Source organism: Alligator mississippiensis, chromosome 4, assembly GCF_030867095.1.
Source record: "Alligator mississippiensis isolate rAllMis1 chromosome 4, rAllMis1, whole genome shotgun sequence".
Classification (NCBI taxonomy): Eukaryota; Metazoa; Chordata; order Crocodylia; family Alligatoridae; genus Alligator; species Alligator mississippiensis.
The window spans coordinates 98,942,723-99,008,178 of NC_081827.1; the positions used below are offsets into that span (position 1 = coordinate 98,942,723).

General features: G+C 47.9%; 3 protein-coding genes across 5 annotated transcripts; all 3 read right to left on the reverse strand.

Moving 5' to 3' along the window:
• Window positions 1–4,401: 4,401 nt before the first annotated feature.
• MIEF1 (mitochondrial elongation factor 1) lies at window positions 4,402–12,384 on the reverse strand. The gene is made up of 5 exons (XM_006262367.4): window positions 12,206–12,384; window positions 10,396–10,544; window positions 10,042–10,222; window positions 7,358–7,620; window positions 4,402–6,377 (listed from the first exon to the last, which is right to left on the reverse strand). Exons 2-5 carry the CDS (start codon window positions 10,537–10,539, stop codon window positions 5,571–5,573), a joined length of 1,395 nt encoding a protein of 464 aa, XP_006262429.1. The 5' UTR covers window positions 10,540–10,544; window positions 12,206–12,384; the 3' UTR covers window positions 4,402–5,570.
• Window positions 12,385–12,388: 4 nt separating this feature from the next.
• On the reverse strand, window positions 12,389–56,084 carry LOC132250133 (mitochondrial ribosome and complex I assembly factor AltMIEF1). 2 transcript variants are annotated; one of them, XM_059726388.1, is made up of 2 exons: window positions 56,025–56,084; window positions 12,389–12,627 (listed from the first exon to the last, which is right to left on the reverse strand). In XM_059726388.1, exons 1-2 carry the CDS (start codon window positions 56,026–56,028, stop codon window positions 12,389–12,391), a joined length of 243 nt encoding a protein of 80 aa, XP_059582371.1. In that variant the 5' UTR covers window positions 56,029–56,084. The 2 variants fall into 2 exon arrangements, with proteins under 2 accessions (XP_059582371.1, XP_059582372.1); XM_059726389.1 differs by lacking the exon at window positions 56,025–56,084 and adding an exon at window positions 13,228–13,375.
• Window positions 28,872–56,113, reverse strand: MGAT3 (beta-1,4-mannosyl-glycoprotein 4-beta-N-acetylglucosaminyltransferase). 2 transcript variants are annotated; one of them, XM_006262366.4, is made up of 2 exons: window positions 56,025–56,113; window positions 28,872–34,205 (listed from the first exon to the last, which is right to left on the reverse strand). In XM_006262366.4, exon 2 carries the CDS (start codon window positions 34,202–34,204, stop codon window positions 32,699–32,701), a length of 1,506 nt encoding a protein of 501 aa, XP_006262428.1. In that variant the 5' UTR covers window position 34,205; window positions 56,025–56,113; the 3' UTR covers window positions 28,872–32,698. The 2 variants fall into 2 exon arrangements, with proteins under 2 accessions (XP_006262428.1, XP_019344817.1); XM_019489272.2 differs by lacking the exon at window positions 56,025–56,113 and adding an exon at window positions 53,784–54,820.
• Window positions 56,114–65,456: the final 9,343 nt, after the last annotated feature.

A 65,456-nucleotide genomic window follows, 5' to 3' on the forward strand; every position in this document is an offset into this window, starting at 1 on the left:
TGTACAACAATATTATAGATTCATGTCTTGATTTACTACTATATTTATATTAATAATGTTTTTCTGTTAGTGGGCTCTATTTTTTGTTCAAAGTAACCGAGCTACAACTATTATACTAAAAACCAACATTAAATCTATTTTAATCTTAACATTTTAACATTAGATTTGATTTTATTATGGTTGTATGTGTGTTATGTCATTTTCGGGAGCATGGCATTTAGCCTGAATCCTTAATAATTTGAACTGAATTGAACTGGTTTTATCATTTACCCTTGCAACAGTTGAGGACATGCAGATCATCTTACAGCTGGTGAATTAATGTATCCTGGGATTTCAGAAGCATATATCTTCTAATGTGCAGGCACCTAGAAGGAAGCATAAAGGGTAATTGTCCAGCATTAAGCACTAAGTTTACAGTATGATGAGCTAGGAAGACCAGTTAAATCAGTGTAATTGTAATGGCTATCTATCTGTTCATGCCAGGGAAAAAGCCACTGAAGACTTCATCAGCTCGGCCAGACCTGAGCTAAAGACCTATTCTTGTAGACTGCAAACAACCATCACAAGTGCTGAAAAAGCTGTTGGGTTTGTTGGTTGTAGCCATGTTGGTTTAAGGACATAGGCAGACAAGATTCTTTAAGTAAATGTGAGATATTTTATTAGACCAACTAAATAGTTGGAAAAATTGTTCTTTACAAGCTTTCAGGGGCTTCCCTTCTATCTAGGAGAGAACACAAAGAAACAACAAACTCTCCCTGTGCCTGAAGAAGGGTGTTTGTACCCTAAAAACTCACAAAGGACAATTTTTGCAACTATTTAGTTGGTCTAATAAAAGATGTCACATTTACCTAAGGAACCTCATCTGAAAAAAGCTGTTGTGCATGGATGCAAAGTGTTGTGCTGCACAGTTGCTACAAGTTGCCAGGTTTTTAAGAAATGGTCACTTGCAACATTTTTTTTCAATTAAGGTAGGCAGACCTAGTATCTGAGAGTATCACTGGAAAGAGACTTCTCTTTCGGCAGCTTGTATCAACTATTTTCCTGGGAGGCTTGGTCTTGCCTGTGCTTGCCCTTGCACTGAAACAAGGCTACTAAAAAGGGAAGTTAGAACCAGGAAAGATTTTGAATCCTTCTTTGAACATTGTTAACAAAAACCTACTGATTTCCCCCAAAACAAGTTAAGAACTCAATCACAGATACCTCTAATGAAACATGCACGAAGCTCAAAAGGCAGAGGGTGCACTGCCTCAATCTGGTAGATTGGTATACTATCTTTGTCATAAAAGACGGTGTTTCTTCATATAAGATGCTCCCCAGTCACAGACATGAGTCCAGGTTTTGTTGCCTGCCACCTGAATCTATTACCACATGGACCAGTGACAAGGTGGCTTCCTCAGCTGTGCCAATGTTGACACTTTGCTAAAAATGCAGCTGGACTTGACAGGGGAGAGAGAACTGCCAGACACAAATAAATGAGCCAATGAAGAAGGCTGGGAGTTTGAACTGGAAAGTTTAGATTGAAAGGTGGGAAAGTCTTTGAAGTTTACTAAACATTAGGTGCCTGCCAACAGGCGTGGTTTCTTTCCACTTCAGAGAAACCAAGGGAGACCCACTCCTGAATGAGGCGCCTTCATCTCTTGACAGATGCAGGCAGCCAGGGATGATAATTACTCACAGAAATCCTGGCCAATTCAGCTGGTGAATCGTTCCAAGGTAGAAGGGTCCAGGAACTGCAAATCAGTAAGGTGCACATGAGTCTTACATAGAGCAGTTAAGAACCTTCAAGATGGCAGGTGCTAAAGAAATGCAAGATTATATAACTACAATGGGTGCCAAGGCAAATCCTCCCACACCTTGGCATACAAAGTAAAGAGAAATGAGACATGACAAATGTAAGACACATCATACCACAGATACCAAAGGCAATCAGAATACTGTGGAAAGTTATTTATTTCAGAATTTCCACACGCTCTTGTCATCAACCATGCAGTAGACCTTTGCCCTTCCAACCCACATCCTTGAAGCCTGGGATTGATGGGGGCCATCTCATCTCCTATCTTCGTACCAAGGGCATCCAAACTTTGTGACAGAGATCTACAGCAGCCAGGAGGAAGAGAAGGGCAGCCTCATTTAAATAATTGCTTTTATTTTAAAATGAACTCATTTGACTTGAAAGAGTAATGGTTGACCTCAACAGCAGTGAAAGCCTGCAGCTGAGGCAGTTGGTCCTCACTTTGCAATACCCAGGAACAAAATGACAATCACATATGAGGTTTGTGTGACCTAAGCAATAGTAATGCATACTAAGCCATGTCCAGAGCCAGGACAGCAGAACAACTGACTCAGGCTCTGAGCCTATTACAATCAGTTGTCTTCATGGGCTGCCCTCCTCCTGGCAACCATGGGCTGCATTTTTCACTTTCTATTTTGGGCATCTTTGCTCTACATGAGTTTCATATAGGACGGAGACTGTAGAGGGAAGCCATTAAGACCGTCTTGGCTGTCACTCCCTTCTCTACCACCAAGATTTGTAGCGAGTTTTAATACTGATAAGTACTAGCTTGACTACCCTTACTAACAGTTTTCTCTTTGGCCATAGTAGGGACATTTGCATAAGCTTCCTGCATGTTTGACATGACCTCCATCGCTTTGTTCCTTACTCCTGCTTCAGAGGAGCCACCATGCATCCTTTGTGACCAATTATATCTTTGGCCTCTGCTGCGACTGCTTCAATGGAGCAATTATTTCCAACAGTGGTGACTGCCTCTAATATGAGTGCCTGGCTCTGTAGAACCAGGTTGGTAGTTAGCTCAGAGTGAAAAAACCCCCACCATTAATAGCTTACAGAATTAAACAGATGAAATGATGAAAAAGAAATGGAACAAAATCTTAATTAAAAGGCTGGGGAAAGGGGGAGAGACAGCCTTCATCTCCATTTCATACAGAAATTCAGCTTTGCGGCATAAGAAATGGCTATAGAGCATTAATTGGTTAAGTTGCCAAAAGTAGAAAAGCATTTGTATAAAAAAAATCCATATGAAGATATGCATCTGGCAAGCACTCTGAAGCCAAATACAGACACTAGCTCTATATTATTTCTGTCTCTTTTTTTGTTTTGATGGCTCCAGTGCATGCTGGTGACTGACTTACAGCAGGAAGATTAATATTGGTAGTGGAGGGCAGGGAAAGAAAGGAAAAGTTCAGGAATAAGAGTGAGGGGCACTCAACCATAGGCCCCAGCAAAACTTACAAGAACAAAGTCAAACAAAGTAATTTTTTGTTAGTCTTCTGAAGATGACAGTTTACACATACTCACAAACTTCCAAGTGTGCACCTGACAGGGTGATACATTTTAAATTGTAATGGTGTTCATTATGCAGCAATAATGCACTATCTGACAAACTGGCTAGAAAGAACTAACTGCCTGAAAAACTTGGCCTAGGATACATGTGCACCCCTAGGATTTCTCTCACTGGCACTGCGTCTGAGAAAAGATGTAGCCTAAGGCAGTGCTTCTCAAAGTGGTGGTCTACAAACTGGTGCCGGTCCGCAAGCCGCTAGTCGTCAGTCTGCAGCAAGTTGCCAGGAAAGAAAAATATATGTTTTCAGAAGCATAACATTGATGTGTCATAGCACCACAGTTCGTACGTTCCAACACTCCAGGTGATGTCACATCGTGCGAGGTGAGGAAAGAGAAAGAAACAGTTGGTCACGCATTTGTGTAGCGCTGTTACACGCAGTTGCTGCCACCGGCTGAACCGGGCACCGGTCCCTGGCCCACTGGAAAAAAAATTGCCAATCCACCACATCAGATAGTTTGAGAAGCACTGGCCTAAGGGACCCCAAGATTCACTTCACAACCCCCTACCAGCACCTGTAATATGGAAACAAGGACTTGGGGGTGGGGGATGGTATCCATTCCCTCAAGACTCCGTAACTGCAATTCATTTCCACCACTTTTATGATACTTTTAAAGAAAAAGGTTGGGTGTCAAAAGAGGGAAGGTAGTAAAGGAGAGTTTCTCCTCCACGGTCACACATGCACAGTTCACGCTTGTACGTATTATTTGAGACATATAGCTACACCTCTAGGAGGACACCCCCCCTAGTCTGAGAGTATAGCTGCACAGATAGAGCCATGTCATTCTGGCAGGGCACAATGTCCATATAGAAGGTGCAGGTGTGCAACTGATCAGTGATCACTTCTTCGAAGCTGTACAATCATTTGGAGACAGGCAATGAGGTCCAGCCTCGAGTACAATGGCAGCGGGAAGTGGAAGTCAGCAGAATTTCACTAATGATGGGATCAAAGGGATAACATGTAAATTGTGTCCCCCCACAAACCTCAAATAACAATTTTAGACTGCACACAGTGCAAATGCAGCACGTGAGAGACAGTAAGGAAGGGAAGGTCAACTTTAATTTACCCTGAAACAAAGACACACAATGGGAGCAGGAAGGGAAGGCAACTCATTTCTAGATGGCTACTATAGACAAATATACCTTATTCATCATACATAGGCAAGCCCTCAGCTGCCATTAGCCAATGTGGCTCCACTGATTTAGACCATAGGAGGAACTGGCCTATTCATGTCTGTGACAAAATCTTCTAAGAGATACAATCTTGCTTCCCTCTATTACACATTTCCAGTTACTGGCTCAGTGAGGAAAAAGAAAACAGCCCCTCCCCACTCTAATTCAGCCTTTCCTATTCTAGTCCATAAAGAGACATCTGAGGTCCCAGCTGTTCTTGATGCCCCCCTCCTTGACTTCATCAGGGCATGTCACAGCTCCAACGAGAACTGCCCATATCTGTGGTGGTGGTACACCAGATAGGAGACCTATTACACACCCCTGTTCCCAGATCATGACACTGCTATTGGTCTAGAGGCAGGAACCTGTCATGCACATTTTTCTCTTGTAATTATCACACCTCCCTCCCCCCCCAATACTGTCTTTAGAATAGTCAGACAATGTACATTCTGAAATGCCGTCACGGCCATAAGTAGTCATATTAAAAACATCCCATTCAGGCTGCTCCATGCACTTCTAGGTCAGAGAGAGGAAAGAGAGGCAGGTGATATCATGTGCAAGGGAGAAAATAATTAAACAAACAATGCAGAGCAAATCAGCAGGAAAAATGGAGAAATACAGAACATCAAAAGTGAGTTTGCTAGAACTGCCACTGGATTCACTGCTCCAATTCTGCTGATTCTAAAGCAGGAGCAAAGGGGTTCACTGCAGCATGGCAGACAGTACAGGGAGAAGAGAGCATAGGATTCCAATACACAATTTCAATACCTGCAGGTTTTTAAGCAACAGTCTCTGAGCTGCAGTTCCACCCCCTTCTCCCCAGTCAGAAAGTAACAGCTGGGACAGAATGGTGGAACTAAACCAGTAGCACCAAGAAATCCAGTGGGAGCACCAAACTCAACAGCAGGAAATGATGATGACCTTAAAAAGAGAGATGGAGGGATAGGGAGAAAGAAGGAGAGTGGTGGAGGGGACATATTTAGCAGGATTCAAAGTCCATCTTAGATAAACACCACCATTCTCCTCTGTAAGGCTCCATTACGTCTGCAGTAAGACTTCTGGTTCTGAAAGGGAGCTATAGAGGGTGTAGCCCAATTCATCCACTTCTTCGGGGGTGAGCTCTGAAAACAAGTTCACCTTGGAATTCAGAGCACTGGGTAAGACACCTGCTTCCAAATAGCCAATCAGACCTTTCAGTGCCTGCAGGAAGCGGTCAGCTAGCACATTTTGGGACCAATCACGCTCCTCTTGGGCCAGATGCAGGATGACGTTGGTGAGCTGGCTGGCAGTAAGGTGACCCAGAGCTGGGTTTGACTTGCACACAGCTTTGAGGATCTTGAGGCACACGCAACGGCAGCCAGAATCGCATTGGTCCAGAGCCCGCAGGCGTGCAGTCTCTGCTGGCCGCATGCTCAGTCGCCATAGATTGTCATACTGGGCCAATCGATGGGGTTTGGCCACCAGGACAGTGTCACCCAATGTCACAGATGGTAGGAAATCAATAAGAAGTTGCTGTTCTGGCTCATATTGGACCTCCAGGGTCAGAGCCTCTGGAGGTGCTGCTGGACGGATCACGTAATCCAGAAGTGCCCCAATAGCCGGCCAGTTGATGGAGCCTGCTACTACTTTCTCAAAGGTGTCTGCCACAGCCTTGGGGGAGAGGTAGCCCCCTATCACACATCGGTCCCAGTAGCTGCTCCCCCGGGGGAAATACTCTGGGTTTTCCCGACGGACAAGGCAGAAGCCAGGTATGTTCATGATGGTGTCCTCACCTGGAATGCATGACCACAGGTTCTGCTCCAACACCAGGGGCACAATGAGCTGGATGTGATCGGCAGTCACTACCTGTCAGGAGGGAGAAAAGAGGCAGAAGTTGGCTCTCTCCCAGCAGGTTCCAAGTATCAGTCCACTTCCAATCCCTTCTATCCAAAGGGATTGGAAACAGTGATTCAGGAAGCAACTTCCACTTCCTTGTGAAACCTACTGCATTCCTTTAATCAGGCAAGGTGTTTACAGCTCATTCCCCTTCATCAATGAAAGAACTGCAGAGCATAACATTTGCTCCTAAGATCTTAAAATTCCTAACAAACTTAAACCAATTACATCCAGAGATCATATCATCAACTACTGAACTGGGTATACCTCAGCAACACTTCACAGTAGTTCAGGATTTGAAGCAAAGAATAACAGAACTGCAGGCAGAGCTCAAGTTGCCACATCTCAAGTATCCCACATTAAAATCAGGCACTGTCCCCAACAGCTGTTACAGAGAGGCAGCAGGGGATCTTTAATGTCTTACATAATCAGTTCCTCAAATCTAAGTTTCAGTCAATGCACAGCAAGCTATCCCAGAGTACTGATTCAGTGCTAACACACAAGATAGGACTACATTTTAATCGCTCACCTTAGCCCGTGGCCATCTCTACATCAAGGACATAAATTGCAGGGATTGGTCTCCAATCCAGATCTGTTATATGATCAAAAAAAAGTAGGGAAGAGCTACTGGAATATACAAGGGTCCCAAGGGAAGTAACTCATTTAAAGGGATATGTGGAAGGTGAGTATTGCGAGTAAGGGAAAAAAAATGAGGTGTAGTGGAGGCAGAGCAAGAACAAGCAACTATGGAAGGAGCAGGGACTGGGATAACATCTGTTTTGCAAATATACCGCACAAATATATTCTCAGCTTGCTGGAAGTACCTGTGATACTTGAAGGCTCTTGAACTAAGAAAGCTGTGCTGACACAGCACAGTCAATGGTGAAGCCTAAAATACCTCTGCTCAATCAACCTACCAAATAATACCAACACATGCCCTCATGAATTACCTGCAGATCATCGTACAGGCTGCCACTAAGGTACATGTCACGCAGGGGCATGTCAGGCATCTTGACACGGAGGAAGCTACGCAGCTCAGCACAGATATCTACAGCAGCCTGTTTGGCCTGGGCCTGCTCTTCTACTGGGATTGCCACCCTCCTCCGGTAGTAGGCAAAGAGTTTTTCTTGCAGTGACAGACGAAGGCGCGACTTCTTCAGCTCTACCTGGCTCCTCTTAACAGATGGCTTGTGCTTTGGGGGTCGGAATGAGTCTGCCAGACAGGAGGGAGAAAGACAATAATCCCCAATATTTCACTGCAAAGTGAAAATTAATAACTCGGCGGCTGTGAAGTGCAGTCACCTTCAGGGAGGCAAGGTTCTTTGGGTAAATGTGATCTCTTTCATTAGACCAACTACATAGTTGGAAAAATTGTTCTTTGCAAGCTTTCAGGTACAAACACCCTTCTTCAGGCCTTCAGAAGGGTGTTTGTACCCCAAAGCTTGCAAAGAACAAATTTTTCCAACTATGTAGTTGGTCTAATGAAAGAGATCACATTTACCCAAAGAACCTTGTCTACCTATGTCAGCAGTTCCCAACCTGGGTCACAACCCAAATGAGGGTTGCAGGGGCAATGCTGGCGATGCTGCACACAAAAAAAGTGAGCCGCACACCATGCCAAGAGCTCCCCTCTGCTGCGCTCTGCTCCCAGCTGTGGGTCATGGAGAAAAGGGTTGGGAACCACTGGCCTATGTCCTTAGACTTACACAGCTACAATCAACATCCTCCTCACTTTCAGCAAGCCTTTTAGCAGTTATTTTGTGTGCTTTACCTGGCATTGTAGGACAGAGAAGTGAGTAACTTCAACTGAAAGTACTCTGAGACGATTTAGGAAATTAGTAGGGAAAGAAAATAGATACCCGAGTTGGAATTTAACCAGAACCGAGACTAACAGTTTTATTTTGCAAACGGATACAAATTTTAATAACTGTAGGTGAGCAGTACCTCACGTTAGGTTTCAACTAAAAGACAGCAAATTACAAAGCATTGCTGCTTCTAAGGGCCCTGGCACACGTTCACGTAAGGGCACTATGGGATCTGGTCCCCAGTCCCAACAATTGTGCCTCCTGCCATGTGCTGCATTTACCCTTTCTACTTGCCAGGGCAGAGGGAGCCCGGGATCATGACCGCAGGATCCCCTTGTACCGATAAGTTGAAAGCCAGGTGTCTGCAGCCCAGTATAACCTGTGGCTGGGTTTAGACTCTGGACTGTCCCAGAGCTGAGGCTGACAATCAGCTGATGGCTGACCCTGACCCCGACCCCGAGCAGCCCCCGACACACCAAATGTTCAATTTAAGGTGCCAAATAAACCAGACGTAAATGTTCTACATTTTACGTGGAACATTTTTATGGCTGGTTTACCATTTTAGGACGCTTCAACATGTTAATCATGGCATAAAGGTAATGCATAGAGGGGCCCTTCCATAATGCAAGAACAGAGAGTACCATACCTCTTCTTTATTCCTCACAGCACCTGAGTTTTTACTGAAGGCCTCCTACCAAATAACAGAAGATGCTCAACCCAGCTTAGCTTGTAACATCCAATGAGATTACAGTATCTCAAAGTGGAAAGGCTGCAGGGGATATACCACTACCCTGGGTCTGGACATAGACCAAAACAACAGAGTAGACAGGAAGAGCTAAGAGCCACTGCAATGCAAATTAGAGGGCACGCATTTTCTTTCCCCAGGGGAAAGGGAAAAGTGTTTTCCTAAGGACCACTCTTCTCACATCTTCCATCAGCCAGTAAGTGATAAGAAAAATGCTTTGGATCTCATTGACATTACTTGTATAACAGCACAGATCTCTGACTGGATTACAAAGCTATTCCCCCAAAAGGGCAATTAGATGCTTCTGCCTTAAGCAAGCTTTGAGGGGGAAAAAAATTATAAGCTCCACTAAAAATGGCTCTATGCAGCTATTAGAGGACTCTCTGAAAGTAACAGCCGGTGCCTCTCCCATCTACTTCTTTCCTGTTAGTTGTTTTAAGCTAAACAACCATGTAAGATTGTTGGTTTTCCTAAAGCAGTCATTCTCAACAAGGATATCACAACATGCTGGGGTGCCTTGAGATCCTTTCAAGGGTGCCACGGAGTGTTACACAATGGTAGTTAGCACTGTTAGGTTTACAAACATGATTCACAAGATAAACCTAGAGATTTCAAACAGAAATCCATTATTGTGGTCTGAGTTCTTTGCAAAAGAAAAAAAATAAAACCTGCTTCATTATTTTTCTGTAGGCAAAAAAGAGTGAAAAACTAAGAGCTGGCATTTTCCAAAGGGTGTTCCAAGTCTGCTCAAGGATGCCTCAAGTCTGAAGAGGTTGAGAACCTCTGGTCTAAACCCTCAATCTCTAGGGGCTGACACAGAGCCCATTTTGTGGCAGCTGATGACCTCCTTCATTCCTGGCATAAACCTCCTTAAGTCTCTTGCTGTACCCTCAGCAGTAGTACCAAAACCATCCCCCACAAGATGGCCAGCTTGTAGAAACAGAGATTAAGACACCAGGTAAAGGTCTATGCCTGATTGCTATTTTGCAGATTCAATATTATCCAACCTAAAGGTCACTATTACTGGAGAGAGGGCTTAGGGGCAACTGGTATAATGCAAAAGGTATCTCACTGCTCCTCTTACCTGCATCTGAAGCTGAAATATCGGTGGGAAGTGTCTGTAGGGACCGGCTCAGATTAGTCTTCATGTCCTGGCTCAACAACCGTGAGGAGGACCCCAGCCAATTTGGCTCTTCCCAGCTTCTTTTTCCTGATTGGCTCAAGCGAGTGGGACTGCTAGGAGCACTGACTGCACGGTCATACATCTGAAATGGCATTACAGGGCACATTTTGGTTGCATGAAGTGCCCAATCTCTGTTTCAATCCATTTGAAAGTTACTACTATGCCAGGGTCCATTATATGCCCTCATTCCCCTGTCCATGCCCCCCCCCCCCCCCCCCCCCACTCTGCCTTCCCCTCACACCTCCCCACACTTACCCGTTTGACAGCCAGTGTAGCAATGCCCAGCATGGCAGCTCCACCCACACCCAGCACAAGCCGGGCATTGGATAGCACAAAATCGATGGCTGTGCCTATACCGTTGTCATCCTTCTTTCCCTTGCGCTCCCCAGCGCCTGCCATCTCACCTTGAGGGTGTAGGGGAGAAAATGGAACAAAAAGTCAGAAGAGTGGAATCCCAATCCAAACCTCCATTGCTCTAGACCACTGCTCACTGCTCTTAAGAATCTAGGATTTCCCACACTGAAGGAAATTATGGTCCATTTAGCTCTTCATTCTGCCTTGTCACATGAGCTCAAGCCACGTGTCTACCTAGACAGCCATCTCATTTCTCAGCGGCCAGATGCCCCAGAGAAAGGCAATGAAACCCCTTTTACCATCCATAAGTATAAGACACTTGAACCACAGGGAAGTTTCTTAGACTCCAGATCTGTTAGCAAACCTGAAACATGAGAACTAACAACACGTGTAAATTATGACACCAAGATCATTTTTAGCTATATTTGTTCATGCACCATCTAATGCTGCTAAGAAAATCTTACTGATATACTTCTTTCAATACCATCTTGCAACAGCAAGTTCCACAATAAGGTACAATATAAGAGGGCCACCCGTATGATTAGAAACTTGCATGGCAAGCCATATGAGAAAAGGCTGAGGGATCTGGGACTCTTCAGTCTGAAAGAGAGAAGGCTGAGAGGGGACTTGGTAACAGCTTACTGCTACATCAGGGGAGTACATCAAGGGCTCAGTGAACAACTGTTCACCAGGGCACCCTTGGGGAAAATTAAGAGTAATGGCCATAAACTCCTGGAAGACTGTTTCAGGTTCATCATTAGGAAAAAACTTCTTCACAGTTAGTGTCCAGACTGTGGAATAAGCTCCCTCCAGCGATGGTACAATAGCCTACCCTGGAAATCTTCAAGAGAAGACTGGACAGTCATCTTGCTGGGGTCACCTGACCCCATCCATCTTTCCTGCCTGGTGCAGGGGGCTGGACCTGATGATCTTCCGAGGTTCCTTCCAGCCCCCGGACAATCTATGAATCTATAAAAGTATTTGCTCACCCAGGAAAAATTAAAATTATTCAAGTGGTTGTCAGGAGCATAGAAAGAGCTGTACTACCTCTGACTAGTTGTTGATCTAGTTCAGCATTCCTGCTCTGACATCATTCAATACCAGATACTTCAGAGGAGGACATAAGCACCTGCACTAGGGACTGGTTGGCTCAGAGGGGAAGCATTTTGCTTCTTAGTGTCAGTTGCTGGCCAAGGCCCTCAGACATGTTGGGTTTCACTCCACATGCAGAAACCAAGTCATGTACCAGAATGTTCATGTTCCTCCACAAATACTTTGCTCAGTTCCAGCTACACCATGGGCCTTGATGATATTTTAATGGCCACAAATTCCACACATTAACTATATGGGTAAAAAAAGGATTTTCTTTCATCACCTTTCTGGTTTTAGGTAGGTCCTCAAGTAAAGACAATATAAGGGAGTTTTCTAACCGATTATAAAGTCAGTCCTGCAAAGCTGATTGAACAACAAGCAGAAGGCATGGCATTCAACTGCATTTAAGCAACATAAAACAGCCTCACTTGTGTCTCTCAACCAGTGGACAGTTTCCAAGTCCACCTTAAATTCCAAATATTCAAGAAGGATGGTCCTTGCTCCAATGAGTTTGAAAACCAATTAATTTTGGTCCATGGAACAAAAATATATGTCATTGGTAGGAATAAAACCAAAGCAAGCATCAAAAAACATTGTGATGTCATAATAAATTACTTACTTGAGACTTAATACATCTGTGAAGGGAAAAGGAGAGTGCTCCTGTGTTACTTGTCAGACCCTTTTCTTTTCCCAAGTCTGTTGCAAGTAGAGGATCATAATCATCTGGCCAGGGTGTAGAGGTTTAAAAAAGACAAAAAACCAAGGCTGCAGGGTCCGAGCAAGAGAGGAAGAAGGGAAATTTCTAAACTAACCCCCCCAGTTTGCTGTGCAGGAAGGCCTGCCCTTTCTCCAGCTGTCTCTCCTTGTCTTCCAGCTGCTCCAGCTGCTTGTTCTTGCGGAACTCGCGCCGGATGGTGGCAAGGTAGAAATCACGGTCGGTGAAGCGCAGCCTGCGGCCCTGGCGCAGCAGAGTGCGATAGAGGCTCAGGACGGCCTGGCGGGACCACGCTGCCATGGGGGACACATGCAGGGCACAGCACACTAGAAAGGAATGAGACACCCAAAGTCAACAACTTCTCTTTCAGGTACATTATTCAGGCATCCACCTGCAACCCCAGCCCTGCACCCTGAGGGACCTGGAAGCAAAAACCAAGGCGCTGGGGGGGAGATTTCCCAGTAGGAATCCAAGGGTTGGATTCCTACTGGGGTTGGGGGAATTTCCTACTGGAAAACACCCAGGAAAGAGAAAGAAACACCTCCAGCTGCAGGTGACAAGACTCCCCATTGTAGGCAGGAAACAGCCTGTCAGCATATGCAGGGTCCTCCCGGCTGCTCAGCCGGGCCAGGGGCAGTGAGGCAGAGACTCCCTATGAAACCTGGGGAAAAACGACCCCAGCAAGGGGCTGAAGAGACAAGCAAGCACCCCTGGGGGAAGCCGGGCTGGCCCCTGGGAGCGACAGGAGCCCGCGGGGCCAGAAGGAAGGCTGGGCAGCGGGGACCCCGGGGCAGAGGGACCCCTTGGGGGGTGAGAAAAGCACACAGAGAACGGGCCCGGGCGTGCAAGACCCCTGGGGCGGGAGGCCCTGGGGGGGAAGGTCAGGGACCCCCCGCCGAGGAGCCCGGCCCGCGCCCCGCGCTCACCCGGAAAGGGGCTGAGGGGCCCTCACTGTCAGCCCGTCGCGGGGGTTCAACACCACCTCCTCCCCTCAGCACCACTCCCGGGGTCACCCGGCAATATGGCCGCTTCACTTCCGGGTTGTGACCCCTCCCGGAAACCATAGAGGAGCGAACTGGAGACTAGAACGTCCCCACCAGGAGGACTTCCGGCATCCCCTGCGGCTCGCTGGGCCTCCCCGCCCAGAGCAGGCTCGTGGCTCTCGCCGAGGGGCGCTATAGGCGGGGCCGCGAGGGGACAGGCGGTATGTCCTTCTCCCTCGTTTCCTCCTAGAAGAAGTTTCACAATCTTTGCATCCTCCCATGCCTGAACAGGGGTGCCTGGGCCGGAAAATAAAGATTTTTTTTTTAAATATCTAGTTGGTGTACATAACAGATGTCACCTCCACTCAGTGTCGTGATTCTTGTTGTACCACAAGCACCCACACGCGTTCCCAGCCCAGACCTGCAGACCCCTCACAGCTGCCTGCAGGGCAGAGGTGCCCCACGGGGCTCTGGATAGCGGGAGGCTTGCTCTCAACCGGGAGGAACGGGGAGCTTCTGCGGGGGTGTGGCCCTGGCAGTGCTGCTGGGCGCACAGGCTCCCGGCATTGACCCAGAGGTTTCAAGCAGGAGTTGGTGGGGTTAGGAGGCTTGTGTGCCCCCCTCTCCTGGGGCTCAAAGTGCTGTGTGGCAGGAGAGCAGCTCTGGTCGTTTTCTGTCCTTGAAAAGCCAAGCAGAAGCTTAGAGCTGGCATCTCCCAGGCCCTGCAGCGCTGCCTGAGGTCTAAACGAGGTTGAATCCTAGAACACGAGGGTGGAAGGGACCTCGGGGCATCTAGACCAACCCCCTGCTCCCAGCAGGACCAACTATCTCAACTATCTGTCTACCTGGGTCTTAAAAACCTCCAAGAATGGAGATCCCACAGCCTGTCTCGCAAGGGCTTTACTACCTGCCTCTTGAGAAAGTTCTTCCTAATATCTGACCTTCACTTCCCTGTTGCTCCTTGTTCTGTCATCTGCCACCACTGCGAACAGTCCGGCTCCTTCCCCTTTCAAACCCCTGTTCAGGTAGTTGAAGGCTGCTATTAAATCTCCCCTCAGTTTTCTCTTCTTCAGACTAAACAAGCCCAGTTCCCTCAGCCTCTCCTCACAAATCATGTGCCCCAGCCCCCAGACCATTTTTTGTTGCTCTCTGCTGGACTCTCTTTCTGTAGTGGGGGTCCAAAACTGAACATAGTGCTCCAAATGTGGCCTCACCAGTGCTGAATAGAGGGGAATAATCATTCCCCGTGATCTGCTGGCAACAGTCCTACCAATGCAGCCCAGGACACCATTAACCTGCTTGGCAACAAGGGTACAATGTTGGCCCATATTCAGCTTATTGTCCGCTGTACCAGTGGAAGTTCGGTATTGGCATTTTCCAAGGGGTCCAGTCTAAGGAGGTGGAGAACCCTGCCTTAACTGACTGAGTTGGCTAGGCCAGATGGTGTTTCTCTCTCCATCTCCACTTGTACCACACTTGCCTCTGAACCTGGCACCCCATGCCCTATAACACTCCAGGGACCAAGCTAGGTATTGGGTCGGCATGCAGAAGGGGGAACTGGCAGGAGAAATGCAGGGCACCAGCCGCAAGTGAGCTCAAGCTGCCAGATATTTTGGGGGAGAGGGGAATGCAAATGGGTAAAAAAGAGGATGCCAGGAGACTCTGCCCTTCTGCCTGGCACTGCCACAGCCTAAACAGCCTAACAGGTTCCTACAGCAGGGGGATGAGCAGAGGGGAGGCAGGGGCATTGTTAGGGGAGGCCTTAGCTGAAGCCACCATTCAGCCTTTTGACCTGTAGGAACCTGTTAGGCTGTTTAGGCCGTGGTAGTGCCAGGCATAAAGGGCAGTCTCCTGGCATCCTCCTTTTTAAGCTTTTTCATCCCCCCTCTCCCTCAAAATATTTGGCAGCTTCAGTTCACTTGGGGCTGGTGCCCTGCATTTCTCCTGCCCATCCTCCTACTAGTTGATAGCAAGTTGATACCCTCACACCCCAAATCACTCATCTTCCAGCCAAAATAATGGTGAGGCAGGGATGGAGGCAGGGTGATACTAAGGCACAGTCCCAGGCACAGAGAACAGAATGGGAGACCCTGGTATGAGGGACTAGGAAGGCACATACCATAGTACCCTTGGCTGGGAGTAAATTGGGGATGGAGGCAGAGCTACTACTGTGAGACAACAGTGGCTGCCACAGTCCCAGACATGGCGGAGACCAGGGGCAGGCAAAGCCCTGGGCAGACTGTGGAGAACAAGGGGACCCTAGCATGAGGGAAAGAAAAGCTGGGGTAATATAAAACCTCTAGGAACACTGGGGGGCATTATTATAGGGGGAAGAGGGAGCCCATAGAGCCCCTGGCAGGGGAGGAAGGTAGGGAAGGGAACACAGAGTTGCAATCATGGGAGAGATGGTGAGCATGGAAGGAAGTGGAAATAGGGATGCAGCACAGAACTGTTGTCACAGGGGAGAATGGAGAAGCCTGGTACAGATGGGGCAATTAGATCCCAGTCCTGGCAAGACAAGATTAAAGGATCTTTAGGAAGGCATATGCACCCACAAAGAGCCCCTAGCATGGGAGGGCACACACAACTCTAGACACAGATAACAGGGATGTGCAGGGAATTTCTGAAATAAAAGAGACTGGGTGGGTAGCACACAGGGAGGTTGTTGGGGGGGGGGGGGGGATGGAAAGAGTGCAAAGAACCCCTGGTGGTTGAATGACAAAAGCTACAAAGCAGGCAGCCCCCAAGGCCTTGTATCTATATGTTTAATGTTCTTTGGTAGACAAATTTCTGGTACTTTGTAGGGTTGTTGATTGTAGCCGCGCTGGTCTAAGAACACAGGCAGATGAGGTTCTTTGGGTAGATGTGATATCTTTTATTAAAGCAACCAGACAGTTGGAGAACTTGTTCTTTGCAAGCTTTCAGGCGTACACACCCTTCTTCAGGCAGACTCTATATGCCTGGAGAAGGGTGCCCAAAAGCTTGCAAAGAACAAGTTCTCCAACTATTTAGTTGCTCTAATAAAAGATATTTTTTTAGAATTTGATGCTTGGTTTTTTAGAATTTGGTGCTTGTTGATATCTGCGAGGAATGGGAAAGGTTGGTCATGTTTTCAGGTTGATTTAATTTTTAATCCTCTAGTGCCCTGTGACAGTTTGTTTTTTTGGTAAAGGGGACTACAGAAATTGGGCGTTCTATTTTTGTGTGTTGAATAGAAGAGGAAAAGGTATCAGTTCTGCTTTGCAGCTACTGTGGAGTGCGTTGCTATGTGCACGTAATGTTTGCTTGCAGAATTGCAGGTGTGGAATTTCAACTGAAGTTCTGTTCTAGCTTGTGAAGTTTTGGCCAGGGAAGTGATTTCCTGCAACTGGTGGGAAAGAAGTTTATTCTCTCTCCTCCACCTTCGTATAACATTTGCTCTTTTAACAAGAAAAAAAATAAGTTATTTTAATTACTGTGGCTGTGAGCACTCTAAAAATGGATCTTGTTTAGGAGCACACATGATTTACCACAATAAATTAGGCCTGATGTCAATCTATTCCTGTATCCAGTCTTGAGCCAGCACCAAATTCTTCAGAGGCAGCTGTAACAGCCCTACAGCAGGCCGCGGTGGGATAATCTTCCTCTCCTTTAGATTTCATTCTAAATTCCTGAAAGTTAGAGATGAAATTAAACCCTGAAGCATGACCCTTAGCATCGCATCAAAAACTTCTGGTGCAAAACATTTCCCCTTTTGGAGTTTTGCTGAGTTCTTAGCCTCAGTGATTTCACATAGCAACAAATTTGACAGTCATATTGTGCCTTGTGTGAAAATCTGTTTTTCAGCTCTGAATTTGCTAGCAAAGCCTTGAGCACAGAAACACTCAGAACTCCTGTAAAGCTGCATAAGCCCCCTTTGGTCAGCAGAGTTGTACCATCTCTCAGAAGTGAAAGACTCTTGCGCTTTCTGTTGGCTGAATCAGTCCTTTCAGTAGCTGGTCCCTTCCCAGTATATACTTTGTGCTCTCATGACATGACAGCTGCAGAGAAACCACAAGAAGCCACCAGCAGCTTGGGGACATGCTTGTACTATGGTGGTGATGGCTGTTATCTACTGCTAGAACTTGTGCTGCTAGAACCAAATGAGTATAAACTAAGCCTCAGACCAGGGGTCAGCAACCCCTGGCACGCATGCCAAGCATGGCACGCAAGGCCATTTTGCTCGGTACACCACTGCCAGCCTGGGCTCTAAGCAGCTGCTACCAGCCACAAAGCCCAGTCTGCTCCCAGCAGGCAACTGGGAGTCTGCAAGCCCTGCTGCAAACAGACTGGGCTCCGTAGGCAGGCTGCAGATGGGAGGCTGCAAACAGCTGCTCCAGGCTCCAGCACGTTGGCACTCTGGCACTTTCCAAGGTAGACATTGTGGTTTTTTCAGCACTCTGGCCAAAAAACGTTGCCAACCCCTGCCTCAGGCTATGAAACGAACTCCCTTAGGAAGCAAGCCCCTTTCCACTTCATGCTCCAAGTGCAAAACACACTTCCTCACATTTCCTTTTTCCAACATCAACGTACTCAATTCTCCTCTAGGAAGAGAAAGCACAAACTACATGTGACAGAGGTTAGCTAGGTCACTTCACTACATGAAGGCAGTCAGATATTATGATAATAGAACAGAATAGGAAAACAGGAGCTCCTTCTCCTTTCTCAGTGCCATTATTATTTAATCTGTTTAATCATGTTCCCTCATTCAATTTTGCTTGCGGTAAACAACCCCAGGCTTTTCAATATCTCCTCATGGGAATGAACACTTTCCAGGCCCCTAATCATTCTTGTTTTTCAAACTCTACTTTAATTTTGCAGTGTTCTTTGCTGAGAGGAGGCTGACCAGAACTGCACCCTGCATTCTAGATGAGGCCACTGAATTGATTTATATAGTCAAACCTTGGCGGTGTCACATGCGTAGGACTAATAAAAGCCTGAGATATTAAATGGAAGTGACAGTAACAGGAATTGAACTGTATGGCAGCACACAATGAAAAAATGGTACACATAGTGCACGTTATGATAATAGGCAGTGTGTCACATCATGGGGAGTGATATTATCCATGTTGGAGTATAATGACATTATACTTTCCATATCTGTGGTTGATTTTGAGATGGTTTGTTTCCACTGCTTTATGAGGATAGAAAAAGTTTTGAAGACTGCTTCCAATATTTGTAGAGCCAATCTTCATTTCCACGGGTTCTGAGGCACGGTAGCATACCAGTAGCTCAGTGCACATTTTATGTCCATTTCCAGAACAAACCTAATTTATTTTGGTTTGGGTTTTTGTTTTCTCGGAAGGTCATTCATCTCCAGACCTACGAGTTGCAGTAGATCTCTAGGTTCATTTGGACACCGTCTTGGGTAACCAACAGCATTATTAGTATTTATATTGTAGAGCCAGGGGCCTGTTGTATCAAGCAACCCACGTATACCAAGACATGGGTCTTGCTGCCCAAAGCCCAAACAGTAGTGCCATCTACTGTTCTGCACAGGGTAATCCCTGAACCTGGAGAGGTCTGCTTGCAGAATCAGGACTACAGAAACCATGTTGTCTACAAAGGAAGACTTTGTGTCTGAATTAATAGGGATCCTGGTTTTGGGTGCTGTTCCAGTGAGGTGGTGCATTGTGGATATGTGTACTGGAAACGAAAAACTGCCATTCCAGTATTCTTACTCTTTCTTAGTATGAGCCGGTATTAGTGCATGCTGGCTGACTTGGTTCTTTGATGTAAACATGTTAGATGCATCCCATTTTGCGGTAGTCTGGTAGACCTTCCAATTTGAGACAAATGCTGCTCATAACAAGACTGTAATCCCCTTCCACTATCTTTTTAAGTTGCATCTGAAGCATAAAGTTATTACTGATGGGTTGTTTTCTGATCTCTGGAAAGTGTCCTGATTGTAGAATGGACATAAAATACTGTCAGTATTTTCTGGCTCCATACTAGCTTTTAACATTTAATTTAATACAGTCTTTTCCCAACTTTTTGGACAAGCAGACTCCCATCAACCCTCAACATGTCTCGCTGACAGATACATTCCCTCTCTAGAGGACAGGGCTTCCTCTAAACACCATGAGAAGGGGCTTCATTCCTCCCACACCCTCCCACCCAGGAGAACGGATTCTTTCAAATCACACATTAAATGTTAATATGGTATCTGGACTATACAGGTTCTTCAGTTTGACTTCTGAAAAATGTCCTTTAATTTCCTCAGTTCACAAAGGGATACAGAAATCACAACAGCAAAAAATAGGCAACAGTAAAACAAAGATTTTTTTGAGGGAAAAAAATATATTTTACAAAGGTAACTTGAAAGAATTAAAAAATAGAACCATGTCTTTGCTATTCTTTGCTTCTTCATCGTGTAGATAAGTAGTGTGAAAGCTTAGTTCCTATTTCTTTTAAAGTTTTTTTCCTGCCTTTTATTTTAACTTTCACATTTCTCTAATGTCAAGTCAGCTTTTCTTTAGTATCACTAGTAGAGATTCTCAGAAATGCTTGTTATGAGCTCTTAAACCTTCACTGAAAGGGTAAGGAGTGTTGAAACTTTAACAAAGTAACCCTTCCAATCAAGAACTCCTTAGGCATTTTTGTTATATAGGCCAAATTTTAAAGCATCTAGCTTCAAAACAACTTCCATCTCAACTTTCAGTTTGTTATCTCTTGTAAGGTCGGAATTTTACTAGTACTCTAGCAGCCCAAAACTATCTAGGCTAGGGAACCTTTAGCTCCACGTATGCTAGCAGCATTGAACAATAGAACCATAGATCATAGAACAACAGAAAATTAGGGTTGGAAGAGACCTCAGGAGGTCATCTAGTCCAACACCCTGTTCAAAGTAGGACCAGCACCAGCTAGATCATCCCAGCCAAAGCTTTTTCTAGCCAGGTCCTAAGAACCTGAAAGGATGGAGATTCCACCACCTCTCTGGGTGATCTGTTCCAGTGTTTTACTACCCTCCTAGCGAGAAAATTGTTCCTAATATTTAATCTAAACTTCCCTTGCTGCAACTTGAGACCGTTGCTCCTTGCTCTGTCATCTGCCAACATAAGCGGCACTAGAAAATATTGGGAAGGGGCTGGGCGGTGTGGAGTGCGCCCACCTGACCCCGCCCCTCTCTCCCACAAGGCCGTTCTGAGGCTGGCATGCACTGGTGTTGTGTGCACAGTAGCGGAGTAGCGCGTGGCAGGGGCTGGGCACGGCACTGCACTGGTGGTGGCACTGGAGCCGCTGTCACCAGCCCAGTTTTGGGGGCGCTAAGTCTTGTTAGCCTTTATTTTAGAAATGCTTTTGAGGAATAAGAAATCCTCTACTCTACACAGATGAATACAGATGCCAAAATATGATTTAATTCTGCCATGACCCTCCTCTGATTCTGTTCTGTGGTAGATGAAGATTTAGAGGTCATATCTCAAAGGTCTTATTGATCTTTTTATTCCTATCGCCCCAGAGCCCCACTCCTGTAAAATGGGGGTAGGAAGATTAAGTACAGAATTTAGCAACAAGTCTATCACTCTAAATTAGGAAAATAGTATTACTGGCGATATCCTCTTAGCTTGGTGGTATTCCTATCTCTCTCTGGTCAATCTGATGTCTTCTATATCAACAGTGAAGAGCAGCCATGACCCTCATACCTCCCTCCCCCTGTCCCCTGCCTAGTTAAATCTTTTCATTATAAACAAAAATTGAGAAGTTTCAATAATTATTTAAAAGAGCAAAACACCTTGGCCTCACGTCTTAACAAATCGTGTATGAATCTGCCTCCTTGAGGACATTTGAAGACACCCAAGCTACTGACATAACCCTTATAGCTCGCTCTATTGTGGCACAAATAATGTGTTCCTCCAGGTGATGGTCCTGCTGTTATAACCAGTACAGAGTCCCTAAACCAGCAACTGTTTACACACACATCCTTCACAAATCACTAGCTTGGAGCCAGACAGACTGACGTTGACACCTGCTTCCTGCAGCCTCTCAGTTCATAACAGGAACTTCTGGGATGCCAAAACTTCTTAAAAGTACAGCTCCCCACAACATTTATTTAAGCACATGAGCAATCCCACTGTATAACACTTACAGCTGCCTTTTTTGAGACTAAAAACAGATGACCAGCTTGATTCCATCAGCTTGATTTGGATTTGAGTGTTTTATCTCACAGCAAACCCTGGATTTTAGATGGACACATTGTCCTACATTAAGTAGCTGGGAATGATCCGAATTAACACTTTGCCTCTGACTTGTCTGTATTTATCCTGAAAGAGGCAAGGATTTCTTAGGGTGACATCTTTTATTGGACCAACTTTGTAGCTGGAATAATGTTAGACAGGCTTTCAAATGCAAGGCATTCTTCTTCGAGTCTCTGATCACAGGAAGCCAGGCACGGCATAGACTTAATCCTGAAATAAGATTTAAATGCTTTACTGAGATGGGACCTTTGGGCATCACTGCCTTCGACTGAGTACCAGTTCTGTTCAAACCTTTGTATTTGGTACATGTTACAAGTTGTTCTTCCAGGCTTGTTCAGAAAGGAGATGAACAATAACAGAGAGCATCCTTTTACCTAGATGGTTGAGGTTGGTGTTTCCTGAAGTGAAATGTCATTAGCTCTTTTTTAAAGATTTTTTTTTAAACTCTGTTTTGTAAACATATGAAAACAGTATATTTAAATATAAATGCCATATACACATCCTCATGCATTTCTTAATGTAAACTGGTATAGGCTTACCATAAAACTCATGCACTCCAAGTCATAAAATATACCAGAAAACTTTTGACCCAATCAAATCTAGTTCCTTTCCATTACCCTAAATTTATACTTTATAGTTGTGTCCGTTTCTCCCCCCCTTCTTAAAAAAAAAAAAAAAAGAAAAGAAGATTAGCAGAGCTAATTGTGGTATTCTATTTTTAGTTGAATCCATATTGGGACACAAATAATGGGATGGAAAATAATGCTGAACATATACTCAGTCTGGAATACGCTGCTTACCCTGGTCACCCTGCCTTAGGAAAGGAGTAGCTAGAATGGAAGAGGTTCAGAGAGGTGAGAAAAATGCATAGATATATGGAAAGCCTTGCATAGCAAAGGAAATTGAAAAGATTGAGGGTGTTTGCTTTAAGGCAGAAAAATAAGTAAAGTTTTATGAGAGAAGTATGAGGACCAAAGTTTGGCACACAGGTAAACACAGCAGGCTCACTGAAGTCCCCTTTGAGAAAGGGTAACTAACTATGAAACTGGAAATTTAACATAGAGCAGTGAGTTTCATAAGTTATTGCTTGATGCCAAGAGGTTAGAAAGATTCATGCTAAGAATAGACATTGATACTGAAATGTAAGAACACCCAAAATTACATTAAGTAGGTTAAAACAATTGTAAGCAATCATAAACTCTCAGGCAACGTGGAGCAAGCCAAAAAGCAAGGCTGTCTATGTAATAGTGCCTCTCTTCTGAGCCCACACCACTCACTCCAATTGCATTAACGCTCAGGTCCAGCAATTAGATGGCATAGATTTCTTAGATACATCTTGACTGATTTCCAGACCCTTCCAAGGAGGAGTGAGTGGGCAGATATTGTTCCTCAGCAGTCCTGGACTCAACAAGAAGATAGTATAGACCTGGCCTCATGACAGGTTAAGAGAAAGTCTCCAGTATGCAAAGATTATTCATAATTGTTGCTTGTAGGAGTTGTTGCATCTTCATTTGAAGTACGGTATACAGGTCATGATCAGGTGGACTGTTGTTCTTGTCTGGTGTGGCAATTCCTATATATGCCCTATCTTCATCATCAATCTGTTCAGCGAGTAATAGAGCCCTAACTCATTGCATCACCTGAGTGTGTATGGGTGCTTGTACATATGATGGTTGTCACGATGTACATATGACAAAAATGTCATTTGTATGGCTTAATGGCATCACACATTACATGTGCACCAGTTTGGGGGGTTTTAGATGAGCAGTTTGCAATGATGCATTGCAGCTGTCAGCTTGCCCCCTGGCCACCAGAGAGGTGGGCAGCCCCAACAGAAAAAAAAGGATGGGGCCCCTCGCCACTTCTGCTTTCAGCAGGTGCCTGCTGAAGGGAGAAAAGGTGAGAGGCCCACTCCTTTTTTTTTCCTGGCAGAGCTTGCCCGCCTCTCCCGCAGCTGGGGGGGTGCCTGACAGAGGCCTGAGTGGCCCCTGAGTTGTGGGGGGCCTCTGCCCTTCCCTCCATGGTGGCAGCAACCCCCAGGGCTGCCCAGGTAGGTTGCTGGTGGGCCAGGTGCTGCCCCAGCTTGGAAGCAGCACCTAGCCTGATCCAACTGTTCCCTGAACCTGCCCATTGGAAGCCCACAGCACTGCTCCTCAGGCCAGCTTGGGGAACAGTTGGATCGGGCCAGGTGTTGCCTCCACGCTGGGGCAGCCCCTGGCCTGCTAGCAGCCCTCCCGGGCAGCCCTGAAGGGGCACTGCTGCCACAGAGGAAAGGACCAGGGCTCCCCACAGCTTAGGGGCTGCTTGGCCTGCTGGCAGCTTGCCCCCTGGCCTGGGCAGGCTCCGGATCTGACAAAAAAAAAAAAAGATGGGGCCCCTCATAATAATGTGACAGGAAATTGAAATGGTGAGTTTCAATTAAAAACCCACCGTTTCAATTTAGGGGACATAGAATAAAACCCTAAGGACTAAACCCCCATCATGTGTACAAGTGCCCTATATGTGCATATGTGGAAGGTTAGACTATAAGCAGAAAGGAGCAATATGCTTCAGTACAGAAATCTTTTATTTGTTGGTTTGTAATGAGACTAGAGACCCCAATAACTGAATCAATTGAATTAAAGTGGATCACCTCCAAAAATATTCTGGCTGTAATGGCTCTTTTCATAATACAACTTTTCTACTAAAACTGCAGCATTCATGACAACTATAAACTTAAAGTCCAGCTATCTTAATGCCAGCTCAGACTGCTTACCTAAACTGTTATTTTTCACCTTAAAGCTCCTTCAAGCTGTCAGTATATTTCAAAATAAGGATGCGAGAGTCCTGAAAGCAGTTATATAAAGGACCTATTTGACAGCTACACAAAGTCTCCCTTCTAAGGTCTGTAAATTGTTCTCTTTGTGGTATTGGCCACGTAGACACTGCACAAAGCTCCGTGGTGGTGTAATGGGCATCATGCGCATTTACACCAGCTGAGATTTTGGCCCTTGTGTTCACAGTAGGAAGTGTATATAGTGATAAGCATCCTGTCCATCTCTCGCTCTCTCTATGGAAATAATCACATACAGAAAGACCTTTTTGACTCTTTAGTAAGCTATTTCAATCTTTTCTTGAACATAATAATTGCTATTTACTGGGTCCATTTTGCCCAGCATCCTGTGTCACACAGGGGTAGACAGTGGATGCTGAAAAACAGACTGAACAGGGTATGACCAGGGCTTTTATGCCTCTTCTACTTGCAGCCTCCAGCCCTTTAGGTCTGAGAAGTTCTGATTCTGGGGCTCAATAGCTAACAATGCCCCTTTCCTCCAAGAATTTATCCAACCTCTTTTTGAATCTGGTTAGACTCAGCTTCCACAACATCTGGTGACAAGGACTTTAATTACATATTGCATGCAAAAGAACTTCCTTTTGTTAGTTTTAAATTTACTGCATGCTAGTTTCATTTGTGACCCCTATTACTTGTACTGTGAGAGAGCTGAAATAATACATCCCTATTTACTTTCTCTTCACCATTTAATATTTCATAAACCAATCTCTCTTCTAAGCTGAATAGGCCTAGCCTCTTTAGTCTCTTCTCATATGGAAGCCCCTCCATACTACTAATCATCCTTGTTGCCCTTCTCTGGACCTTCTCTAGTTCCCAACATCCTTTTTGAGATGGGGGACCAGAACTGGGCACACCATTCAGAGTGTGATGCACCCTGGATTTATATAGGGGCATAATGATACTTTCCATTTTGTTTACAGTTCCTTTCTTCATAATCCCTAACACTTGTTTTATCACTGATAAAGCAAAGGTTCTATTTCAGCATCCATATACAACATTACACACATGAGTATTTCCACTGACCATTTTGCAGGACCAGTCCCCAGAAAAACACTGTGTAAGCTAATATGGTCTGTTTTGTCCATATTATGGAACTGTTACAAGGAAGAGGAATAACTTATGCTCAGGACTTCAGTTACAGCCTGAAAGCTTCTTCCAAAGGTTCTGTTCAAAAGAAGACCCCATTTTAGAGGCTAAACTGTTTAGTACTTAAGTGTAAGAAATGTGTGAATTTCTTACCCTTGAGAGCACCTTCATTTCTCACTTCAAGACCTGCATCTGAGAAAAATTCACATATCCAAAGAAATCCCTCAAGGAACAAGACCAGCAGTCCAGAAGAGTAATGTACTTACCTTAACAAATCATCAGGAAGAGGTGAGGTACAAAAATCTGGTAAAATTAAGGATACATTGTACCCACAGGATACATTTCATCTGAATCCATCAAACAGAGTGACAAAGCTGGTGGGCCTTGAAGATTCATTCATGTGCCCAAGGAGATTTTGCCAGACACCACCAGAAGCACAATACCTTCCAAGGCTCAGACACAGGGCATCCTCATTCCAGCACCATTATCCTTCAGAAATTAAAGGCAGCTCCAGTCTCCTGACCAGCCTTTCCAGGATCAGATGTGTGGTTGCACTGGACATGTCATAGCACTTGTTTTAGCTAACCTGATTTTGGGGACCTGACCCAGATTCTTTCTGGGAGCAGTGGAGGCTCTACCTGTTCCTCTGGAATTGGACGGGACTGACTCCTGCAGAGTTCTCATTTGAACAGGTATTACTACCACCAAGATCTGCACCTGCTGCAGCTCCATCTGGGCTAAAGCCTTAGGCTTCAGGGCAACAGCCATTTTGCTCATCATGGTATAGCTCTGTAACAGGGAACCCCTGTCCCCATTACTAGGAAGGGAGGATGTGGGGAGTGTAGCAGGAGGCAGGTTTCAGGAAGCTTGAGGGCAAAATGACAGCAGATGGGAGTTGCTAGAAAAGAGCAGGCTGCTAATGGCAAAATTAATTCTACCATTAGCCCTGTGAGTAGGAGATAGGGTCCCATGACCAGAACAGGGCTGGATTTGGGGCACATAAGCCCAGCTTCTGGCTCTGAAGAAGGCAGTTTAGCCCTGGGTGTTGTAGGATACAGAGCTCCCAGGAGAGCAGACTGTAGTTGAAGTCAAGCAAGCCCAGGAGAGGTACCTGGTGATCTGGAGGGGTTTGTATTTGGGTTCGAACCAGTTAGAGCAGGGTTTTCTGTTTGGCAGGAGGACTGAGGTGTGGCTGCAGAGGAGGAGGAGGCCACAGGTGGGATGCTTGGGAGGTGATTCCCCACTATCAGGGACGAGAGCTAGACCAAAGCTGAGAAGGTTGGGGCTGGCAAAGCAAAGCTGGAGCCCCAGGACAGGCTGTAGCTAAGTCAGGGCCAAGGCCCAGAAATGGAGGTCTCAGACTGCACAAGGGCTGAGAGCTTGTCCAGAGGAAAAAGGGGGTTAAGGCCAGGACAGCTGAAGCCCCAACAAATGCTTGGAGGCCTAAGGGCAGTGCTCCCTTAAAGGGGAAGCACCCCACGGGAAGTGCAGACCAACCCCCAACCCCTTCCTCCCTCCCCACCCCCAGCATGAGTTGGACCTAGCAGCAAGGACAGAGCAAAGGAACCAGAAGAGCTACTCCCAGCTCAGGGACTGCCTCCTCAATAAATCAAACAACTATATCAAAGGCAGGGCAGCTGAGAGACTGGAGGGGAGGTGGGGCTGAAGAAAGCTGGCAGGTGCTGGGGTGGTGGACCCACAAGGCCTGTTACAAGCTCCCACTTCTTTCATTATCAGCGATGGACACACAGACCTGATTCAACAGGGGATTTGTTTTGTACTCCTAGCAGATTCCAACCAAGTGCTCTAGGAAGCACATTTTTGCCCATACCACCCAACATTTTTGTGGGGGGGGGTCTGATTAGTGCCTGGGCTAGGCACCTTGACCTTATGTTCAAATCATCCCAGGGTTCTGGTTCTACTTACCAGAACCAGCCCAGTAAGAATGCATGTTCTGTGCCCAGCTCCGCACCAGAGAGTAGCATCTTAACCATATAACGTTTCAGAAGAGTAACAGAAGGATAGTAGGACTGAGACTATCACCTAAGAGTAAGTACAGGTAGATCACTGATGCTTGGATCAGTTTCCAAGCCACAAGTGACAGATACTACAACTGGCCTCCTGCAGAAAATGCTACCCATTCTTTTACTGCATCCATGGACTGTACAAGCTACATCCATAAGGTCATATGCAGTACCACTATCTTGGAAGCTTGCAATACATCTTGTACTGCAGTTTGTTTGTTTTTTAACTACAGTGCATTTGCCACAATTCACCCTAAGGTTGTGCATGTTGCCCGAGTTATTCAGAACAGATTAGTTTGCCAGGGGTTTGCTGACACCATGCAGGGACCCACAAGTGGAATACAACAGGCAGGTTAGTACCTACGTTGCATCAGTATGAGCGTGTTTTGGAACAAATGCTCCAGAGACAAGGGTTGCCTCACTCCCTTGAACTAGCTGGTCCTGCTATGTGGGACGAGACTGGAACTAGTACCCTAGAAGCAAAGGGCACTATATCCTAGTCACTAATTCATGAGACAGCCAGTTTCCCTCAGCCTGGGGCCAGACTGAAACCTGAGCATCAGTCATTTATGAAGGGGACATACTGGTTGATAAAGCGCCACCAATGCCCCTAATTGTGCAGGCTGCATCTTTTCACATACAGTCAATGCTGGTGGTAGGAGCACCTCCTCTGAATTCAGATGTTCCACCCTCCAGTGCAACAAGGCAGGTCTCATACCTTTAATAGGTTTCTCCGCTAACAGAATAGGAGAATAAGTCGAGAGAGGGAGAGGCAGAAGATGGTATGAGTGCACTACTGTTTTTAACTGGCAGCTGGAATTCATCAGGTCTGTTCACCTATTCTCCTGGCACAGATAGAGCCAGCCCACAGCCAAGTAAGCTAGAGCAGCTACTCTTTCAGGTATAAAGCATGCTGGGGTACACAGGAGCTCAACAGGTTTGCACTTCTGACACACAGAAAGCACATCAGATGTACTCCACAGTTCACGTAAGAAGCTGCAAAGGCGGATTAAGAGGCCTTGTCTCGCTGTGCCTGTTGATGTTTACAAGTCCCCAAGCAATCCTGGGAAAGTACCCTTGTTTAAAAGGACACTACAATACAGAGTACTGCGTACTTGGAAGCAATCTTGGCTCATGATTGGCTGAAGACAGTCATGTGGTGACAAACTGCTTGTGTACACACACGCTGGTCTCAGCATGGCCAATACATCAAACTTGGCAGTAAGGCCTATGAGCGCCCTCTTATGGCTGAGCTGGCAGGATCAGTCTCCTGCATGGCACTGGAAGAATATTGTACTTCTGCATTCAGATATTTTGATGATAGACCCAAGGCTTTCCACGTGGGAAAGGTCAAAGGTGTGCCAAAGCCAGAGGCAACAACTCCTCCACTTCTTTACCCAGTGCTTGGAAATAAAAGCTGCCACAGACATGTTCCAGTTTTCCTCCATACTTAGTAAATCTTTTATTATCATTAACTCCTCCTTTTAAGCATCCCTTTAAGGGTGAAATGAAATCCAACCATTTACAGAGAAAATGATTTCAGAATGTACATTTGATTTATCCTTACAAAAATTTATTATTATTACCAGCGTTTTATAAATTACAGAGTTGAAAGGAGCTTTGTTTGGTTTCTTTTTGGCAAGTCCACACATTCCTTTTCCAAAAGGAGGGTGCTCTGGGCAATGCTGAAGGAACGTGTTGGCACTGAGGGATATGCCAGCAGATTGCTTCCTGGAGGACAAAGCAAGATCACTCCCTCAGGGACGAGGACGGACAGTGGTTTGCATTTGCAGCTCAGGTTTTCCTTTTTGTAGCCATCACTTGCAGTCTGGATAGTCTCTGCTGAAGCGTATTGCATTATCATCTACTCCCTCTCTTCTCCATGGTGGAATTATATCATGCGCCAATTTAAACTCCTCCTATGTTTTCACAGTAATGGCAAGCTCCTCCAACTTCTCAGAGAAATTACAGGCCTTTCTGAATAAAAAGATTGAGGGATGGATGGAGAAGGGGGTGGGGGTGGGGGAGAGGAATCCTTATGTCTCCCAGCCCTTTCCTTTCCTGCCACCAATTTTGAGGTTGGTGAAGTCCACTTTCTCTTCCCCACTCCTCTCCTAACCAGTGTTTGCTAACAGGACCAGGAATGATCAGCTCCAGGGCCCCTCACAGTGCAGATCTGTTCTGTAGCAGCCACAGAAGAATAGGGGTAAGAAGGGGACATCAAGGGCAGGTGGTTCCAGAGGGACAGAAGCAGCTACTACTACCCCATGAGGATATCCTGGCTGAGGTATCGGGGTCTTGGATACTTCAATACCAGCTCTGCTCTGAGCTCCACCTATACCTGCTACATTAAATGAATGAGTCAGAGCCTCTGTATTTTCCTACCAGAGAAGGAGAAACTATTATTCTCCAAGTGCTTCCAGGAAATGAAAGGCATTGCAGTGACCCCCCCCCCCCCCCCAGCAATGTAAAGCAAAATACTGGAAACAACAGCAGTGGAGCAGAGAACTGGAACATTTCTCCCTCCATACCAAACAGAGCTTTGAGCAGTATTTCCTTTGTATCTGGCACCTGTCAGGATACCATTTCAGTATTTTTATTTAAGCATCCCCAGGGATTAAACACACATACACCAGTGACAGGGGCAGGGAGGACCTTCCCCTATATTCCTTCCAGTATGAGGGACTTGCCTGATCCAAAAATAATAACATCCATGTTCCCACCCTTGTTTATAAATAACCTGGAAAGACCCCATCCCTCTTCAGGAATAACAGGTGGTAGGGTTCATGCCTTAAAAACAATGAAGGAGGGGAGAGCATACTAAGGCAAACAGAAAGAGGAGTGAGACTTGCCCCATCCATAGTTCAACACTGCCCTAACACATTTTGAGGGTGAAAGGGTATCTAGACACGACTGCAGCAGAGTTGGCAAAAAAATAGGGTTGCAGGGGAAGAAGAATTGTTCTTCATTGTTATCTGTTTACCACCAGTCTTCCTGGGGAAGCAGAACATCCATGAGGGCAGAGAGCCAGTAGCTTATCAGATCTTTGCTGCGTCAAATAATATACAACCCAGCTCTGGTTAAAGCAGACCTCTCCCTCATACACCCACAAACAACTGGAAAACCTGCACTTTTAGCCTGCTCCTTTCCAGGCTTACTCTGCCTCTGCTGTCTCTTCTGCATGTACAGACCATCATCACAGTCTTCTGACCGAAGCACACATGCAATAAAGGGGCAATAAAAACAGTAAAATGTTTAGCTCAGAGGAGATCTATTTCACTAAGCACAACAGACGTGGGATAGTCACACAAACCAAACAACCCAGATTGGTTTGGCTTTACCCTAAACGATTAGAAGTTATTCATGTGAAGAGCAGAAGAAAACGAATTTCTCCTGCTAAGTTCCTTTCTCTACCACCAAGTTCCTGCTTGGAACAGGACCCTATCACTCCCTTCATTCTCCATTCCCTTATCTGTCAGGATAACTAACAGGAGGCTCATGCTGTACCTGACCCCTGATGTGCTTCCCAAACACGGGAGCCTTTTGTGAGAATAGAGGGAGGGGTGGACATTGCCTCAAAAACCCAAACCAGACTTGGAAGCAAGCAGGCCATGATGTGAATATCCCCAACAATGGGAGGTGGAAATGTGTAACAAGGATAGAGAGCTTAGCTCATGGGCTTCTATTTGTTTGGTTCCTAAATCTAATCTCACACATTCCTTTGTTCACAACTCTGCCTAGACAGTCCTGGTGACAAGTCTGGATTGTACACCTCCCTGACAGCTTGCACCCCTGCTGCAGCAGCACAGCGCTGCAGGAGTAGCCTGCCAGTAGGCTTTTCCTAGTAAGCCTCCCCGGATGGTCATCCCATCTTGGGAGTAACCAGACAGGTACCAGGCTGGGATATATTTCACATCTTGTTCTTTCCTGCTGCTAGGCTGGATTCAGGGGGAGGAGAAGGGGATTGCCCTTTACCTTTCTATTTACTCCACAGAGACAAGGAATGAACAGCATTTATATTTTACTGTGACTTTGTGGAGGGAGGGTCCCTCCTGTGGACATTCCCTTTGCAGCAGCTTGGCTTTCAGGGCTTCCCTAAGGCATGCCTACCCTTACCCGCACATCCTGAGCTGGTTCTGAACAGGTCCCTTTAAAGAGCACTGGCGCACAGAGCTCACAGCTTCCCGGCCTCCCACTACACCCAGCAGGCTTGTAGAGGGTTCCCTGAACATCCTTAAAACCTAAGTAAAGAGCACAACTTCTGGATTCTACCATGCTCCCACCACTATGGACACTTGTACACACACACGTACATACACACACATGCACACACACTCACTCCTCCACCTGATACTGGTGACAAACCAACCCACAAATACCTGTACCTGTGCATATTAACATTAATACTCATGCACATGCTAGTCCACACATTCACCAGCACATGACCTCCCTAGTGAAGTCCCCTGCAGCTCATTCCAACCTGGATGAGAGGCAGGGACAACACGCTCGATTTTCTGCCGGCTGAGCAAACGCAGGCAGTGTGGTGGCAAAGGTAGAGTTCCACCTTATGCCTCACTTCCCCTATATGTCAGCTCTGAGCATGGCAGCACATTAGACAGAGAACTGTGCCCAGGAGAGATGTACTGGTATTAGGTTAGTGGGAGGAGGTTGCATTCTGGGAGGAAGGGGGACACCTTGGAGGAGAGGTGGCTACCCTCACCCAAAAACCATTGGATTGCAGAGGTAAACAAAGAGACAATAGATGCATACAAAGATGCTTCTGCACACTCACCCATCCACAAACTCATAGCAGCACACACGAGACACTCTCAGACACACCACTGCTGGCACCTGCCTGTTCACTGACAAGTCCAGGCTCCTGTGTGTGTGCACCCCTGATCCATAGGGAGAGGTGAGGGCAGCTGTGCGTTCTCTCTCCTTCTCATCCCTTCCCTGTAGGAGGATCTGCTGCTTGGATGAGATGACTCTCCTCTCTCTCAGCAGTCAAAGTAGAGGGAATGTGCCAAAGTTTTTTTGTTTTGTTTTTGCCTGCTCCCAGGGCAGGTTCCCACTTCTTCTCCTTCCCTCATGAACTTGACTGGGAATAATGCCCCCCCAGCTCCACTCCAGAGGCAGAGACTGGAGAGAAATGATACACCCCAGCTGAAAACAAAACCAGGAAAAAAAACCCAAAAGAGGAAATACCCTACTCTTTCCCTTCGCTGTGTTGTTCATTTCCCATGCAAGCCCCACGTCCCTCACCCGGCCACCTCTGCCCTCCGGTAGGGATTCTCCAGGAGGTAGTGGAACCGCTCGTAGTGTTTTAGCAGGTACTTTGGGGCGTACATCTGTTCCTTAGGGTCAGCGGGGGGGTACTCCTGGGTGGTGCCATCAAACCACCCCCCAGTCCGGATCAGCTCCCGGATATAGTTGAGGTCCCGCTTGTCCTCATAATCACCCCAGCGGGGGAAGTCCCCGTTCTGGGCTGACACCAGTTTAAAGTAGATGCCCTCTGGTGTGAAACACCAGGAACAGTGCCAGCCAGCAAAATGGAGAGGGCTGCCCAGTGACCACTGCACCAGGATGTGTCCCGTGCTGTTCTCATACTGCCGGAAGCCGGGCATGGTATAGTACTCCCGGCGGCGGAGGCGGATCCCATCGGTAGCATAGACGGCCTGCAGCATCCCCACTGTGCATCCAGAGACCACCTCCAGGGTGCCTGGCTGCTTCCAGAAGAAGCCATAGAGGGACTTGCGCATGTGAAAGGCAAAGGGTTCTGTCCAGCCATCATAGAGCTTGAGGAAGAGCACGCCATCACGGGCTGGGATCTCATCCGCATCATCAATGATGAAGACATCATCCGGGCGCAGGTTTCGGAGGCGGGAGATGCCATCCCGGGTCAGGAAGGTGCGCAGGTAGTCGTCGGCAATCCAGCCATCCTGGCGCCCGCCGAGGGGGAAGTGGTCCAGGAAGACATACAGCACCTTGTGGCGGATGTAGTCGAAGGAGCCATTGAGCAGCATTTCACGGAACTTGAGCGGGCGTGGCTCGCCGTATGCTGTAAAGTTAGACTCACAGACCACAAAGGTGTCTACCACATCGCCCAACTCATGGAAGCGGACGTCCAGGAGGTCAAACTCGTGGTTGACATTGATGGCATTGATGACCCGCCGGGGTGTCTCCCGTGGCACAAGCCTATCCTTGGTGGGCAGGTTTGAGTACTGGACCACAGTGGGCACCCCACAGCTTGGACCATGCCAGCCAGGCAAGCACACACATTCCACCCACTTGCGCCGCTTGGTCCCACTGGCGCTCAGCGGCTTGCGGGCTGACCGCCCAGACGCAGCACCACCTGATCTCTCCTCTGGCCGGACCACTGGTGGCTTCTCCAACATCTTGGTGCCTGGTTTGAAGCAGACGCCACCGGCTTTGGTACGGACAAAATACTCTGCTGTGTCTTCTGGCAGAACAAACTCAACTCTGTGTAGCTCCTCACTGGCTCTGCTGGGAGACAGGGGCTGGAGCAAGGGTGAGTGGGAGTAAAGTGGTGTGCGGAGGAACTCGGGTCCCCCCGGCTCAGGACTGACCTGTGGCGTGACCGGTGCATTGTTCCAGAAGAAGCTGGAGACAAGGTTGGGACTAAGTGAAGCCAGCTCCCGGGGGAAGGTGACATAAGAGAGGGCCTTGAGGAAGTGCAGAAAGGAAATGAGGCAGAGACCAGCCATGCAGAGAGTCAAAAAGAGCTTGTGGCGTCTCATCTTCATCCTAAGGAAAAGCCAGAGTGAGAAAGCATGTTAAACTGCTACTTGGCTACAAATTTACTTGGGCTTTTTGGGTAAAAAGGGGTGGTGGCAGTGGTGGGGTAGAAAGATCCCAGGGGAAAATTAAAGAGAGAAGTCCAAACTCATCTAGCCTGAATCTTTCCCTTAAATCTTGAGGAAGCTAAATCCAAAACCAATCCCTCCCTCCCCCAGGTTGTGCTCAACAGGCTGAATGCCTTTGGCGACTTCACCAAACCTGACCTTTCCAAGCCCGAGTGCTTCTCAGCACCCCACGGGTGTCAGGGCAGGGGACGGAAACACGCAGCTCTGGCCCAGAGGCCTCCACACCCAGCAGGCTGCATACGAGCAGGAGACTGAGGGGAGGAGAGGACAAAACGCAGAGAGATCGCTCCTATGGCATCACATCCTGAGGCCAAGGAGATGCTAGAAAAGCAAGACAGAGGGAGGGATTTGGAGTAGAACAGGGGCGGGCAATTATTTCGGCTGGAGGGCTGCTTAATGAGATTTAGCGAGTGGCCGAGGGCCGCAAGGGCAGTCCCGCCCCTTGCCAAGTGCCCCGCCCCCTGGCCGCCATCTTGGGACCAGAAGTCCTGCCCTGAACCCCTGACCTTTGCCACCAGAAGTCCCTCCCCTTGCCTCCAGGAGCACTCCTTTTCATGGGGGTGTGTGTGTGTGTGTGTGGGGGGGGGGGGGGGGGGGGTGCCTTCTTGGAACTTGAAAAAAACCCAAGTCATATGCTAAAAATCAAACATCTACTATAACATATTTTAATTTTATTTAAAAAAAACTATTTTTGTTCTGATTTACATGCGTTTGCGTAGTATATGTAGTGATTACGTAGTAGCTTAAAATAAATTCTTACTCTTGTATATTGTGTGTGGGGGAGTTAGTGAGAGTGGGTGGATGTGAGGCTGTGCGAGTGAATGGCTTGTGGAGGAGTGTGGCTGTGCGTGGGGGACAGTGTTTGCCCACTGCCCCCGCTGCCAGCAGCAGGGGCAGCAGCACCAAGCGGCAGGCTCTTGGGGCACTCACGACCCGTGCGGGCGGCGCCACACAGCTCTGGCCACTTCTGGGAGCCACATGTGGCGGCAAGGAATGGAGCGGGCCGGCAGGCCTCCATCGCACAGAGCTCCCTGCACCTCACATGCAGCTCCCAGGACTCAGCCAGAGCCGCGTGCCTGGATGGGGGAGTTCTGCAAGATGGAGCCAGCAGCCTGGCCCCGCTCCCTGCCACATGCAGATCCTAGGACCCCTCTGGGAAGTAGGGAGTGGGGCCAAGCCAGCCTGGCTCCATTTCCCGGGGCTCCCCGCCACTTCTGGTGGAGTGCCAGGAGCTGCACGTGGCGGCAGGGAACGGCAAGGCTGCCAGCTACATTGCATGGTGGGGGAAGTGGCGCACAAATCCCAGGAGCTGCACATGAACTGCGGGGAGCCCTGTGTGATGGAACCAGGCTGACCCAGGCTCCTGCCACCTCGCTGGGTGCAGGCCCTGGACTCTGTGCTCCCACCTAGCTTCAGCTTCTCCCCACCTACCTGCTGCCCAGGGTGCACAAGGAGGAGCTGGGCAGCTCCCTTGGCAGCAGCAGCAGCGGCCCTGCCCAGAAGCTGTGTTTTGTCCAGGGCCCTCCCTCGCACAAGGGTAAAAGTGCAGCAGGCTGCCCCGGTGGGAGTGGATGGGGCTCAGGCCTCATGCGAGTGCAGCAGGGGCAGGGACAGGCTGAGCAAGATACAAGGAATTGGTGGGCGCCCGCCCATGGGCCGGATGAAATCACCTGGCGGCCTGGATCTGGCCCACAAGCCATATTTTACCTGTCCCTGGGATAGAAGGTTGATGTGGAAGAGAGGACATGACTGGACGGAGGTCTATAGCAGAGGCAGTCCTAAACAGCTCTGATGATTAGCCACTGGGAGACTGAACTACTGTTCTGCCCCTTTATCTTCTGACTCTTATGTGCCAAGGCTCAGCAGCAAGGATCCCTCTAAGGTGTGTAGAAGTGCACAACTAAAAGTGTGGCTGCACACAGCCATTTCAAGGCTGCGCACCAGGAGAGACTGGGGTGGGAGCTTGGCACAGGCTCCGCCAGCTCCGGGGAAGTGCTCCGCTCCCCCGCATCAGGGCTGGGGACTGGAGTACTTCCCCAGAGCTGGCAGACCCCGCACCAGCCTCCATCCCTGCCTTGCCTCACCTTGGGGAGGAGCCATTGCCTGCCCCAGTGAGACTCCACCGGCTCCGGGGCACTGCTCCGCTCCCTCGCATAACCTCGGGGAGCGAGGAGGCACGTGGCATCAGGGCCTGATGCGTGGGAACAGATCACTTCCCCGGAGCTGGCGGAGCTCGTGCCAGCCCCCGGCTCCAGCCCCTAGCCCCAGCCCCTGGCTCCCAGCTCCAGCCCTTGGCCTCTGGCCCCTGGCTCCCAGCCCCCAGCCCCAGCTCCAGCCCCTGGCCCCCAGCCCCAGCATCCGGCCCCAGCCCCCTTCAGTAAGTGTCCCGAACCAGACCGAGGCGGCACGCTCACAGACCGCTGCTCCTTAGAGGGAACATTACTCAGCAAGCTGCGGCTGGATATGGCATCTTTAGAACAAACGTTCCCAGTTAGAACCATTATGCCAAGGAGATGGGTCCAAGGGAAAGACCAGCCAAAAACAGAATCAGAAGTGCTCTCCCCTTCATTAGTGATACACTGTCCATTCCATTTACCCAAATGCCAGTTGCCCAGTCAAAGGGGGAGAGGAAAGCCATTGCAGGGTGGAATAGTGACAACAATCAAAGTCTAAGCAGAATATATGAGCTCCCACCCTGCCCAACCCTCCAGAAAGGAAAAGATGTTTATCGGGTGTGGATGGTGTATCAGCAGGTCTGGGGCAGCATAAGGGACAAGCACAGACCACATCCCTCTCTACAGCAGCTGACTTTTCATGGAGGCATGATGAACACCAATGCTGGGGAGAGGGGAAAGATAGGACAAAGATCTCCTTCACCTTTGAAACTTTGCTCCCAGGGGAGACCAAGCAAAGCCACCTATGAAAGCTTCAGCCTCATATAAAACACACCAAGTCACCTGCTCACAGCAGTAGGTCATCCTGATCAGGTTTCCCTGCTTCAACATTTACACTGGCTTTGAACAGAGACTCCAGTTCCAAATCTTGCAAGGGGCGAAAGGTCGGTGCACAGCAGACAGCACTTATCCTTCCACTACTACCCAGAACAGCTCTAGGGAAACAAAGCCAAGGGTGGAAGGTGGTGCTGTCATAGGAAGCAGCACCGGTGGTGGACTATGGAATGCATTTCCACAAGAGAGAAATTATGACTTATGGACCTTTCTCTATTCAAGATTAAATCCAAAACCATTTGTGATCTATCTTTCCTATAGCAGCTCTTGACCAACATGGGTGAGGAGCAGGAAGGGGATGAAGAAGGAGAAATAATCCACCACTTGGGTTATGCTTGAAGGATGAGAAGGGAAAGGTGTTAAGTTCTTAACTTACACAAGGTGTAGATGCTCTGAGGACGAGAGTCACAAATGTACCTAAAATCATACAGAAAATCAAACAGAGAGAAGAAGGAAGAGCAGGAATTGTCGTAATTTCCAATTGTCTGCATTAGCTTCTGCATCAGAGCTATATCACAAATGCATGTGGATTCTCTGCAGTCTCTTGGAGCATGCAGCCCTCTCAACAGTTTTCTGAGGATAACTTCCAAGCTCTGGATCCAAGCAAACCGTGTGGCGTTTCCAAGGCCGCTCTCTCTAAAGCCCCATTCCCAACTCTACATCATCAGTCTTCGCCATTGAACCTGCTGCACTCCTGGAATAGTCGCACCTCCCAAACAAATTGTGACAGGCACTAGGTTTGCTCACTGACTCAGAACTCACAAGGCAGCTCTGAACTTTTATCCAGCTGTCCTGCACCTGATGGGCTCAGCTACTGGGTAGATTTCTTTTGGGCAGCTGACATGGGCAGATGCCCCTAAGTCACTTGGCAAAACAAGGATTAAGCAAAGACTAAAATTTAGCTGTACTGCTCTTCTACAATTCACAAAGTGGAAGGGAGCAGCCTGAAGCAGTCAAGAGTTTTAAAGGCTGTCAGGAAAGGGAGTGCCTAGTAAAAGATATTAATGTGTGACTGAAGGCAGCTGAAAACCTCATAACTGCGAACTCCAGAGACCTTTGAGACAGAAGGGTTTACAGTTGGCACCAGCACAATTACGAACATAGCAAGCTCTAATGGGGGAGGGAGAGTCTGCAGGACTAGGAACACTTTAGAGCAGTTGTTTGCAACCTTTTTTCATTTGCAGACCGCTCTGGAAACTTCAAACAGAGGTGCAGACCCCTCTGAATGGTAAGTGTAGGTAGTCACATGTTTTTGATTGACCATAGTCATCTTTTGCAGACACCTTGGACATAGTCTGCAGATCCCCAGGGGTCTGCAGACCACAGGCTGAACATCACTGCTTTAGAGGAATGCCCAGGTATGTCAGAAATGTAAAGCAGCATTCATTCAATGGCACTATGTTGATTCTCACCAGCTGAGAACCTGGTACCGATGCCTCCATTAGAACTTCTGCAAAACTGTTGACTCTTGCCAGCAAGTGGCTTGCAATATGCAATTTGTTTCTTAAAGCTTCTGATGTTTGGCAAAATATCAGCTTTTATTAAAAAAGAAAGAGGAAGTTTTCAGCCCTCAGGTCTGGGAAGAAATGCTGGACAGCAGGAACCTTGAAGGCTCAAACACCACAAGACAAACCCCATATATGATTATTTTCTAAAGTAGGGTTGGAAGGTTGTTGCCAGGACAGTCCAGGGAGTATATTAATACAGCTGGTTCAATAAAATGTTTTCACTAAAAATTTTTGGTTCTCCTGGGGTTTTGTTTGTTTTTTTTTAAGATCTTGTGAGACTGAGCAGCACACCTTGTGATATTCGACAGTGTGGGGTTGGCAACACTGTTCTTGGCTTAGGCTGGTAAAAGAGGAGAATCTGGCCAATGGCATTTCAGGCACTGTGTTTAATTACGTGGGCTGAAAAATTCACCTCTTCTGGCCATGAGACTGTCTACTGCTACCAAACATCCCATTTAAGCTGCCTGTAAAGCTCAGCTATTCCCCAAAGCCACAGATCCTCCTGGTCAGAGGACCCTCTCACAGCTGACTGAATGAACACTGCAGCTCTGCCTCCCTCCCACTAAACAAATCAATGCTCTCCTCCTCCTCCCTCCACCCCCACTTAAATCACATTGCACCAGCAAGTTAATACTGGGAATCCCCACCTTTCCTGCCAGAAAATCCATCTGTACTTTCCTGCCACACACAGCTCCTTGGTTGGAGGAGGGTGAGACCACATCCTCCCTCCCTCCTAGGAATGGAAGGGCAGGGTAAGGACCACAGTAACCCAAAAGCATCCTGAACACCATCATTGTGCCTGCCACTGCAGCTGACCATGGCAGGCTGCAGGAAGCAACACTTATTCTCTGTTGGAGCGGTGGTGGGGGTGGCGGCTGGCTCTATCCCCACACAGAGTCCTGTCAGGGAGTTTGGGTTCTCCTGGGCCTTTGGCCTCAGAGGGCAACATCCCCTCGCAACCAGCCTTACCTGCATCCTGCTCCCCTCTCTCCCTGCAAAGGGCCAGGGCTGTCCGTTAGGAAAACAGCTCGGCATCAATAACATTTGGAAAGCTATTGGGTTTTTTGGGGGGGAGGGGGAGCTGTTTCGCTTTTTTTAGGACATAATGGAGAAGTTGATGGGCCTGACCAAGAAACCTCCTTACTGGTCTGTTTGCATGGGGATTTGTAATCACATCTTGATAGGATGATGGGTCCCCCACAGCTCTGCCACTGCATGCAGGCTACAGTACAGCAGCATGGATAACCCTTCCCTTTCCCTTTCCCCAGGGGAACCCTAGCTCAGTGATTCTCAACCAGGGTGATGTGTAATGTTAGCACTGCTAGGTGTGCAAATGCGATTAAAGATAAACCCAGAATTTTCACATAGGCATCCACAGTGTTTTTATAAACATTCTGTCCTGTTATAATCTCATGAGTTATTTGCAATGGAAGAATTGTCCTATTATTTTTTTGTAGTCAAAATAAGGTGAAAACTAAGAGCCAGCATTTTCTGACTGGCCTCAAGTCTAAAAAGGTTGAGAGCCACCGCCCTGGCTGCTTTACAGCTGATCTGTTTCTGGCTGGGATTGTAGGAGCTGCTTGCACTAGCTGAAGTCTGGGCTTGCTGTGCCAGGAAGTCCCTTTGCAATGGTTTGGTTCTCATGAGATGGCCAATGGGGCATGGGAGAGGGCTATTCAGAGCCTTTCTTCTGTAAGTTGCCAGTGCAACTCTGGATCTAGGTTTGGGAAAAAAGATTGACCAGGGAAGTTAAGCAGCCTCTCACTTCTAAAGCGCCTGTACTGGTCTGACCCCTGATCAGCAGTGGCCAATGACAAGGAGAAACAAACAGGCAGATTAGGGAGTAGTTTTCCATTATTAGGTGTCCTTGTGCTTCCTCTGAGGCATCGCCTCCCAGGCATTATCCAAGGCAAGACCCAGACTCAAAGGAGCGGCAAGTCCAGTTGCTGCTGGGTGGTCTGTGGGATGCTGGTTTCAGTCCAGTTGCTCATGGATTAGTCCACAGCTGGCCTCCTGCTGGTAGGTCCAGTGCTGAACAGGTCAAGGAGGATGACCTCTCTCCTCACCCCAAATAGCTCTGTACGTCACAAAAAAATTCCCAGGGAAAGTCTTAACCCTTAACATTAACAGATTGCTTCACATTTTTGCATCTGATAGAATATTATTGACATATTTGGATCCACAGCTATAGACTGTAAAGAATGTCTTCCTCACCGCCTTTGTATAAACAGACTACCTACAAGGCCTCGCAAGAGCACAACAGCTCCCTGCAGCTCTGCAAAGCTCAGCCAAAAGCATTTCAATTTTCACCTGCAACACCCTGCTATGCCAGCCCAATCTCCCAGGTCACTCTGTCAGCACACAAACTATCTGTAGCTCTGCTGTCACAGCATTAACCTGCAGTACTCTCTGTTGTTCCTGTTCTGGCATTTACCCGAGACAAAATTTGCAGCTATCACTTGCCTTTTGTCAGGTAGCTGGAGCAAAACTCCTTTCCTGCAACATCCTAAAAAAGGCAAACTAAGAAGAAAGAGTGCCCAGGGGGGAGGAAGGGAGAGCCCCATTCTGAAAGCACCTCCTCCCTTGAAACACCTCCATTTTCACCCAGCAGATATTTCTCTGTCAGAGAGCAGACAGGTCCTCTCAGACTTTGTATGGTCTAAAACTCAATAAATAAGTGGTTGTGTGTTCACATCCATTTCCTCATCTCGGTGCTATGGGCGTAGAGGTGTCCCCGCATTACAGCTGATGGGACACTAAGACGTAGCAGGTGAAGAAGGCCTCTTCCCTCCTCCCCTTTTCTGTTCAAAGTCCATTTTGCAGGGTAGAAATTTGAAAAGGAAGCACCTCGTCGACAGAGGTGAGAGTTCAGGTTGCAGCAGACTCCATCTGTTCCCTCATAAAATAGCATATCAGTTAGCAAGAATGCAGAAAACACAGAGTAGGCAAGGCTGCCTTCTCCCCTGGCAACTTCGAACAGAGGCAGGAGGTCTGGGGCGCAGTGGAGACAACCCAGAAGTTTACTTGAAATGTAGTGGATGAAACCAGGTAGAAAGGTCAGATTCGCTCTGCAAGCTGAATGGGGAGAGGAAAGGAAGGAGGAGAGCGGAGAAATGGCTAAGAGTAACACTTCTGGGGGATTCTCCAGTTGCCTCAGTGACTCTCAGTCCTGTCCTTCCATTCTCAGAGGGGTTTCTGTAAGGAGTCTCACTGAAACTTCCTTGAATGAGACCCCACAAGTTACAGCCTGGACTTACACCCTCCTGAGTGGTAAGAAAAAACTAGCCATCAAAAGCAACGTGCATCCAATGTGCACAGGCACCTGCAGCACTTTATTGTGCCCCGGTAAACATAAACGGACCAGCTGATTTATACCTTCCTGGATTTGCATCCTGGATTTCAAGAAACCAAAGAGAAAAATATGCAGGGCAAAAGGCTGACAAATCACTAGTGTTCTGCTCTGGAGGCTATGGGCACAAGAGCACTGAATGTACAATCCAGCGTACAACACCCCTCATTTGGGCCACTGACAGCCCGAGTACACTTGCCCTTCACCTGAACATTAAGAAATAATACAGAAGCACAAAACTTAGGCTAAGGCTCAGTGACTTCACTCAGAATCAATTCCACAGGGCAGAAACCCAGTTGCAGGTTTTATTGCCTGCTCCCTCCTTGGAGGCTAAACCCAGAGCCCGTGGTAGGCAAGTAGAACAGATTCTTCTCTTTTCATATAATGCATCCAGCGACTGCTTATCTCAAAGAGATGAGCTGATATGAGCACATCATCTTCATGGCACAGCTCTTCCACTAGCTCCCAGTCTTTTTCTATGTTTTTAGTCTTGGCCTTGATCTTCAAGGCCCATTGGTGGAGTCCAGACTGAGCCACATGTCCCATCATGACCCAGCCTTACTACTCGGGAAGAATGCAGACCTTAATAACCACGACAGAACACCTTGGATAATGTTGCTTTGGTAGAGCTAGGAGTTAGAATCAGAGAAAATGAGGGTTGGCAGGGATCTCAGGATGTCATCTAGTCCAACTCCCTGCTCACAGCAGGACCAGCCCTAACTAGATCATCCCAGCCAAGGCTTTGTCTATCTGGGTCTTAAAAACCTCCAAGGATGGAGAGTCCACCACCTCTCTGGGTAACCTATTCCAGTGTTTTACTGCCCTCCTAGTGAGAAAATTGTTCCCAATATCCAACCTAAACCTTCCTTGCTGCAACTTGAGACAGTTGCTCCTTGTTCTGTCATCTGCCACCACTGAGAACAGTCTAGCTCCATCCTCTTTTGAACCCCCTTCAAGTATTTGAAGGCTGCTATTAAATACTCTCTGTCTTCCCTTCTCCAGACTAAATAAACTCAGTTCCCTCAGCCTCTCCTCACAGCTCATGTGCCCCAGCCCCCTAACCATTTTTGCTGCCCTCCACTGGACTCTCTCCAATTTGTCCACATCCTTTTTGTAGTGGGGGGCCCAAAACTGAACACAGTACTCCAGATGTGGCCTCAGCAGAGCTGAATAGAGGGGAATAATCACTTCTCTTGACCTGCTGGCAACATTCCTACTAATGCAGCCCAGTATGCCGTTAGCCTTCTTGGCAATAAGGGCACAATGCTGGCTCATATTCATCTTATTGTCCACTGTAATCCCCAAGTCTTTCTTCTGTTGCCCAGTCAATCAGCCCCCAACCTGCATGGGATTGTTCTGTCCTAAGTGCAGGACTTTGCACTTGTCCTTGTTGAACCTCATGAGATTTCCTTCGGCCTGATCCTCCAATTTGTCTAGGTCACACTGAATCCTAGCCCTACCCTCCAGCATATCTACTACAACCCCCAGCTTGGTGTCATCTGCAAACTTGCTGAGGGTGCACTCTGTGCCATCTTCCAGGTCGTTGATGAAGATATTGAACAAAACCAGCCCCAGGACTGACTCCTGGGCTGCATCTGGCCCACAGGCTGAGTTGCAAAAGCTCTGGCTCCAGGGTAATCTTTCAAGGGCCATCTAGAGCATGACCAGCTTCAGAGTTCATTACAAAATCTTTCCCTTTGATACAGCATTCTTCATGTTGTGCTGGTTATACTAAGAACAGAAATATGACAATTCTCCCTGAATAGATATTCTTCTAAACCAGGGGCTAGAGAAGAGCAGAAAAACCCACAGAAGTCCATTAGAGCAGGGATGTCTGATCTGGACCATGGGGGCTTCTCATGGGTTATGTGATCCATGTTGAGATGTGGCTCACAAAACTTCTTGCTGTGGCTGCCAAAGCCAGTGTTGGTGCAGCCAATATGTGGGGATTAACACTGCTACCAGTTACTGCCCCACTATCAAAATGCACAAAATAGGGATAACTCCCCCCACCTCGCCCAAAAAAACCAAAAACACAAAACAAAAAACAACCCAGACATTTTGTGGAAGGTAAGGACAAGGGTGGTGTTAACCCCCTGTATGCTGAACAAGCTAGCACAACATCTGCTGCAGATCCCAGAGAAGTCCCACCAGCTAGATCTGGAGAGGTGTTGTCCAGTCACAGAGAAGCCTTGTAGGCTGGATGACCCACCTCTGTGGGCTGCATTTGGCCCATAGGCTACGTTTAACACCCCAGCACTAGAGGCCCTTACCATGTAAATTTAGTTTATCTGGGAAGCACATGAAAACACAGGTGTAGATTGATTATGGGCACTGCAGAAACCTTCAAGTTAGATTCCAGCAAAACTCAGAAATGTAAGTAAATGTCTTTACTTTATCCTATCTTCCTTTGCTCCGAGGATAAAAAAAGAGATTCTCCCTTCCTGTGCAAAAGATGTACAAATCCCACTAACCATAACTACATCTCAGCTTTCTTGCCCCCTTGCTGTCAGTCTGAAAGTTTCCTTGACCATTTCTCCTGCCTTTCCAGATGTGGAAAATCTGAAGTTGATCAACTTTGGGTCTAAATTGGCACAGATAAACATAAAAGACAGATCTAGGCAGGGCTACGGTGCTCCTCTGGTCTCCTCCTAACCCCCCCTTCCCCCCTGCAAACCACCCCCCCCCAAAAAACCCAAACAAAAAAAAAACAGCATCACCCAAGTTCCACTGGTTCTAGGGTCCCACAGAAGCTCCTTGTCATCCAGGTGTAAGAAGCCAGGATCCTTGTTCCATTTTCCTGCCACCGAGACCACTGCACTGCCTCCCCTTATTCAGACCTTCTAGCACACACCATGCCAACACCCAGAAGTCCTGCAGAGTCCAGGTGACCAACTGGAATAGACTCTCTTCCCTGACCAACTCCTTGTTTCCTTGTGGCATCTAGTTCCCATAAGGATAGTTGTTGTACCAGAGGAGGAAGATGTCAAGAGGCAAGTCCAGAGACCCATAGCTTGGTTTCCAACATAAATTATCATAGTCGTTGCTTGTTGTTTGAATTCCATAGTGATTAAACTAGATCAAAATGGAGCTTGCTGGTTCATTTATTTTTATGTTCGCATGAGAGGTGACATCATGAAGTAACATGGCATGATGAGACACGACACTGAGAAGAGAACAGGGACAGCTGAATAAATGCATCTGAAAGGAGTTCATGTCCCCAAGCAAGCCCCGAGGCAGCCAATAGAGTATACGTGTGCTGCGTGCAGGAGAACTGCCAATGAGCTCCCAGTCAGCCTCAGTGGATTGCAGTAGAGGAATTCATGGACCCAGTTTGTCTTCCTGGGATCTTCAGAGCTGCAGGGCACTCACAGCTCCAGTGGAAGTTCCTGGGAGCTGTGGGTACCCTGGGAATCAAGCTGTATATCTATTTATTCAGGTACCCCAAATCTGAGTAAGCTATAGAAATGCCTACACAAATATAACCTATTTTTAGCTGGGCCTTCAGCTCAGCTAACATTAGACGGTCAATTCATTTATCATAAAAGAAATGAGTCTCAAGTATGGTTTTGGAAGACAAAAAGGTAGTGGCTTTACAGATCAGTTCAAGGAAGGTGTTTTCTGCAGTACCTTGTGCATAGAACACAGCAAGACAATGATTCAGGGAGCAGCTGATACGCGTGGTGTCCAAGGGAGGTCCTGTCAGCACAATGGAGGGGTTGCTGGGTGACTCAGTAAGAGGCAAGAATGAATAAGGTATTGCAGGACCGGTATGTCAGGGGCCTTGAAGATGAGGACAAGAAGCTTAAGCTTTATGCAGCAGTTAACGAAGGCAAAGGCAGCAGAAGGATTCAGACAGATTGAATAACACAGTGCGAACAACGGGCAAAGAAGAGAATTTTAGAAGCAGCAATTTAAATGGCCTGAGGGGGCTGATGTGGGGGTCAGGGAGGCCAGAGAGAAATAATTAAGAAGGAGAGGAAAGGAAAGCTCAGATGCCATGGTGATGGGCTCACTGCAGAAACCTACATAGACAGAAGGAGGATTGTCTCCAGCTACATCTTTTTGGAAGGACGTTAGTTGCTTTTTCATCCCTGGGATAAAAGACTGGCAAGGAGGGATGGAGGGGGGAGGCAATTAAATCCAAGAGAGACAACAACAACAAAAAAAAGACTATAAAGACAGGCCATGAAATAAAAGGCGATAATGGTGGGATTACAGCAGCCAAGGGGAGGAAGCGCTGTACCTCCAGCCCCACCCCCTGTCCATCACCACGCCACTTGAGGTTTGGCACAGTGCTCACTTTCCCACAGTAGCCAATCTATTACTGCCTGGAATAACGTTCCCAGCCTCTTCCTTCCCTTCCCCCCCTCCAGCCCCCCCATTCCTACTTTCAGCTCACAGGGGTCCTGCTTGGCAGCCTGCAGATCCCCCTCTTCTCCTCTGTTAAGGTTTGGTGCTCAGCCAAACCACTACAAAAAGCATTAACCCCGATTCACCAGGCTGAAAGAGAGAAACCTGACTCCACATGGAGAGGTTTCTGCTAGGGGTGTCTCTCTCTCCCTCTCTCCACCCCACCATCCACCCCCCTCCATTTCTCTTTCCTTTTCTTTCTCAGACACCAACTCCAGCACTGGGAAAGCTGCCTCCAGAAAGTGTTACTTGAACGGGGGGGGGAGGAATTTTTCTTGGAACAAGAACAGAACTTATTTATTTTTCTGTTCTTCCTTTGTTTTCCATTTCCTCTGACAGGGCTTAAAGCAAGATTGCAGTAATGTTGCCTGGGCCCCAGTAGGCTTCAATCTCACTTATTTATTATTTTTGGAAAAAAAGAGATGCAGAATCGGCAGAGCTTCTTGTCTGGTCTTGATACTTCACTCGCTGCTGCCTCGAGGCACAGGCTGGCACGGGTGCTGGAGATGCATTCTGGGATCAGGGCTCCACAGACCCAGGCTTGCTCTGGCTTATGTGCACCTCTGGTGGCCACAGCCTCTGCTCACCCAGGTTTCAGACTGCAGTGCCATAACCACTAGCTATAAATCCATGGTAATCAGATGTTTGGTGCTTGGTCCATGCAGATTACAGGCAGATGGTACCCTAAAAAGGGAGAGTTTAACCTCTTAATGCACTAAACCACAAGGTATATTTTGACGACTGCCTCTTCCAGACCAGCAAAATCCATTTTATTGAAAGACTGGAAGGCCTGGGTCCCTGCACAACCTTCTGCCAAGCTGCACCAGCCCCGTCTCTAGATTAAAAAAAGGAGAGCGGAATTGATGACTCTGAAGTTACAGCTCCACAGCTCCCCTTCCCTAAAAGCAAAGCCAAGGAATAACTAGCCCTGGTGCTCTTGGAAAGGGCTCCAGCTGAGCCCACAGACCACCCCATCACTGCAGAGTGAGGGACAAGCTTAAGGCTCCAAGACTAAGCACTAGAAAATTGCATCTTGTCCCCATCCAGTGGCCCAGCTGCAGGGGAAGCCAGAGCAGAAAAGATCTGCACTTCCCCCCATCCCGCACTGCAAGCCAGCTGAGTCTTCACTACACTCCTGTTGGGCCTCTTCTGCTTGCTGCTCCCCAAGCCTAGTCCTGGAGAGCCCCTTCCCCCTACAACTGAGAGAATCTCCATGCTGAGTCAATCATGGGCTTTTCCTACATAAGCTGAAGTCCAAGATTCAGGATTTTTTTTATATTGAGTTCTGGTCCAGTGCCGGGGCCCAGGGGGGAGGAATAAAAGGCACGGTTAAACCAAGGCACCAGCACATTTCACGGACCCACCACTGGCACAAACAAACAAGACAGAGCTGTGAAGTGGAGAGGCCCAGCTCTCCCCACAACCAGGCTTTGGTAGCTAGAGTCCTGATGGACTGGGAGCTGTTGGACCATTACTATCACAGCCTTCCAAAGATGTGCCAGGTTCCCACTCCTCCTCCTCCTCTCTACCCCCTTCAGCTTCCAAACACCATAAGCACATTAATCTCAAACTCTGGCTATTTGCAAAGCATTGGCTGCCAAAGTGCTGCTGGAGAGGAAGTGGAGGAAGATGATGACAACATGATGATAATCAAGGACATCCCTGGAGAATGAACAAAACATTGAAACAAAAGGGCCTCTCTCTCTCCAGGGCAGGAAGGAATGGTGCAGGCTGCCCATGCCTCTCAGTCCTGTGTTGGACAGGGGCACTTCTGGGGAAAGACTGCTCAGCTTGCAAGGCTCATTCTTTGCCTGTCTGTTGAAAGGGCTTGTGACAGCCCCTCCTCCTCCCCCAATTAGTTGATATTTTGATGGGGACATCTGTTGACTGGCAACGTGATGAAAACCTCCTCAACTCAGTTCACACAGGTCATCGATCAACCATGAGGACTTTCAGCTACTACTGGAGAAGAACACAGTTACACAGTCGGTTGCATCATGAACTACCAAGGGCAGAAGCACTTTACCAAGCTAGGACAGACTTTCAAAAATGGGCTTGGACTAGAAACATGATGTAACTCCAGATTCCCCTCATTAGATCCTACATCTTTGCAAGGCAACCTCTCTCCACTAGGGGTAAGGTAAGAGTTCAGACTCCATGTTCAGCCTATCCCAAGCTTTAGACCATAAACAGAGCTCCAGAAGTTGGTCTTTTTAGTCCTTCTCTAGCCCCCAGGATTCATTCTACCCAGTGGGTGTAAACAGTGATGATACCACTCCTAGATATGCTCTGCTAGAGAAGTCTCTCTGCCTCAGCTGCCAGGTGGCAATATAAACACAGACCAAGAGTGAAGCTGTACTACTTCCTCATCACTGAGCGATAACTCCCTCAGCCAGATAGTATCAGAAGCAGCTTTTTACAGGAAGCCAGTACTCTATTCCCCAGCACAACTATACTCTAAATTATTCAGGAGGCTGCTAAATTATGGAAAAGGAATCCCAGCATTCCTCAGGCCAGGCTGCATGCAGTTGGGGTCACTCCAAGCTGCCTTTAGATAAGGATTCAGGGCCACCAAGGATGTGCAATGCTAGTAGGTTATCTCAGTGTGCACACACAAATTTGCATGTACACTACTAATGCAGAAGTGACAAGCCTCTTATCATCACGCTGTTTTCCAGTGCCACAGGCATAAACAGCTTGAGTATGTGGGCTGGGGTGCAGATACAGGGGTAGAGAAAGGCAACTGACCCAAGCTGCCATTTGTTCAATGGACATTATACCCAAGGCATGTCTCCTTACAGTAAGGCACCCTTCCATAAACAGTGAATGACCCCTAGGATAAGAGAGTGCCTGTTTTCCATGATAACATGCCCCATGTCCAGGGGGGTTGCACCAAGATTTTGTCCCACCCCTGTATAAGACACATACACCTGGGGATGGGAGGAGGGGGATAGGGCATCATCCCCTCAGAGCTGGGAACCATTGTGCCTCTTTTCTCCACCTGTCATTCCTGCCCCGAAGCAGCTGGAGAGCTAGCAGGAGGTCCCCATATGGGTTAGCATCAGCACAAGAGGATGAAAAAAAGAGGCAAGCAACTGGAATATTGGGTGGGGTGGGGGACAGTTTATGGAGTAAGAAGTCAGGGGAGAGGTGGGGAGGTTGAGCCATGGAGCTAGAGCGACATGCAGAGAAGACGTGCAGTGAAGACAGAACATCTGTCCTCTTCCTCTGCACTAACCCCCCACCTTATGGACAGGCAGCTATCCAGGGGTGATACTGGTCTGGGGGAGGGAGGGGGAGGGAGGACATGGTTCCTCAAGCACTTGAGTCATAATTAATGGATTACAGACCACAACAAGCATTTTACCTATATTAAATCCTGCTCTGTACACCAGTCCATGAAGTACTTGCCTAGCACCCTCAAAGCCACTACTGGTTTGCACTGTGAACTTGAAGCCAGGTCCTAGATTGTTTCTTCTATGCAGCACCAAGGCAGGGCTGGGTGGCCCCTTAAAGACTCACTTGTTCAGTTACAGCTTAACTCTAAACGAGGGAGTTTTTTTAAGGTGCCACCCTCCCCTGCCTTCTGCATAACTTCCAACTAACACAGCTCTACAAGTAATGTTTATGCTCTGCCTCCCCCAGGAGTCCCACTCTTTCCAGAGCTGGAGCTGCAAGATCTCCAAGATTCTTCCACCCCCAACATACTCCACCTCAGCAAGCCTCCTCCTCACCTGCTGCCCAGCTGTGAGCCTCATTGTACAGGGTAGAATGAGTAGGCACTGCCATCACTCCCTCTGTGGCATCTGCAGAACTAAGAGGAACCTTTGAGGTTGCAGCCTACCTTCTGCTCCAGTCTTAGAGACCCATAGCCAAGAGGGTCCCCCTTTCTGTTTTCTCTCTTACAGCCTTGCTCATTTTTCTTGCTTTCAGTTCGGCTTCAGCATCTTTAAAGCCAACCAAGGCACCCTCAGATTCCCAGAAGTTTAGGGCTGGAAGGGACCTTGTGAGATCATCGGGTCCAGCCCCCCTGCTCTGGGCAGGAAAGACTCCTCAAGTCAGCATAGCAAATATCTGTGTTTAGATCATAAGTTTCACAGTAGCAAGAGGTTTTATGCCCTGTGCCTAATTTGCATTATTCTTTCAGCCCATCTCCAACTCACTTGCTGCAGCTTACAAAATTACGACCAGGAAAATAAGAAAAAACCCCAAGATGATACCACAGCCTGAAATACATTAAGGGTTCTGAGTCTACCCCCACAAGCTGTAGCTGAGCCCATCAGAAGTCTGACAAAAAGAATACAGCTGGGGAAGTAAAAATGACACAACAGACCTGAGGCAAGGTGGGGAAAGAGCCATCAGTTTGGCAATGAGGAAGAAGTTATTGGCAAACAGCTCAAATTCAATACAGCAACACCCACCCTGTCTTCCTACTCCTGCCAGTGAAAAGGAAGCTCCTGAATTTCTCCTCACTGTTCCTGCCCCACACATCTCCAGCCGTTTATCTGTGCCTCAGTTTCCCTCTACCTGTAAAAAGAAAAGGAGTAAGCTACTTCTTTTTTGTACAAATCCCCACCCACCCCATCTCTACCCAAATCCTGATTCCTGCAATATAAGCCTTAGCTCTGCTAGGCTGGGGGGGGGGGGTGGGGGGGGGTGGAAAGAAGCATGCTGCTGATATACCACAGTCATGGATGCTATAAAAGAGCCTAGATAAGTGGGGATCTCCTTTGCTCTTGCTAACTGAGCGCTCAAGAGTGGGCCCTCACAAACAGAGTCTAAGCCAGCCAGCCAGCCCCCCCCCCAAGCTTGTGGGCACTAGCTGCTGCCATCCAGGGTGGGAGTGACTCTCCCGCCAAAAAAGCCCAGTTCTGCTCACAATCATTTCCTTAGCCTGCCCCAAGTTATGCTTCTCAGTGGGGAGAGGTCAGAGGGAGAGCCACAACCAGGCATCCCTCTGCACAACTGAGCAAATGCCTGTGCAAAACTACTTTTGCTTTGCTTTGCTTCAGGCTTCCAGGGCTTTGCAACCAAACACTTGTCAGGCTAAGGGAAGGCTTGAAGGAGAGAAGAGGGTTAGCACTGCAAAATGGAACCAGGGTGAGAAACAAGATGAAAATATCAGGTTCCCTCTTTCCCAAGAGCTGAATTCAGAGCTCATTTCAAAGGGACACAGAAATCCAGTTCTCCCTGTTCACAGACCATGTCCTTACATGAGGATTCCAACCCACTGCATCTCATCTCTGACCCAAGCCCACCCTGCCAACCCACTTCAGACCTACCTAGCAGCAACTCACTGTCTTGGGGTACTGCAAAACTACCAGTGTATTCCAGTCCTGGCCTCTGCAAGCCACAGTCCTGGCCTGAAGCACACCCCCACAGCCCTAGAGATGGCTCTCAGACAGAGCCATCAACATAGCATGACCACAACCTGGAGCTGCTATTCTCATCTAGCTTTTCCACATAGTTCTGAAACTAGTCCTCTGATCTGAGCTGCAGCCCTAACCTGGTCCAGCATAGAAGGAGAACTCCTTCCCCACCCCTCCTCATACAGTTCTTTCGTGTCGCCTCCTCCAAAGAGAATGCATAATGGAACATACTTGGCACGCACAACACACACCTGCATGGCTAGCTGTATTGCCCAATCCCCCCTCCCCTGCAGATCTGAATTAACCTTCCAGGTACTAGATGCAAACCTTGCACTGTGGAGCCCAAACCAGCCACACACGCCCCCTGGTCACTAGTATGAAAAGTGGCAGGGATAAAGAAAATGGGCCATAGGGCCAGCCAGTCACCCTCTCCTATCTCCTCTGTGGGTTTGAAATGTAGACCTGCTGTTTGAGGCACCTAAACTGATCCAGAGGGGAAAAAACCCCCCCAGACTTCTACGCCAATCAGCACCCCCCTGCTTGCCCCCCCCACACTAGAGCTGTGGTCAGCTGTACCAGTCTTCATCAGCACCACCTCCTCCGCCTCCAGTCACATCTTATTCTGATTGGGTCACAGATTCCAACAATGTACAAAGAGCTCGTTTCAGAGCAAATAACCCCACCTCAAACTAGCCAGTCTTTACAAATGCTGGCACTGGCTTACTCACCCTGCCCACTGCCATACTCCCCATCTCTCCCTCCCTCTTTACAGCCTGTTGTGTGGGAGAAGACAGTCGTTTTGGGAGAGGGGGAAGGAAGGTGCATCTGAAAGATGCTTGTACCAGGATAACTCATAATGGGATATCCAGAGTATGCTGGCAACCCAGACCCAATGAACAGCTTTCTCTCTTGGCTGTTGGATCAGGCAGGAGAAAGAAAGAAGAGAGAAAGCAACCAAATGTGCACTGTCTATAGCAGTACACAATTCATATGCTACATACATACAAATACACTTAGATGCACAGTTCCAAATACACAAGTACACTCATAAACTTAAGCGACACATACAAATGAATGCACCTGCATGTGAAAAACACTGCACTACACGCATGACTTGTGATGCACTTCCTGTCTCTGCAAAGATACACCTGACACCCAGCTGGAGCACACAAACGTGCACACAAGACATATGTGCACCAGACAAGCACAAAAATTCATACAATGTACACAAAGAACACATGCTTCATGCATACAGCATCCATGTAGAAATATACAGACTAATACATCTGTACTCATCCATGCACACCTGGCTAATGTTAAGTATTGACAGGCTTTACAATCACAGGGAAGACTTACTTACCCAGGGACCATTAGGTATCATCTCCATAGTCATGGGCAGGGAGGGATGGTCTTTATTTCAGTTTTCTAGGCAGTTCTGTTCAACTGTGGGCCTGCCCCAAAACCCTGCCCTCCTTACCATCTTTACACCAACTCCCCTTTATCTCTTACTTAAATGAACCCTATACACTGTTTAGATAAACCCTCTGAGCAGCACTGGAAACTCTCTCTCTTTCCAACCTGATATTTGCAGTGAGGAAGAAGCTGTGGCTCAGCTTTGAAACTGCACTAAAAAATTACTCAAAATGCTCTGGGCATCACAGACCTGGGCTGGGATTGTAAGCATTGTGGACCAAAGGCACGCATGTGTGTGCGCATATCCAGACATGCTACAGCCAGTAGCTTGGTTGCCGCATCAGGAGAGGGGTATTATACTTCACCTGCCTCCCCCCATGAACTGGGCAGATCTCTCACCTCTCTCTTGATTATGTGCATTCTGTATCCGTCAGAGCCTCCTGGATATCCAAATGATTCACTCTGAGCTATGCAGGTACAATAGAGCATCCTTGCAGGGAGGGCACGTCACACCTGCAGCAGATTTCCCATCACTGCTGCAAAATCATCTCGGGGTAGAGAGGGAGGTCCCACACTGGAATGGGAGCTCTGTGATACTTGGCAATAGACTCAAGGCTTCATCCCCACTTTGCTGTACACGAGGTTGGGGGCTTTAATTCCGAACCTAGAGGATGTCTGCAAGGATGTGAAGCTGGAGGAAATCAGGACGTCCCCAGAAATGAAGCAAGAGGAATACTCTTCTGTAATCCTGGCTTAAAGGGCATCTTCCCCACTCTTACTACTTAGTCTAAAGAACAGCAAAGGCTCTGTGGATGGATATTCTGCTCCAGAAATGGGAACTCTGGAGACTGAAGCTGCACTTTCGAACAGGATTCCCATTATCTCACACTCCCCTCTCCAGGAGGTTCTTAGTTGCCTTGAGCTCTGATTTTGGCAGACCCCAGTCAACTTGAGCTCTCCTCTCAGGAGCCGATGGTGACTCAAGGTCTATCCATAAGGAATGACAAGTGACTTGTCATTCAAGGTGTTTAGTGCTGACTCAAATGCCCCTTTGGAAGGAGGGATGCAGAAAACAAAAGCTCCACTCTGAAGGGTTGGGGGTTCCTGGTGATTCAGGCCCTGCTGTTGGGGTGGGGGTGTAGGTGGTGGCTTAAATGTCTGTTCTCAGGGGGCTGCAGGTTTCCTGATGCCTCAAGCTGCACTTGGGGTAATGATGGCTGCTCTTGGTGACTTGAATTTCCCCACTCACAGGGTGGGGCTTGCTGCTGAGTGGAGGGCTTCTCTTTGAAGGGGGCTCTCAGGGCTTTGTCCTGGTAGGGGTTCAGTTTCCCTTATGATTCCAGTTCTGTACTCAGAGAGGTCCCAGGTCTACTCTAGGAGATGGAGAAGGGCTTTGCAGCGGTCCAAGCTTTCCCTGCAGTTGTCATCAGAAACCCCTTGAGAGAAACACAGGCTGTGACAGCTCAATTCGCTCTCTCCCTGCCTCGCCTGGCTTCCCCTTCCCTCACCTGGCTTCTCCCTCTTTTTGCCTCCCTCTCTCCTCTCGGCAAGCTGTCTGCACGGGTCTGCAGCCGCAGCACACGCTGTTCCCCCCAGCACTTTTGCTGTGCTCGTACAGAGCCTGATCTCGCGATGGCAGACTTGCACAAGCCTCCACTGCTTTAGAACCAATATATAGATATTTATAGCTAGCAAATCCCTGAGCTCTACCAGCAGCCCTATAGAAGTGGGGAGAGCCAGGGAGCCCACAGTCCTTTGTGTGCAACCCTCAATGGGGGATTACAGCACTCTGAGACAGGGATGGGTGGGGGGAGAATATTTGATTACCTATTTTTACATTGCTTCCCACCCCTCCCCACACACATCCCCCTTCTACTCCTTATAGGCTGCTGCAGGTTTGGCGCACACTCACAATCAGTGCCCTCCTGGCATAAGGAGCATGGGCAACAGATGGGCCTTTGCTGCAGTGCCGAAGCCCTAGGCTTCCCCCTCATCCTTTGCTGTGTCCATGTGCCTGGGAGTGGAGTGGGGATGGGGGAGTGTACAGAGCTGGCTAAGGGCAGGGGTGTGAGATCCTACTCTTTCCTCTCATCACCAATCAACTCGTGCTGCATTTGAGGGGCTCAGGAAGAGAAGCATCCCTCTGTGTCAGGACATGGCAGAGATGATCACCGGACATCTCTGCAGACGTGGGTCAGTCTCTCTCTCTCCATGGGCAGGCAGATGTGATCCCCCCCAGCCTTTCCCCTTACAGTGTTCACTGAAGCTGCAGCATCTAAAGCCATGGGAGGGGGGGGCAGGGAGAGGCTACACACACATGCACAAACACACACACACGCAGACACACAGCACCGGCCAAGCCTTGCAGGCTGCAAGCTGGAAGATGAAAAGGCGAAAACAGCAGCAGAGGGGCAGGAGGGTGCAAAGGGGACAGAGAAGCCCCCACCTGCCCCCTGGGACCGGGCCCAAGCCCATCCTGAGCCCCATCCTAGCCTTGCCCCTGCCCCACAAACGCCCCAGGACCCGGTTCCTCTCCCAGCTCCTTTGCCCCCAGAGAAGGCCCTTCACCAGTCCAGCCGGGCAGCAGGGGGGAGGCTGGGGCAGAAGAGAGGGGCACCGGAGCCTCCCTCCCTCACTCACCCATCGCCCGCTGTCTCTCAGCGGCGGCGGCGGGTCCTGTGTCTCCGAGGCCCGCGGCAAGGAGATGCTGGTAGGGGCGGCAGCCTCGCGCCCCATCCCGGCGGGCAGCCGCGGCCGGCCCCCGGCATGGCTCGGCCCCCCTCCGCTGCCAGGGACACGCGCGGGGCTGGGGAGCATCAAGCGGAGCAGCAGCGCCGCCCCCTCCCGCGCGCTCGCGGCTCCATCCCGCGCTCCGGGCCGGGGCGGCCCGGGGCGGGGGCAGCCGCAGCACGCTCCTCTCTGCAGCGGGCGGCCGCAGCCATGCACGGCCCTTTGTGCCCGTGTGCGTGTGCGTGTGCGTGTGTGTGTGTGTGCGCGCGCGCGTCTCCTCCCCTCGCTCCCAGGCTCTGCCCTCCAGCCCCCTCCCAATCAATAGCACCCCCTCCGCTCCCGCTTCCAATACAGCCCCCTCCCACGACGCAGCCAGCCCGGCCCCAGCATCATCCCAGCCCCTTGCGGGGGGCGGTGCTGGAGAGCGAGGCGCCAGGTAGTTGCAGGGCTTTGCGGCTGGAGGGGGAGCGCCGGCTCCTCTCTTTCATTGCCCCCCCGCCATGGGAGTACAAAGAAACGCCTTGTGTTTGCAAGTGGGAAAGGGAAAAGAGGAGAAGGAAGGCGGGGAGGAGGAGGCTGATGAGTGGGGCTTTGGGAAGTGTCTTCAGTGATCAGCCACTTGTGCGAGAGGCAAGCCCGCACCCAGCACAGCCTCCACCCATCCCCATGGTCAGGGCTGAGGGTGGGGGGCGCCTGCACCTGAAATGCCCCAGCCCTGAGTGGCTGCAGGGTCAGGCACCCAGCACAGCCTCCCCTCCCACCTCCATGGCTGGGAGGGGGGGGAGGGGTAGCAGCTCTGAAGTGCCTGCACACTCTTGTGAACTAGAACCTGCACTACAAGGCCTGATCAGGGCCAGGCACCAAGCCTGTACCTAGCACAGCTCCCTCCCCCTCATCCATCCCACGACTAGGGCTGGGCTTTACAACCAGCCAGCCCCAACGCCACTGGGATAGGTGGAGGTGATGAGACCAGGAAGGTTTGTGGCAACTTTTAAGTGGATGCAGTTTCTTATTGTTTATAACTTGAATGGTTGCAGGGTCTGATCAAAGACAGGCACTGACCCTGCAACCAGCACCTACTTGCTTCCCTGCCCGTCTCCATGCCTGGTGATGGGGGCAAGTGCTGGGTTGCTGCACCTGACATTTGGAACCAGCTAGGTCTGATGCAGCTGGGTTAGGGGGAGGCAATGACCTGGGAGGGCTGTGGCTGCCCTTAAGTGCACGCAGTTTCTTATTGCTTGTAACTTGTATGGCTGCAGGGCCTGATCAAGGGTCAGGCAGTGCCAGACGCTGTACAGCCACCTAATGAAAAGGCTTGCCTCTGCCCCCAAGAGGTTATAACAGGCAGATAGTCTGTGGAAAAAAACAGATTGCTGGGAATCCAAAGGCATCAACAGCTTCATCTGTCACAATACAGTACTCTGCTGCTTTTAGGGCAGCTGCCTGTAATGTATTAAGCCTTCTTCAGGCCTGTAAGGTGAGCATATATTAATTCCCTTATACTGCAGGGCAGTGTTATGGTAACTATGTTGGCCAGTTGTATGCAGGAAGTTTACAAGAACACCACAAATAGATTCTTCATCTGCTGGCTCTGTCCCATGCCCAAACCACAAGAGCTTGCTTCTTAATTCAATTTCTGTCTTCCTCCTCACTCTCTCTTTTTTTTAAACACCATACCCATGATAAACACTACAGGGGTGCATGAGTCTCCTGTCTCTTGCAACTGAAACAAAGTTAAAAGAAGGGGAATTTGGGAGACAGCATGGGCACAGCCCAGGTAATCATTATATTAAATTAAACAAATTAATCTCTAAGGTGCTACCCTGCCCTGGCTTCAGACGAACACTGCTAGCTTAACTCTCTCAAACACTGATGTCATTTACCCTTTTTAATCAGGGAGTGGCTGGAGCTGTTGAGGGAGAAGCAAGAAAGGTAATTCTGCTTGAACTTTTAGCCTTTGTTTTCTTAAGAAATACTTAAAATGGTAGAGTGATGAATGCATGATAACTAGATAGGCACGTAGCAAAACCTGTGGGCCAATTTTGTGCCTTTTCTCATAAAAAGTAAGAGAATCCTTTTATGGCACGTTCTTCAGAACCACTATCACACAATGCTTTCCAGAGAAATGCAGTCATAAGACAGAGACTTAAAACCACAAACTCAAGGGCCCCAGATTTTGGATATGGAAAGGGACAATGCAAGTATAAAGGAAATAACCCTTGGTTGTAACCAGCTGTTGTGGTGCTGGTAAGCTGATGCAAAGGAAACACCTTGCAAGCACTAGAGAGACAGAAAATGAGTTACAAGAGCTGAAAGTGCAAGCCTATGATGTAGGTGATATGGCAGTGTACAGCACCACAGTGGTACAAGCCTTGACAGACATTAAAATGGTTTAACACAAAGGAGATGAGACGACAAACAAGGAAGCTTTTCTTAGTGAGAATCTTTGGAAGAGAAAATAGTTACTCCATCTGTGAGTCGAGGTCTCTTATGGTTCTTTCTTTCCCAAGAATTTGGTACTAGTAAATAGTGCTGGGTTGGCAGCTCTTACGGCTGGGAGCCTTAGGTGAGATCTGCAAGCAGCTCAACATGTAATATGACTAAGGTGTTGGTTCCTCTTCCACAGGACGAACAGGAACAGAGCAAATGGACTCCTCACAAAGAGCTTCAGCCCTGCTGTGAAAAGGATCATCTCCAGAAAGGCAGTCGGGAGTTCAGGTTTCACGGGTCAATTTGCATTTAATCCTTGACTACTCTTCCGAGACTGCTAGCAAGTGACACCGGTTAGTCTTGCTTGTGTTAGTGATGTGATTTCTGTTATGTGACTACGGATCCCATTAGGAATAGACAGAGACTGCTAATTCATCTTGCCCAGGCCAGTGAACACCCATCAGATGGTACATTCACCATGTACACACTGTAACTGGTGACCTGCAAGAGAAAGGCTCTGTGTACCATCCCCAGGCCCCAGGGCCATCCAGCCAAAAACATTTCAGTGATGGGTGACTGGGCTTGGGAGTGGGAGAGACTTAGGGATGCTCTGTCAGACAGGAGTTAAGTGACTCTCTGATACTGTTGTTTCCACGACAGCAACAGCTGGAGCTGTTCTGGAGACCCTTGGCAGGCAAAACTGCCCTCAGAGCTGTCTGAAGAAAGCCAACACCTTTCCATGCCGGAGTGAGAGCACTGGTGTCCTTCCAAACTACGTACCCACCCTGCTCTAGAGGTTGCAAACTTTTATGGGTATTATAGCCAGTCAAAATTTGGGTATAATCAGGCACTCTAGTGCTTCCCAGAAAGAGAAGAGATTGCAGCTTGGATGGGAGTGTTCACATCTGCCAGGTGTAAGCAAAAGATTTAGAGCTAGATCCTGGGATCTCTAACTTATGGTGAGCAGGAACTCAATCTTAAACTCGGGAGGTCCCAGCCTCCTAAGAATCATCATCCTGGATCTTCCTTTTGCTATCATTCTTTGTAGTCAACAGGCTATCTGTGCTCCCCTCTCTATAGAGACACAGTGCCCTAATTAACAAACTCTCCGTCTTCTGTAAACTTTTCCTGTACCTCAGTCTGAGAACTGGAATGCTCCTTTGGGAGCTGTCTTTTAAATCTGATGGAGGGCTGCAGCCGGCCCCTCCCCCCCCCCCCCCCCCCCCCACAGTTTTAAACACCCTTCTGCCTCCTCAGGAAGCAGAAATTGGCCTTTCTCATTACTAGGCACACATTTTAGTGAATTTACCTTTCACAGTTCAGCAGCCAGAGAAACTGATCTTAAAGAAAAACAAGTTTATTGGAACAAGCAAGAGAGAAGTCGAGTCAAATCAAAAGGGAATGCAAGTCTGAAGCTGAGCAGTGGCACAGCTAAACGCTAACCTCTTTCTCTGCTTAGAGGTTTAAGCAATATCCATTCCAAGACACTACACTTACCTAATTCTTCAGTCTCTTCCTGCCCCTACTCCTGTCAGTGTCTCTTCTAAAAGCAGCACAGTGCTTCAGACCAATGTCCACCATTCAGTTGTTGGCACCCATTTTGCAGTATAAGCCTTTGACGTAAAGATATTAACTAGCAGTTCTGTATTATCTATGAGCTCATTCCTTGCTCACTCCTTGGCCCTGCCCCATTCCCTTTATGCTGCCAGAAGAAAAGAGAGCTAGTGAACAGAACAACCCTACAGCTGCTGATCATTAGAGTATCTCTGAAGAAATGTGGTGGAACCCACCTAAATCTCCCCCTCAGGTGTGCTTTTACAAATACTTGAAGAGCTGGGCCCTGGGCCTTATCTGCAGAGATAAGGACTTTGTAGCCCTTATCTCTACATAAAGGCCCTTTTTCTTGGCAAGTTAAGTTACCACTCTTATTTGAGCAACAAATATTACACCATCTCTTACACCACAGTGTATTAAACATGTGGCTGACTAATAGTTAATTTTACTTATCCTACAGAGCTAGACTCGTGACAGTGAATTCCAAGTTCAGCTGAAACTCCAGAACTAAACTTTCACCTTTCTACATCAGACCACTGAAATTTCAGATATGTTTTTCTCTTGGGACTCCAGCCATTTGTATGCCCTTTTGAGCTAGAATTTTGAAAACAAGTCCCCCTTTGAGCCAGAGTCCTAAAATCTGCTGCACTTATTCATTATGAACTGCTGACTGCAGGGAGGAAAACAACAACAAACTGACATTTCTATCATAGGTCACAAGACAGCAGCTTATAGAAATGATCTTAATTTTTTCCCTGTTGAATACTAGGTCTCAAATCTGAAGAAAGTAAGGTCACCGGAGATCCTCAGTTTTGATGATCAGATTTTAGTCTAGAAAACTGGAAAGCAAACAAGTGCATCACAACTGTTAATACTAGTACCACATTCATCCAACACTATACTTCATTTTTAATAATCCATGTAAGATCACATTAGTATTAAACAACGTACAAGCCAGCTTGGTCATATCAGGATTCTGCACACATTAATCGTCTAGTCTCACTAAAGTGTTGTTGGCTGGATTTCCCTCTGGATTATCTGCTAAAGTACCATTCTCTTTAACTCAGTCTTTAAAGTGATCATATTTCATGATCACGTCACATTATTGAATAATACCAAACTATATGAAATCTGATTTTTCTACAGCTGGAAGTCGATCCTACATGGCCCAATGCTGGCAACACCAGTGTGCTTGAAGGGCTACAGCCCTGGACAAGGCACTATGGAAACTGGGTTCCAATCCCAGCTGTGCCACTGACCTACGTGACCTTAGGTGAATCATTTTACCTCTCTGAGCTTCTGTTTCTCCTCATATCTATTCATAGATTCATAGATGCTAGGGTCAGAAGGAACCTCAACAGATCATCGAGTCCGGCCCCCTGCCTGGGCAGGAAAGAGTGCTGGGGTCAGATGACTCCAGCCAGATGTCTATCCAGCCTTCTCTTAAAGACCTCCAAGGTAGGGGAGAGCACCACCTCCCCTGGAAACCTGTTCCATATTTTGGCCATCCTTACCGTGAAGAAGTTTTTCCTGATGTCTTGCCTAAATCTGTTCTCTGTCAGTTTGTGACCATTGTTCCTTGTTACCCTAAGAGGCACCCTGGTGAACAGAGCATCTCTGGGACAATGTTTCACTATATGTTTTTAAAGCACTTAACATAATGATGTCTAATGGTGTCCTGAGCTCAGCTGGTAGTTCGCCCAAGTAAAGATGAAGGAAAAACAGAGTAAGGAACTCAAGATTTAGACCTGGCCTCACAATGCATGTTCCCGTAGAATTTTTTGGTTCAAAAAAATCCCCCCAGACTTAATGAACTATGTGCAAAAATGAGGATGCAGCCATTTCATAAGGAAACACAAACATTTTTTGACAGAGCACAGCCACACCACATAGAGAAGCTGATGGCAAAGAGAGGGATATCATTAGGGCAAGTATCACTAGGTTGTGCTGTTACACATAACCTTTCCTATTTTCTTTCTAAGTGCATTAGCAAGGTTATCTTTACAGTAGGGATGCTGTGTTGCTGTTTGTTTTTGAATATCTGTTTTCTGATGCATTTTCCATGGTAAGCAGCAAAGATAGCTGCTCTGTGCCTCAGTGTAACTTGCATCAGTACTCGACTTTAGGATTCCATTGCTACCTCTTGCCCTTCCACAGTGCAGATAGTTGCTAAACTTAAACTCTGAACTCAAATCAGGAACTACAACATTAAGGTACATGCACTTCCTACAATTCCATCTTAATTCTGTGTTCCCAATGCTGGCATTATTACTGTTGGCCACTGGGGTGGATTCTGTTTGGGTATGACCAAAAAATATAGTTGAGGAGGGACTAGGAGACAATTTATACCGCCATTGTATAGATTGCATAGACACTAGGGCTGGAAGGGACCCTGGAGGATCATCGAGTCCAGACCCCTGCCCCAGGGGCAGGAAGTCAGCTGGGGTCATAGGATCCCAGCAAGATAAGCATCCAAATGTGTCTAGACGGCATTCAAAGTGGGTGCTTGAACCACCTCTGGCGGCAGGCTATTCCAGACCTTGAGGGCTCGGACAGTAAAGACATTCTTCCTTATGTCCAGCCTGAATCGGTCGCGGCGGAGTTTGTGACTGTTCGACCTTGTCATCCCTTGGGGTGCTCTGGTGAACAGATGTTCCTGGTGAGCACCCCTGATAAACTTATAGGTGGCCACCAGATCACCCTGAGCCTGCGCTTTTCCCGGCTGAAGAGTCCCACGGCTCTCAGCCTCTCATGATAAGGTCTATTTTCCTGACCTCTGATCATGCATGTGGCTCTTCTCTGCACCCTCTCTAGCTTCTCCGCATCCTTTTTGAATTGTGGGGCCCAAAACTGGACACGGTACTCCAGCTGCAGCTTCACCAAGGCCGAGTACAATGGGAGAATGACATCCTGGGATTTGCTTGAGAAACATCTATCGATGCAATCCAGCATTTTACTCGCTTTACTAGCTGCAGCATCACATTGAAGGCTCATGTTCATCTTGTGGTCAATGATGACCTCCAAGTCCGTCTCGTCCATAATACTAGGCAGCGTAGCACTGCCGAGCCTATAAGGATGCTGCAGGTTGTTCCTCCCAAGGTAGAGGACCTTGCATTTTTCAGTGTTGAACACCATCAGCAGCTGTAGCAGGAGGGGGAAATAATTTTTAGTACTGAATTTGGCTACTGTAATCTTTTGGTTATTTCCAAGGCACCAAAGTGCTGGTATAATTTGGAACTGATATTCATGGGAAAAATAGTACTGTTTTATCCAAATACCTTAAAGATGTTACAATGCCCCAGCAATAAGAATGTTGAAAAAGCTTTTTAAATTAAAATTTTGAGGGAGAAATTGTCCCTCTGAAGGAAAAAAACAAAAGCAGTATGAACTGCAGCATTTATTTGTATGCACTCCATCTGCATTTGCTGTACTAGGTATGGCTATACTGAATAATTGGAACACGGTGAGCTGACAGAGCTGTTGCTGCAATAGGAGGAGCGGTGCAGTGTTTACCTCCAAGTATCCAGGGCAGTTTTTCAGCACTGAACTCTAGGCTTTGTGGCAATGGAAGTGCACAAGGATGTCTTACCTGTGGTGGTTCTTCTCACCTCTGTTGTGCTTGTTCCTCTACTACTTCATTTCCTGTCTATTCCCCATCTCTTCCCTGAAGACTTCTTGGGACACCGGGAAAGTAGATGACACCTATCCCCTGACAGTCAGAATCTGTCCCAACTCCTCTAGTTTATCTTCTTCTGGGGTCTGTCCCATCTCTACCACTTTCTCATCCTCTGTGCTTTGTCCTGTCTTCTCCAGTTGAGCTGACCCTGGGGTCCCTTCCTGCATATCACAGCCATCAGCTCTCATGTCCATCATAACACCATGTTGTTTCAAAGGCTGATTCAGCATAGCAAAGAGCTCTAGGCTGAGGACCAGGTCAAACATTGCAGAGGACTCAGAACAGGCTGACAGTGATTTGCCAGGCTGGCTGTTGGAGTCTTTTGCCTTGTGGCATAGTTTTGACTCTTTCTCTGCAATTAATTCCTGCTTGGTGGAACACATCCCCTCATTTGCCAGCTTCTCAAAGGTGTCCTTGTAGTGTTGTTGATTTCAGGTACATGCCCACAAATTGTGGAGTTTATTGTCTTCACATGAGAGGTATACAAAGCCCTGGGTCAGAGCCTCTGGCCAGGCAGCAGCAGGCTACAAGGATGGTATCTCTGTTCAAGGCCTCCTCAGGATCTGCATGGAAACAGGTCAGGGCATGTGGGATGCAAGGTTTACAAGCTGACCCAGCATGTATAAAACCCAGTTGGTTGCTCCTGGGGCAGAAGAAAGGAGGCAAAGGCCAGGAATAGCTTGAGGAATTATGGGAAGGGATTGGAGGACAAGCAACACCCAAATTAAGTAACCTGCATTTTCACTGCCAATTGGGCTGGATTAAAGTTCACCTTAAAGCAAAACTTGAGTCAGCTACGCCACCAGCTAGTTCATCCAGCCTGGGTACAAGCACCTCCAAACCCAGATCAGAGGGTTGTGTGTGAACAGTAAGGAGCATCAAACAGGGTAAGGGACCAAATTCACCCTGCAGTGAAAACCTCACCAGATTTGGGAATGGAAAAAAAAAATCCGTTGGAGCATGCTGGCTAGGACCTTGGGCATCTTCCATCTCCAAATGATACCAGATGACTGAATTCCTAGGATTGCCTGGGAAAGGGAGAGGCTACAATGGCCCTCCATCCTGGTCTTGCACTCACAGAAATCCAAAGTGGAAGAGACTCTTTAGATTTCCCAGCCCTCCATCTCTGACCATGACATAATTGTTCCCTACAGCATATTTTCTAGGACTCTGTCTTGAACATCCTCAACAGTGGGGCTTCCTTCAGGAGTCCAGGCCACCCCCTAATAGACCTCTCTCGCAGGTAGTTGGTCATGAATCTAAACACAGAATTTTCTTTTCACAGTTTTAACCTATTATACCTTGGTACACCCTCAAATGAGTCCTCTCTGGTTACATCCTTTGCATATGTGCAGGCATGTGTTTTATCATGCTCTACATTAGAGAGGGGGAGGGCAAATTCACCCATTTCCACTTTGGGTTGGCATCAGTTCAACTGAAGGTGGGATTACAAATTGATTTAGTTATGGGGACATATTGTGATTCCAATCAACTCCAAGTTGATTGCAACCTGTCATATCAGTTTTGCTTACACTAGGAACTGATATAAGTGTATCCAGTCATGGGTTTGCATTTGACTAAATCAGTTTTTAAACCAATTTAAATTAAACTGGCACGGGCTTTGTGTGTAGATAAGCCCTTTGATAAAAATCCAAGGGGCAGTTATCAGTATTTGACACACA

Bases quoted from the DNA above. Each gene is read 5' to 3' on its own strand.
- MIEF1 (XM_006262367.4), bottom strand. From the start codon at position 10,539: ATGGCAGGCGCTGGGGAGCGCAAGGGAAAGAAGGATGACAACGGTATA. The intron at 10,223-10,395 runs GTAAGTGTGGGG...ATGCCATTTCAG, and splicing joins CTACACTGGCTGTCAAACGG to ATGTATGACCGTGCAGTCAG. The intron at 7,621-10,041 runs GTAAGAGGAGCA...CCTGTCTGGCAG, and splicing joins TATTTCAGCTTCAGATGCAG to ACTCATTCCGACCCCCAAAG.
- MGAT3 (XM_006262366.4), bottom strand. From the start codon at position 34,204: ATGAAGATGAGACGCCACAAGCTCTTTTTGACTCTCTGCATGGCTGGT.